The following is a 72,089-nucleotide window of genomic DNA, read 5'->3' as shown; positions in this document are numbered from 1 at the left end:
GTAATTGAAAAATGGGAAATTTCCTTTTATAACAAAGTGTATTACCTTCGTATCGAGATGTAATTTGTTTGTAACGCAACGCGTTATCTAATGATATCAAACTTTATAAGGCCATCGTGTGTATATCGTCGTGTCATGTTGAGTCTTCACACATCCTTTCAGATGTAAAATGTGTCCATGATATGTCACATCAATTTGATATCAATGAAAACATAGTAGAGTTATTGCAACAAAAAAGTAAACATTGAGTGAAATATTCTTAAATATTACAAAAGTTTTATCAGAGATATTTAACACTACGTAAAGAAGTGTAACTCTTTGATACTACGACAAAGCACTCTTATGGGAAAATATGATACTTAACGTACATTCTTTATTCCAACTGTAGGTTATACTTGAGACATACCAAACTTCAATGAAAATAAACAAAAGTAATGGTGTAAAATAGTTTCCTTTTTTGTTTAAATAATAAAAAATAAAAATTAGTGGAACTAATACAAGATGTTTCGTTACGCAAAAATAGGGAGCTCCGTTACTATTAATCTTGTAAAAATGGAGGGACGACCAATATACCAATAGCTTAAAGGTTTAAAATGCTAGAAAGAGTAATCTGTTCCTGTAAGTTACTTAGGTCACTACGAAGGTAGATCTCTTGGTCAGAGCCTTACATAGTATTACAAGGGTGCTCCCGGGTGACTCCGGGGCAAGTTTATACCTAACTCTAAATGACAGAATTTATGGTTGTGACTAACTCCCCCACCTATTCGTCAAACGTCCTCGTCATGTTGCCCTAATAAACTCTTCAATCTTCTACTTGAAAGGTTGTAGTTTTTTCGTACTTTCCTGTATAGCTACACATTCTGGCATATTCTTTTATGTGACGAAGTACTCTACGTGTTGTTGTTGGATTGAATTGCTGCTGAATTGACGTTTTTGAGAACTTTATCGACAACACGTTTTGGTTGAATAGTTGAATGAGAAGATGTATGTATTAGAATGCTGCGCGCGGGATCTCTTAGATCTGCATGGTACGGCTTGAGACTTTTTGCATGGATGACAGGGCGAATGCTACGTAACCTGTACAATAATCAGAGTTTAAAAAACCTATACGTCCTTGGACTATGTCTCCTGTAGCCTGAAACAATAGTGTGAAAAGTTAAACATTGTTGGCCTGTGATAAATTCAAAAAGACTTTTGTTGGAGGAGGAGTTCTTCTAAAAGTTGGAATTGAATAAATTCACCCAATTCTCATAGTCGACATTGGCAAGATGCCTGAAATACTCCAACACGGAATTAAATCTCTCTGTTGGCCAATCTGCTTGAAGATGTCCACTGATTGGAAAGTCAAGCTGAAACCCAAGTAATCTGCACGATCCGTCCCATAACTTTCCTGTGACTCTCGAATCTCTGTTGTTGACAATACTTTTGGGTACATCCCAATTCTTGTTGATACTCTAACAAAGTAACTGAGGGGTTTCATCTACAACTGGAACTTGATAGTAACCTAATCTCAAACCCAACTTTGAAGAGTACTTGACTGTCCTAAGTTTATCAAACAAGTCGACAATCCGTCAAACAGGATACATAATCTTGATGGTAATCTTCTTCGACGCTCGATAATCGACACAACGTCGCAAAAACTCATACTTCTTATGTTGATCGCACAACTCAGTTAGTCTTGGAGGATTCATTTTGAAATGCCTCTCTGTAAGAGGTGTGGTACTAGGTAATAGTTCTTTCTGATGATCTATCGACCTACATGGTTGTAGTGTCTTCGGAAGCTCATTTACTGTCATGTCATCAACTTCTATCAATACCTGTGTAATCTGTGTAGGAGTTGAACTATGGTCCTGTTCTTCAGGTTCAACTCTCAATGCAATAATATATGATTGCTCACCTTTCTTCAACCATTTCTTCAGTTGAAGGACTGCAATCAACTCTCCCTCTTCCTTGCCTGTGGAGACGGGAATGAAGCTTGGACATTCACCTAGCATGCCCAATGTGTTGGTGAATGGCATCGGCACAACCCTATTCTATCACAGGAAATCCATCTCAATGAAAACTCTGAACTCATCGAGAAAAACTGTGAGTAAATCAAGCTTACCCTTCTATGTACCTATCTTGACGGACACTGACTTGATCGAACCTTGGATAGGAGTGGTTTGGGAGTTTACAATGTTCATGCGGCTTGAACCTTTATCAAGTCGGATATTGAGACGCTTCGCCTCTATAGGGGTAATAAAGTTATGCGTAGCTCCTGTATCAACCATTACTTGAGTGGTCTTGCCACCAACTTCAATATCAACATACATAAGACCCTTTCATTGACGACTATTCTGAGTCTTAGATGTCTGCTTCATTGCATTCAAAAGATGCATGGCTCCCATGTGAGGAGAATTTTCATCATCTCGTCCACTCGTACTCTCGTAACTAAGGTCACTCTAGGAGGCTAATAGTGCAGTCAATTTGGCTCGTTGTGGGCACTTAAATGTCGTGCGGCTCACCACACAAAACATATACATGCTTGTGACGACGTTTGATTGGTGAGATACTTCTACTTTGTAAGGGGAGGAATTCTGTGAGTATCCTTGATTAGAACTATGTATGTGCCCTCCATTCTTACTATTCGAAGACTTCTTGGTGTGCTCATGTTGATGTGAGTACCTCTTCAAGTGAGGGTGTACATCATATTGGCTCATTTCCACGAGAGTATAATCAGTCAACCGCTCGACTGCTACAATTGCAGATGCGAGATCTTGCACACGTTGCCTTTGGAGTTCTACCTGAACCCAAGGTTTGAACCCTTCTTGAAATAAGAATAACTTGTCTTTCTATGACATGTCATGGATATCAAGTATCAAGGCGAAAAACTGCTTGACGTAGTCGTGAACTGTACTTGTTTGCTGGAGTTGCCTCAACTTTTTACGGGTAAATAACTCTACGTTCTCTAGGAGAAACTGGTGCTTCAATTCTCTTTTGAGGTCCTCCCATGTATCGATGGAACAATGGATACATTCCATCTCGGTGTACTTTGTTCACCATCATAGTTTGGCGTCACCTGCAAGATACATAGAAGCAGTTGTTACCTTTACCTCTTCGAAATCCGGACGAGTTGCACGGAAGTACTACTTCATATCGAACAGGAAATTTTTGAGTTTTTTCGCATCGCGAACACCATTGAAGGTATGTGGCTCGGGGACTCTCAACCGCGAGGGAGAAGCATCACTACTGGTAAGTCGTTCATTATTAATGGCTCTGACCAGGAAACCTACCTTTGTAGTGAGCTCCGTAATCTGTTCCCGTAAGTTGGCTAGGGATCCTCGAGTATCTTCCTCCAAGTCAACTACTCTAGCTCTGAGGGTCATGGATTCTTCTTCCAGCGTGTTCTGGTGATCATCTATAGTCAAAATTTCATGGAGAATGAAGATGCATGAAAAAAAATGAAATAAACTTCAATGATTAGTTTTATGTACCATCTGCTACGTTATAGATTTCATATCTAGGTAACAACTTTCAATACCAACTAGATAAAGTTGAAAGGTATTTCAATCTTTTGGTAAGATGTAAGGATAAAATGCCAATTTAAAAGAGTTGGTACCTGAAGCCCTAACTTGTGAAAGTTAGGAGCATGAGATACTAACACCCCTCCCACCCACCCCACCCCCCTTCCTCCAAAAAAAAGAAATATATATATATATATATATATATATATATATATATATATATATATATATATATATATATATATAATATATATAATATATATATACTAATTGGAAAAAAATAATAATAAATTAATAAAAATAAAAATAAAAGATATACTGTTACTTATAGACAATATAAAATTCATAATTCATATATTAAATAAAGTTACAAATTTTTATATTACAAAAATATATTATTAAACAAAATTTTAAATCAAACATAATGTAAAAATATAAATTTCAAAACTTTGCAAACAAGTCTCAATTAAATTGAGGCAGGTTTATTTGTGCTCACCGAAATGGCTCATTTTACCTACTAGCTAGCGATACTCGCCTTAACTTTAAAATATATATTTGCCCACTCCTAATAAATCGATTTTAACCTTTATTGCTTATTGCACATGCCTAAAGGTACATTATTTGTAAGAATACGGGCAGAACTCTTTTTAAGTATGGGGATCTCCTAACTAGTCTTAGGGACATTATTTGTAAGGACGTCTTTGGGTATAGATATGACAGAATGTAACTTGTTTTTCTATGGATTGGGATCTTCTTAACCCACCCACCCACCCCATTAATATTAAAAAAAAAAAAAAAAAAAAAAAAAATTAAATTGTTATGATGAAAAAAGAAAAAGTTGAGGCACAAATAAAGGAGTGATACTGGGTAATTTAGGGAACCCAATTCCCGCAATAAAAAGCTCTTAAATGTCCGTTAGGCATTTACTCCGGAAATTGACTATCAAACCTAGTAGTACATCAAGTACCCCACCTACTGTCAGAAAACCACACCACACTTTACCAAACTAATCCCAATTCCCAACGGCCAAATAATAACCCATTCCGGTTCAACTACCCAAACCGCTAACCGGTCTGTATTCTTAAAAAAATAAACCGGTCAATCACGTTCTCTTCTGCTTGGGAAACCGAAAACACCCAACCATTACTTACCACGTGTCAATACCCAACTGGTCCTAACTTATAGAATCCGAAGACATTTTTCTTATATAAGAAAAAACTTCATCCACGATTTCCTCCCCTGCTTGGCTGCTCACAAGCAAGAAAATGGCGCTGGCTTTCCACCTCTTCGTTCTGGTGCTACTGCTACCATACCATCCTTCGTCCGCTACTTTCCATGATTATGGAGATGCATTACGAAAAAGCATTCTCTTCTTCGAAGGCCAACGGTCAGGAAAGCTCCCAACAGATCAGCGCATCAAATGGCGTAGAGATTCTGCATTAAAAGATGGGTCAACAGCCGGAGTAAGATAACTTGTTGCACTAGATCATTTCCATTTATCCGTTATTAGTTAAACTAACGGCGTTTTGACGTAAACAGGTAGACTTAACGGGTGGTTATTACGACGCTGGGGACAACGTTAAGTTTGGATTCCCAATGGCTTTTACAACAACAATGCTTTCTTGGAGTATTATTGATTTTGGGAAGAATATGGGTCCAGAGTTAAAGAACGCCATTCAGGCCGTTAAATGGGGGACGGATTATCTTCTAAAAGTAACGGCAGTTCCCGAGACCGTTTATGTTCAAGTGGGTGACGCTTTTTCTGATCACAATTGTTGGGAACGGCCAGAAGATATGGACACGTTGAGAACGGTCTACAAAGTGGACCGAGCTCACCCAGGATCTGACGTGGCAGGAGAGACTGCAGCAGCTTTAGCTGCTGCATCCATCGTGTTTCGATCACGTGACCCATATTACTCTACTCTCCTTCTCGACAGAGCCGTTAGAGTACGTCCCTTTCACACTGAATCTATTCTCTTTACTTTTTTAGCGTTATTGCGAAATACCCCCTCAATGTTTTGGCGTATATTTGAGAATGCCCCCTGTTTTTTAAGCAAATACATACCCTTGACCTTGTTTTACGTTGGAAGACCGAAAAAAAAAAAGATTTTTGTGGAAAATGAAGAGTTGTTTAGAGTTTAGAAATACTTCTCTACATTTTAGTATATATAAGTTTTTCCTCATATTTTTCAAATTGTTGATATATCCCTTGACCTTGGGCTTCTCTCCTAGACCATTGATAAATGGGCAAATGCCCTGATCTTAAACTTCAGCGAAAAAAAAAATTGTCATCTTCAAGCACTTTTACCTCTTAATTCATTTAAGCTTATTTTTATTCATCTTTTTAACCTCTCCCTGATCCCTTAGTTGAAAATTATTTATTTTTCTACCAGAAGTCTATCACTATAAAATACTAAGATTGAAAATGATTGATTTAGAGAGAGAGAGAGAGAGGGGGGGGGGAATTGAGATGAGGGCATTTACGTCATTTTCTATTAATTCAAAGGGATCTCTTCATTAATTTGAAAATATAGGGGGTATCTCAAATAATCTCCAAAACAAGGAGAGGTAAGCCTAAAACACTAAAAAATCAAGGGCTTGTCACAGATGTTGATGAAGAGGGTATTTAGGTCATAGTCTATTAGAGTCTTGAATCTTAGACCGAGGTCAAGCACCATATCTCCTCCCTTTAAAACAAATATTAAAAAAAAAAAAATAGAGGGGTATATCATCGAAATCATACTTATTTTCTATATCTCACGATAAATTCAATATTTGTCTGGCGCGCAGGTGTTCGAGTTTGCTGACAAGTACAGAGGACCATACAGTAGTAGCTTGAGGCCTGCAGTTTGCCCTTTTTACTGTGACTTCAACGGCTATCAGGTGAGATTAAATGAGAACCGTTGGATTCAGTTTCCTTTTTTTTGTTAAAACGATGTTGACCGTAGTTTTTGCCGAATTTGTTGAGTGTAGGATGAGTTGCTGTGGGGAGCGGCGTGGCTGCACAAAGCGTCGAGAAGGCGCGAATATAGAGAGTACATAGTGAGGAACGAGGAGGTGTTGGGAGCTGGAGATACAATTAATGAATTTGGTTGGGATAACAAGCATGCCGGTATTAACGTCCTTATTTCCAAGGTGATCCAAAACTTATATGAAATTTCATTTTAGGACCTTACTTGAGAAAATAGCTGTTTCCATCGTTATTTTTGTCTTATCTTTTGTTTTCATTTGGAAAACTTTACGTATACGACCGTTTACCTTACCTTATCAAGATAAGGGTTATTTCTAAGTTGCCCATTATGTTTTGAAACTAATAGCATACCCATACCCCTTGTTGAGTCTATTTTTTGAAGATTATGCGAAAATGACTTTATTAACTAACGCCTTTGTTTTAAATCTATGATTACAACTTGACCAAAAATTCTATCTTGAGTCCCGATAAACTAACGTTATTGAAGTGGCATGTGCATAAAACGATAGATAGATTTTTTCTTCGGGATACACATGATTGTTGAGGTAGTTCTCTCTGAGATTAATCGTGGTGGGTACAAACTGGCCCAGACACTCGATTAGTAAAAAAAAAAATAGATATATGATTTTGTAGACATGTCATGTCAACCGCATCATCACCGAATACGTTTTAACGAGTTAGTGTATAATTAATCTTTATTTAGAACTGTTAATGAATTGGATGTAATACCAAAATCCAATCTAATAGTTATGGGTCCATATCAAGGAATTGTGTCTTAGTAAGAAGCTGATTTGATAATGTATTTGAATTGAACTACTTATATCTTGTTTATATTATTATTATTATCTTTTTTAGAAATACATGATGGATTCATATTTTATATATATATATACCTTCATTGGACAATCCAAAACATAATATACCATTTGGATCCTCTTCTCTCTTTTTACTAGGAAAAATGAGATTAATGGTTTGTAATTAATAGGTTAAAAGTAGATTTTCTACTATCAAATATTCACTAAACCACTCTCTAGACAATAAATAATAAACATTCTCTTTTCCAAAATAGGTCCGGTCCCCTTCCAATGGGCGGACTGGATTTGATATCTTCAGTTTAAAAAAAGGTCCATAGATCAGTTATTGCCATCATGTGAGGGCATGAATTCCTTTTGACTTTGATGATCTACTTTGTGGGACACATCAAGTGGTGGGACACAAACCTACTGGAATCTGCATGTGCTTCGATGCAGAAAAAACAGCTATTCCCCACCTTCATCCCATTATTTCTCTCTTTTTTTCCTTTTGGGAGAAAAAAAGGTCATACGTGGCCAACTCTTATTGCACCAAAAGAGATGAGGTAATGTAGTGAGGTGGGCTCGTCTCTACACGATAGCTCACATGATTGCCATCTCCTTTATTAGTATCTTTCCCAAGGATAAAATCGTAATTTTACCATCAACAATTGCTCACTTCCCAATCCGATTATACTCCTTACTATCTATAACAAAATGACAAAAATACTCCAACAATGAAAAATTATTATTTTATTTAAATACGTGTCGTAAGTGGAGAGCTTAGAGAAGCATGTTGTAATATAATATAATGATTGAGGACTTGAGGTAATACATACATACTACATCAGCACTAACGATGTGTCAAATTTTGCTGCCTTTAATTAACAGGAAGTGTTGATGGGAAAGGCTGATTATCTACAATCTTTCCAATCAAATGCAGATAGATTCATCTGTTCTCTTTTACCAGGAATTTCTCATCCGCAAGTCCAATATTCTCCAGGTTTTGTTTTACTTAAAACAATAAATCATGGCAGTCGTATTATATTAAATTCCAACCGTTTGTATGACATCACTTCCCTCACTTTGTGAAAATAGGTGGCCTTATCTTCAAAGCAGGAGGAAGTAACATGCAACATGTAACGTCACTATCTTTCCTACTTCTGGCTTACTCTAATTATCTAAGCCATGCCAATAAAGTCGTGCCATGTGGCAGAACATCTGCCAGTTCTGCTCAGCTAAAAAATTTGGCGAAACGTCAGGTACACTCGTGAACTTGGGCCCACAGGACCCATATTTATCTGCATAAATCAAGGTTTTAAACGGTCAGATCATGAATAACTTTTTAGAAAAGTCTTTGATGTGTATAATGGTCATACTTTTTGGAATAATTTTTCATTCAAGAGGACCCCCAACCATTGTTGATTAGTGTGATCTGGAGTCACGTACGTGTGTTGTTTGTGTTCAATGGTCGGACCCAGATTCTCTCTCAATCTCTATCACCTTTTGCAAACAACCAACTGTGGGCCTTGTCCGGCCCATAAATAGGTTAGAATGCACTTCTAAGGGCTGTCTACGGATAAAGCATATATCGGTATCCAGATATCCATATCCGATTGGATTGGATCAAGTTTGATTTAGTACGGAGTTGATAAGGAATGGGTCGGACTTAGAACTGGTCCGATAAGCTTTGGATTGGTTTTTATCTGATATAAATATTAGGATTCAAACCTGATCTAATAATAATTGGATCAGATCCAGATTGGGCCAAAGCAGATTTCATTTACAAAATCTACATAATATTTATTTTTATTAATTAATTTTATTTAATCTTGATTATTGTGGGGTCCACCAGGTGGATTACATACTTGGAGATAATCCATTGAAGATGTCGTACATGGTGGGGTATGGTGCACGGTACCCATTACGTATACATCACAGGGGCAGCTCGCTTCCATCAGTGGGGGTCCATCCGGCCCGTATTGCTTGCAAGGCTGGTTCTCGGTACTTCCTAAGCCCAAACCCAAACCCTAATCTGCTAGTTGGAGCAGTAGTTGGTGGGCCCAACAGATCAGATGCCTTCCCAGATTCGAGACCATTCTTCCAAGAGTCTGAGCCTACAACGTATATAAATGCACCATTGGTGGGCCTTCTTGCGTACTTTTGGGCCCATGTTGGGTAATTGATAACGATTTGTACAAGAAATTGAATGGTTTGCAGTGGAGAATTGTACTAATATATGTAATAATTTTATAGTTTTAATTGAATGAAGAAAGGTAAAAAGTGTTTGGTTCCTAAAATTTATATAGAGTTGGTTATAATGATAAGATGGAATCATTCTTTACGTACAGTTATCACCTCGAGATTCAAATATGAGTCATTGTAAGACAAGAGAAGCTGGCATACCATTAAAAATGTCCCAATTCAAGGGGTAGGATCCCAATAAAATGGATTCTTACTAAAGACTAATCCGGAGTACAACTTAGCAAATAAATGATATCACACTTCATGGAAATGGATAATCACGATTGCCTGGCATCAAGGAAACCATAATTTGGCATGATCGTAATGGTAGAGAGTTGTCCGAGAAACTTTCCCAAAGATAGAAAAAGTGTTAAACCTATAAAAAGAGGTAAGATTTACTCATTTATGATTATTGGAATTTAGTTGAAAAAACTTTGTAATTTTGAGTTAAGCTCATGGTTTCAAAACACTGTATTTATTTGCCTTTGTGGTGAACAATACCAAGATAACTAGGGCAAGTCATCTCAGTCTCGGCCAAGATTTGAAACTATGTTTAAGAGGGGAATTTTTTTTAAAGCGGGTAGGCCAAAAACACATGGCATTTCCAAGGACGTATTCCAAATTTTGGTGGAAGTATAGGGATGTGAAATAAATTTAAAATGTCATCTGTCTTTTAACGTGGAGGGATCCTTCAAAATTTTGAAGTGGCCTATTTGCTTTAAAGTCGAACTCGTTTAAGGGGATTCTTTAGCCAAAGAACCCACGATTATAAACCCAATTTCTAAATAAAGTGATTAAGAAAGACTGTGATTATGTAAAAGCCAATGTCTATACAAAAGATAAATACCTATAAAGGTGATGGACACCATGACCATAGTTGATAACATGATTAGATACGATGATGTGAGTTGAAAGATACGATTAAATGCTAATGGTTTTCTCACTCAAAAATGGCAAGGGCATAGAACTGTTGATTGTTTCCCTTGTTTATCCTAAAGAAAAAGATCTATGGTTATGTGTTCTTACCACATCAACTGCGTACAGACCGAGTGAAAATTTTCAAGTTAGAAATATCACGACCCATGATAAAAATCTTTCCTGTAAAGTGCAATTAAATTTGCACAACTTATGATCTGCAAGTAGTTGATCCCCCCAATCCCCCGCCCTCCAAAAAATAAAAATAGTCGTTCTGTTAAGATGACTAAGTTACCTTAGTTGATTGACTCTCTTTGAACTGGAATATCCTTAGTATGTACCAGTCATCTATAGTTAATTATTACGATTTATAGTTAGCCTTTGAATAGAAATATATTGTAATACCCCTGATAAACACACATGAAATTATTTTATAAATAATACTCTTGAAAATCTCTTTAATTGTGATATATTATAATCAATATTTTTGGTTTTAACATATGATAGTTTCATAATACACATTTCTATAATTTTAAAAAATTATGAAATAAAAAGGGATTACTAATATAGAATTTTGTCTTTACATAATTGAGTTATTAATTAAAATGCATGAACCCAATAAATAAATCTAGTAGATAAATTAGTAGCTCAAATCATATAAGTCCATGTGATGTGGATAGTATTTGTTAAAACAAGGGTAAATGAGTCACCATGAAAATGATTAGTTGATAGTGGTGTTATAATGTAATTTATAATGCACAGGGAGGGTTCTTTTTATTTAATTTAAAATTAAAGATTTTTATAAAAAATTGGTGTTATCTTAGGTTTTAAAAGAAACATTCAAAAGACCTCCTTAATAAAGTCAAAATTGTTGGAATTATTTTTTGGAATACATTGAGTCTTATTTTGATATCATTAAATTGATATCATTAAATCTTTAAATAAAATACAAATAAAATTTATAGAAAACTTATATATTATGGTGGTCCTTAATAAGTGTTTTGTTTCTTTTTTATTTTAATAGTAATATACAAAAAATAAAAAATAAAGATGATATGAGAATTGATTAGAAAATTATTCAAAATTTAAAATCATTTCTTAAATAGAATGAGTTCAAGTAGGAAATTATTTTTAAAATTCAAATTAATATTTTATATTCATGTTGAAGTAAGGAAAGAATTTTAAAATAGTTTAAAATTTTCTTAATTTGTGAGTGGCCTAGATTGGTAGGAGAATTAATATTTATAATAAATAGATGAGATAATATCTTGTGACATTATTCCTAAAATTTTTAGAAGCACACCTTTATTTTATTTTAAAACTTAATCTTATCTTTAAGAGAGAGAGAGGGGGGAGAGAAAGAAATAAAGAAAGATTTTCATCTTTGAAAGAAAAAAAATACTTTTAATAACAATCGAACCTTAATCGTTTGCTATTATTAAAGAAAAAAGCAATATTCGTAGAATCGAGTGAATCAATGTAATCGAACCATACACTCATCGTAAAAAAAAAAGGTAGGTTCATCTTTTTCTTTCTTTCTCAATTAAAATAAGATATTTATGATAGAATGTGAGAGTTTCATATTTGAAATTATGATGTACTTAGATTTATTACTAAATTCTAAGTTTGGAATATAATGACAATGGTGACAATACTCTATGATTTTTTTTTAAAAATTATTATTGTTATTAAAGTTTTACTATTATTATTGATTATGAATATATTTTTTTCTTGTAAAACTTTCATGATCTATTTATTTGTCTTATATTAATTCTTAGAAAAAAGATGAATTCCTACCCGAGCTTTGTGGCTTATATTTTTTTTTATAAAATTTTAGATTTCGATGAAGACATATTAGGGATGTTGAGATCTTCTTCGGCGATTTGCTATGTTTTATTTATTAAGTTGATTTGCTTCCATGATAAAGGGTGCATGGGATTTTGGGGAGAATTTTTGATGTTATTTATCATATGTTTATTAGAATTATTTTAAATCAATTTATCGAATGAATGTGTTAGATTTTCATTTTAAGGACCTTGGTTATTAATTGATTTTAGAAAAGAAGATTTGTAATATTGATAATTCCTTTTAACATGTGTTACTAGAAAAGTTATAGAATTTTCATTTGTTATTAAAATGATGTGATACCACTTGGAGAAATTATGTAACTCGCACACACATATCCATATATTTTTTTGGAATTTTAAATTTTTTATTATATTTAAAACGGGTCGTCTTTACTATTGCTATTAGTGGACAATAAAAATGAATAGAAAACAAAATCTACTTTATATCATCGTAATTCCTACTTAGACTTCTCCTTGGTTCTAATTTTTTTAGGATTACATTTTGGAAGTTAATTTTGACATAGATTTGGTCACATATCATTTAAATGACAGAAATATTTATTTCAGATTTTACCGTCCGACCTACTGAATAGGTCTGTAGGAAATCCATTCCGTACATCTGTTTTTGTAAAAATATTTCACACGCCAAACAATGATTTTAATATACATTTCATATTTTTTATTGGGTCTTACATTTTAATAACTTCAATAGAATTTAAAATCTCTATTTTCTAATAAGAAGTGAAGGGTGTACAAATTTTTGAAGTCACATGATGTGTTGTTAAATCCTAAATTGCGTCATAGTACAGAATCTTTGTTATGTATCTTTTTATACTAAAAAATTAAATATTTTATTTAGTTTAACATTTTTATATTATAGTTATTTCTACCATCTTTCTAAAATGGGGTGTTACATTAAATTCTGATAAAAATTGAGCAAGTTATGACTTTTTGATTGAAGGTGTTTTGAATTGTCCTATGTGAATGTTTTCAAGAAATGGATTTAGATAATGTTTTTAGTTAAGTTCAACATGTAATTTTTTGCCGATGTGAGTAAGTACATTATTCTTAAATCAACTCTAAGTTATGGATCACAGTTCAAATAGTGATAACGGGTCAGGTCATGGATCTTGAAACTTGGGGAGTCACATATATTCTGTAATTGAGAGAGAAAATCTCTCCCAAAATAAATCTTTCTATAATTGAGAGAAAATCTCTCTCAAATCATTTTTATTGTTGTACTATAAATCAATATAGAATCACCTCAAGAGAACAGAGAGGATTTTATCTAATACTCTGTCATTTCACATGGTATCAGAGCTCAAGCTCCACTAAGCACTCGATCCTAGCGCGTCGTTCTTTGACAATGGCACCACCGCCATTACCAGACCTAAATCCATTTTTTTTTACTTTATTATTATTATAGTTTTCTTCAATAAAATCACATCTCCTTTTATTTCTCTACAAATCTCCCACATCTATACATTCATTTCTTACGATCTCATTTTTATTTCTTTATTAAAAAAATCTTTCCAATGAGATCTTCATTTAAATCGCATAATCCTAATTTCTTTGTTTTTGTGAGAGATCATGACAGACTTAGTCTCGTAAGCCACCAACTGCAACAGACTTTAAAAAAAAAAAATTCAGATGCGACAGTGATGGACTTTACAGATAGGCGGTGACCACCAAGAAGTAGAATTAGATTTTTGACGATCTAATAACATACCACTTAATGAAATCAAGAGAAATTATTCGGAGAAGCCAATTGCATATTCCTTCTTCAAAGGACCTTGCAATTACGGGCGGATGTTAGAGAACCAAATGTAACATATTATGATACATGAGATACATTGTATCTCATCTTAAAAGGAAGGGAATATTGAAAAATAATATATGTAGCAATATCAATTAGGATATTCTACATTATGAAGTTTTAATAAATTAGAATATTATGTTAGGCTAATTTCCTTATATTGGTTGATGTAATCCCTATAAATATCCTATGAGGATTCATGTAATATTCATTCAAGAATACTCAATAAATCAGTTTTTACACAAGTAATATTTTAAACTAAACCATACCCAACCCTTTTATAAATATGTCAGCAATCTGAGCCAAACTTGGGACAAAGACGATGCGAAGAGCACCACGTAGTAAACATTCTTGAAAAAAAAATGGTAATCCACCTCTATATGTTTAGTACAAGCATGTAGGATGGGATTTGAGGCTAAGTAGATGGCACCAACATTATCATAATGTAAAAGCAGTGGACGTGAGAGTGAAATATCCAAATCATGAAGAATAAATAATAATCATTGAACATCCACGACAGTATGGGTCAAAGCCTTATGCAGACACTAGGATTTGGAAGGGCCCTCCATGCAAAGTGCAAAAGTTCACAAAAATTAGAGTGGGCCCCTAGGCCCAAATCCTCCAAAAATTCACTTATCCTTTCAATAAATAGTCTAGAGCCTCCTTTTTTTTGGTTCATGGGCTAGAAACCCACCCTCTCTTAAACCATCATCACACATCTCTCAACCCAACCCTAACCCAAATACATACAGAACCCATCACCAAGCCCATTAGACTTAAAACACAATCCTACACACAACCCATCACCAAGCCCATTTAGACTCAAAATCCAACTATCATCCCGAGCCCAAGTCTCAATCAAAATCCAACAATTACAACTAATCACCAAAGATCATCACAAGGAGACATATGTCACCACATCCTCCACCCTCCCAAAAAATCTACAATCACTCCTTTATAACCCCATTTTTCTAATCAAAATCCATTCATTTCAATTTATCTAACACTCAATCTACAACTACTCCCTTACACCCTCATTCTTCTAACCAAAATCGACTCATTTCAACTCATTTAAAACTCAATCTACAACTACTCCCTTACACCCTCATTCTTCTAACCAAAATCTACTCATTTTAACTTACATAACATTCAACCAAAATGGTTTGAAAGATCCAACCCATTTACACCCCCTTCCACTACCCTTGAATTACACACTTTCTATTAATAAACTTCACACTATTCTACCTCTTTTCACCATCTCATCTCATTTTATCTCTAAAAGTTAACTTCAAAATCCAATAGAATCACCCTCACTCTCAACACAATCAGTTCCAAGACTTGAACTCTCTATTAAGTATCACTCTCTCAACTCTCAACTCTCAACTCTTTCTTAAGTTAAGCATCACTCTCACTCAATTCACTCTCAAGTCAAACATCACTCTCTTTTAACTCACTATCAAACATTACATTCTCTAAATTTGTATCAAATCATACACCTTGAAGATTGAGACAAAGAAGCTCATCACTTGAAGGCCAATAAGAAAGTCAAAGAGAAAGAAGAACAAAATAGGATATGGATTAAAAAGAACGAAACAATCTTCCCACTCCTTCACTCTCTTCCAATTATCTTTTTTCTACTTTTTCACTTTTCCATACACTTATGCACATACTTATACACACACCACAAAAATTTTAAGATTAAAGCCTTGAGCCCTTTCCCTATTGAAATGGGCCCTTGACTAAAAGGTCTACATTTTAAAAATTGCCCAAAGATTTGAACCAAAGAAGGGTCCATTTCTCAATAAAAAATCTCTTAACAGTTTAAACCAAAATCAAAATCCATTACACTCGAGGGCACAAATCTGATTTTTCCAACTTTTCACTTTTCTTTCAAAAATCAACATAATTAGAGGTTTCAACCTATGGTGGAGGGAGTGGGGTGCCTAAGACCTTCTCTATTCCATAATATGGACCCCCTTACCTAGATCCAGGACAAACTAATAAACCTTATCCGTACGAGAGTCACTAAAAAAATGATTTTTCGAAAAGTATTTTCCAGATGACCATTCACACATTTTTTTTAAAAAGAATGGTGGCGACTCCAAACCCAAGTAGAAGAAATCTTCGGACTCAAAAATCTCATGTCTACAACTTGGCGACTCTACTAGGGAGTTGACTTTAGCGGGCTCGACCCTTTTTTCAATACGGTCATTTTTTAACAAAATCTATTTTTCATTTCCTTATTTTCTAATGTTGTTGTTGTCTTATTTGTTCTAGCTTATTTTGAAGAATATTTGTAATTTTATTTACTTTTACAAGTTTTCATTTATTCCATGTTTGGAAAAATGTAAGGATCGATATGTTTTTAAAAAAATGTACGTGCGCTTCACAACCACCCCTTCTTTTGTTAAAATTAACCCCGATTATCAGTACTCTCAAGCCTTCGAAATCATTATTTGGGGTGTCCGAGAGGAAAATATCCACCCCATTCACCAACCTAAGACATGCACAGTTCGGTGTACATCGAGGTTTGAAGAATGGATATTAGAAAGCCACCTAGAAACCCGCATGCATCGAGCCACATTTAATAGACTTAAGACACCAAGTTTTCAAAGATAAATGCGTATCAACCCCACATACATTTTGATGTAATTTTGCAAGCCATCGAAGGCAAAATTATAAAGTCCACAAGAGAGCCCATAAAGGCAAGTTATATAGTTTTAGGTCTATTTCTTCTATTTTCATGTTTTCCTAGGTAAAAGAGAAAATCTATTTTTTTAGGCTATGCACATCATCATAAAAAAAATATATGTTTCTTAGTCCAAACAAAAAACTAGAGGCAATGTCCTCAAAAACCTAGAAAATAGAGGCCCAAAATAGGACAGTGTCTAGAATAGAAAGTAAGAGTAATTTTGGTCGTTCAGAAAATGTTTTGGTCCATGTTCTATGCACAGACATAAGAACATAGTTCATCCCATGCTTCATGTAAGGACTTAAGAAATTTTATTAGATTCGTACATACAACACAGACTAGTGAGATGACAACCAAATCTTTAAAAAAATATTTTTTTGGTCGAAAATGAACATTCTGGTCCATATTTAAAGTACGGACCAATATAAAATACCCTGGTCCGTACTTTAAATACGAACTAAAAAAAAATTCTTGCTCATTTCGTCCCTTATAATAGTCTTGACAACTTTTCTCTTGAGTTTTATTTTTATTTTAGATTTTAAGACCCAAAAATGCTTAAATGGATCATTTTTATCATTAAATTTAGGGCCCACCACTCGTCACCATTTTAAATAGGATCTCGACTCTCCTAAGTGTTTATGTATTATTCAAATAGAGTCCGTATATTCTCTACTGATCAAAGTTGATCCCGATCCAACGTGGCGCATTATCGACCTTAGTCACAATAAAACCCACTATCATTTATTATCGAGGATAAACTCAAATTGGATCCACAACTCATATCCATTTCAAATTGAGTCCACGACCCGTATCCATTCTGAACCGGGTTTATGACCCGTATTCTATCCAAAGTGGGCCCATGACTTGTATCCAATCCAAATCGGGTCCACGACCCGTATCCATCCGAACCATGTCCACAACCTGTATCCAATTCGAATTGGGTTCACGACCTGTATCCATTTCGAACCGAGTCTACAACCCGTATCCAATTTGAATCAGATTCACGACCCGTATCCATTTCGAATCAGGTCCACGACCCATATACATTTCAAAATGGGTCCATGACCCGTATCAAATTCGAATCAGGTCCACGACCCGTATCAAATTTGAATCGGGTCCATGACTCATATCCATCTCAAACTAGGTCCACCATTCATGTTCAAACCAATATACATCTTTTATCCTCAATCAATCCCTATCGGGTCAACAATTGTTCAGTAGATCTAGATCATCCGATCAACCCAAGCAATGTTAACTATATATATATATAGATCATCCGATCAACCCAAGCAAGGTTAACTATATATATATATATATATATATACTAATTATACTTTTTGATCAAAATTGGTGCCCAAGAACGATCTTGCCCTGCTGATACAAGGGGAATAGACTACGTCTATTCGAAGAAAAAAAATAACTTAAGAGTACTCTTCTTAAAGCATTGCATGCCATATCTTTTCTAGGGGTCCAACTAATTGATATTAGTTTCAAAGGGGTGGATTGGATGTAAAAATTTTACAAGGTGTACAAAAACCTAACACCCCTCATCTATTCCAATTTTATGCTAATGAATTTATTTCTTTTTCAGTTCCGTGCTGATGAACTTTTCTCTTTTTCAAACTTTTCCAATTCTGTGTTAATGTTAACTTCATGTTGGTGGACTTCTTACAAAGTCATTTCTTTAAAATATATATATTTCCAACTTCGTGTTGATGCCAACTCTATGCTGATGAACCTTCTCGACAAAAAAATCCTTCCAGCTCCATGTTGATACCAACTGTGTTGATAAACTTCTTACAAAATCGTATCTTAAAAAAAAGATTTAAGGAACTACTTGTAAAGCTCATAAGAACCTAACACACCTCGTCTATTCTGATTCGGTGCTAATGAATTTATATCTTTTTCGAGTCCTTCCAACTCCATACTGATGATAGCTCTGTGTTGATGTCAGCTTTGTGCTGATGTAATCATTTTCAAAAGTACACAACCCAACTCCGAGTTGATGCCGACCCCACGTTAATATAGCCCATTATCTCGAAAGCATGCAATCCTGCTTCGTGTTGATGCCAACTCTATGCTGATGTAATCATCTTCAAAAATACACAACCCAGCTTCATCAGCTCTACGTCGATGCCAATCCCGTGCTGATGTAACCCACAATTTCAAAAAACTCAATCCAACTCTATGTTGATGCTAGCTCTGTGCTGATGTAACGTTGATTTTAAAAACACGTAACCTAGTCTCGAGTTGATGCCAACCTAGTGCTGATGTAAACAATTCGACTCTGTACTGACTCCACGTTGATGGCGACTCCGCATTGATGCCAACTCCATGTTGACGAACTACACTTTAAATTTATTTTACTAAATTTTTTTTTTGCCATCCCTAATAAGTACTGGACCTAATAAAATATCATACATCTATTCTCCTTTATAAAATACTAACACAAGATCTTTGCATTTATAGATGGCAAAATGAAAGAAATACAAACATCCCAAGAATCTTCTGTATTTATTTCAATATTTATCAACTATGAGCAACTCAGAATACCCATAACCTACCATGACTGAACTAGTAGAGGCTAATGTAGTTAGCATTAATTTCCTGCAACCACAAGCCATTCAACACCAAACGTCTGGATCAAACCATGAACCCCTCGATCAACAACAGCCAAGACAGCAAACCATCCCACCTCCTACTATGCTAGGGTATCAAGGCCCTCCGCTTTGCATCCCACAGAATCGACTACCTTCGGTGATCATTCTAGACGACGAGTGTGACTTCAAAGCTGTCGAAGCCAAAAGTACTACCAACGAAAAAATGGCTTAACATATCGAATCTCTTCAAGAAAATATTAGAAGAATCAAGCGCACAAACACCCTATGAGGGACTAGATTTAGGGATCTTTGTTTTTACCCCAACGCACCACTACCGACTAAGTTCAAATACCCAAAATTTGATAAGTATATGGAATCGGGTGCTCTCTGTCGCATTTAAAATTATATTGTGGGTTGATGTGCTAGTACGACAAAAATGACAGATTGTCGGTACAATTATTTTAGAGGAGTCTAACAGGGAGGACTCTCAAATGGTTATCAAGATTTGACTACTCACTCACCAAGAACTAGCAAGATTTGGCTGAAATGTTCTAGTACAACTATAGGTTTAACACAGACATTAGTCTGAACCAAAGTAATATGATATGAATGACGAGAAAATAATAAAAGAATGCGCCCAAAAATGGTGAGAGTCACCTTTTAGGTGAAACCAGTCATATTTTGAAACTTATGTCCCTTAAACACATTCAAGGGACATATGTAAAACACAATCATTTTTCAAAATATGGGATGTAAGTTTTGGATTAAACTGATTTTTTGTGAGGATGGTCTCTATATGATGAAAATATCATCCTCACAAAAAAATAGCTCAATCTAAAACTTCTAAATCCATTAAAAAGTGGTTTTTTAATGATGGTATTTTCATCATAGAGATCATCCTCACAAAAAATTAGTTGAATCCGAAACCTCTAACCATGATTTTTAAACTCGTCCGAAACCTAGACGTATCGTCTTAGTTAACTCGGTATCAAAATTGAACAAGACCAACTCATAAAGTGTTTTGAAATGACCGCGTATCGTAAGATAAGCGAGTCGTCTTGGATGATATTTTTCAATATCTCGGGTGATACGAACGAGACAACGAAGAAAATGTTTAACTTATGAGTTAAACGAGACGTATCAGATGAGATTTTAAAATCTCATACAAGTTAACCTAGACAAACGAGTTAGAGCCTCAACCCTCTATTATTTCACCCCAATTTAATTTTTCTTCATCTTTTCAATCAAGTAAACAAAAAAAGGTAAGGTATTGAGAGAAACTTCATCTTCTTCATCCAATTCAAGATGAAATCAAAGTGGATTTGTTTCATTTTTCTCTAAATCAAGTAAAATTTATCTTCTTTCTTAATAGAGTGTAAGATTTTTTTTTTCTATTTTTTTCTTTCTTTTCAATATTTTATGTAATGTGTATATTAATTTCTAATTTCTAATGGTTAAGAAGTGGAAAATATATTATATTTTAATGGATTACTGAAACATTGAAAATGATGGGTAAAGTAGATGGACTTATGAGATAGGTTAGAGTTTAGGATATTTTTTTCATAGATTAGGGTTTAGTAATTTTTTTAATATTTATTCTAATTTTTTTATCCATGTAATTTGCAATGTGTATTTTAACTTCTAATTTCTAATGGTTAAGAGGTGGACTTGTGATATGTGTATTTTAACTTCTAATTTTTAATTTTTTTATGAATTGTATAATGTGTATTATAATTTCTAATTTCTAATGGTTAAGATGTGAAGTTGTGAGATGTGTATTTTAACTTCTAATTTTTAATTTTTAATTTTTTTTATAGATTGTGTAATGTGTATTTTAATTTATAATTTCTAATGGTTAAGAAGTGGACTTATGAGATGTGTATTTTAACTTCTAAATTTTAATTTTTTTATGAATTGTGTAATGTGTATTTTAATTTCTAATTTTTTTTATGAATTGTGTAATGTGTATTTTAATTTCTAATTTTTTTTTATGAATTGTGCAATGTATATTTTAATTTCTAATTTCTAATGGTTAAGAGGTGAACTTGTGAGATGTGTATTTTAATTTCTAATTTCTAATTTTTAATTTTTTTTAATGTATTGTGAAGTTTGAATCATAATTTTATACATATTTTAATTTGATAATTAGAAATAGCATTTTTAGTTAAGAAATTGATTTTGCTATAAAATAAAATTTTTCAATAATAATGAATAATCTTTATTTAAAAAATAATTTTTTCAAATAAAATATCATTATAGTGAATAATATGTTGAAAATTCTAATTTTTCATTGCACGTGGCATCATGTTGTTGTATTTTACTTATATTGATTGATTTTACAACATATTTAATTTATATATTTATTTATAAATTGTAGGATGCCTAGGAAAATTGGTTGGCAGCATGGTACTGCATTTGAGAGGAATAAAAGAAAAGTAAAATGTAATTATTGTGATAAAATAATGAATGGGGGGGTATCATACATCTTAAAAAACATTTGTCTTCTAAAATAGGAGAAGTGATGGCTTGTCCAAAATGTCTCCAAGAGATTCGATTGTTGATGAGGATATAAATGATAGCGAAATCGAAATTAAAAACAGTGAAAAAAAGAAATATCAATGCAAAGATTACATGAAATGTCTGAAGGTAGGATTGAGTTTGATGATAGTATACTTGTAGACGACTCAGATGACGAGTCGCTCAATTCTACTAAAAGATAAGAAAATACCCAGATGAGAATGGCATGTGATATGAGTTGACGATCTTTACAAGAAGACGATTATCGAAGAAAACATTCAATTTCAGGAATCTCTGGTAGTTCTAAAGATGGGGTAGAGGACTTGGCATTTCATTTGGAACAACGAAGAAAAGTAAATGATTATTTTAAACTTTTAGTGTTAGGGATAGTCATGAATTATGAAAGACAAAGAAAGAATTTAAAAATGCTAAACAAGATTTGAGACGAGTAGAAAAAGATGTATATGATGTTTCGAGCAGAAGATTGAATCCTTACTTGTATAAGTCAAAAGAAGTCACACAAAAAAAATTTTAAAAGGATCATGGAGTGGGAAAAATTATTAAATAAAGTTGGTCGAGCAATTACAAAATTTTTTCTCTTCAACTCAGTCCCATTTCATGCAGTCAAAAGTCCATATTTTTAGATTATGGTGAATTCTATTGTAGAGGCAGGGAGTGGCATCAGGAGTCCTACATAATACAAGATTGAAATAAAATATTTGAATATGGAAGTAAATGAGTTAAGAGATTGTATTAAATCTCTTAAAAAGAAATGACAAATATATGGTTGTACTGTGATGTGTGATGGGTGGACATAAAAAAATATGATGTCCATCATCAACTTCATGGTATATTCTAATAGAAATATGATATTTTACAAATCAATCAATGCAATTGGAATTACTAAGACATCAGAGTACTTACTTAGATGGATGGAGAAGGTAGTATATGAAATCGATGAAAATAATGTTATTCAGATTGTAATAGACAATGAAACATCATATCGGACTGTAGGTATGGATTTAATGTTAATAAAACCTTATCTGTATTGGACACCTTGTGCTGCACATATCATCGACCTAATATTACAGGACATAAATTGTCGTTATTTACTTGTGTTATTTTAAATGGTCGACAAATAATATGATTCATATACAATAGTAATTTACTGAGGGGCGTGAATTATTACGTCTTGGGATCACAAGATTTGCTACGTAATACATTATTTTTCAAAGTCTTATTCAACATCAATCGACTTTAAAAACCATGTTTGCATCTGATGAATAGTTGCAAATGAGACTTATGAGGGATAGAAAGAAATGAGATATAGCAAAACAGGTTTCAGATTTGATTATGCAACGTGAATTCTAGGAGATGACAGAAGAGGTCTGTAAGGTCATGGAACCTTTGATTAAATTCTTGAAAATTGTTGACCAAGATAAAAAAGCCTACTATGACTGTAATTTATGAAGGCATGAGAAGAGTCAAGCAATCAATAATAAACTCAGTAAGACATCATCGACTGTATATCAAATTGATTGAAAAGAGGTGCTCAGATCATCTTAAATCAGATCTTCTTATGACAGGTAATAATTATGTGTTTTTAATATAATTTAAATGTTAATATTTTATTAACATTTTGATATTGAGAAAATTGATATTACCATTTATTACAACGTACTATTTAAATCCTCAATTTCAGTATGATAACCTCTTAGTGGAAAGTAATGAATTTTTTTAAGCAACGAAAAGGGTATCAAAAAATTGGAACCAAATATGATTAATCAAGGGAAAGCGATAGATCAGATATCAATACATACTATTGTCAAGTAATTCAAAGTTATTTTAAAAAATTTGTGTTTATAATTTAATTATAATATATAAATTTTTTTATCATTTTTTAATCATTCTTTGCATTTTAAATAGATTAAATTATTTATTGACGCGACGGGGGAGTTTGGTGATGCTCTAACTAGAAACATGAGTAAAATTTTTTTATCAGGTAACATATAAATAATAATAATAATGTGTTCAATAACAAATACTAAATATTTAACATCTTTCTTTTCTTCTTATCAGTTGATTAGTAGTATAATTATGGTCATGATGCACCTGAACTCATAAAAGTAGCGATTAATGTCTTGAGTCAGACTTGCTCGTCTTCAGGCTGTGAAAGAAATTGAAGAATCTTTGCTTTAATCCACACTTATCCTCGTAATAAATTTAGAGTGAAAAAATTAGGGAAATTAGTGTTTATACATTATAACATGAGATTATGAGCTCAAAATATCATGGACCGTAGATCAAAAGATAGTTATTACAATCCTATTAATTTAGATTCTATATTTGAGTATGATGACGTATTAGACTAGTGGTTGAGAGAGATGGAAGATCATTTGATGGATAATAATGACTTGTCTTAGTTAGATAAGGAGATTGCTACCCAACCCGACACAGGTACGAGTAGATCTCAATCTCCGAATGATGGTAACGATGATAATAGAGGTAACCAAGAGACACAAAATAGAGCATGGGATGATAGTGAACCTGATAATGTGATCACGACACAAGATATACTAAGTGAAAATTGGAAAATTCGACAGAAAAAATTAATGGGCCAAGGCCCACGAATTTTAGAAATTGAATTTTGATGGTTTAGGATTGTCAAAATTCTAGATATTTCCAGATTTGACAGCTTAGAGCTATCAAATTTCTCCCATCCTTCATTAATTTTAGAGTTTCGACCCATAAAAAAAATTGACAATGAAAAATTTGAAACCAATTTAACCCCTTTGTCCGTAGAATTTTATGAAATTTGACGATCCAAACCGTTAAATTTTGACTTTTTCACATTGTGATACTGACCATGGTACTAGGCCATTCGAAGAGAGACGCGAGAAATTGGTCAGATTGACAGAGTTTCGTAGTGATGATGATGATGAAAGTTAGACTCAATATTATGATGGTGGTGGTGATAGAAGTTATGATCATTATGGATACCCTCAAGAGACGGGTATAAATGAGAATGATACATCCAACAACTATGGTATTGAGTTTGGACATGAGGATTTTTATCATGGTTATGACTAACCTACTGGTATGTATGGGTTCGAACGTTCTTATTCATACCATGGACAAACAAGCTCAAGTTATGAACAAGGAGAGTATAATCATACCAACACGAGTAACACCACAACTGACGTCTTTACTTCTTTTTTCTTTCCTAAAGACTATCAATTTTATCCGTACTACGAGGAACAAGAACAATACGTTGACTTAAAATTACTTTTATGTGGTTGTATTTTGTATATGTGATTTTAACTTATTATCAAATATATCTAATTAATCATTTTCCGATTTACTTTTTTTTTTCAAAATATCTTTTGTAAATGAGTGGGTTACATACTCTATCGGATATAGGTACAAATTTCAACTCATGTCATTGTGGCGCTTCGCTTCCATGATTTCTATTTTTACAAGTCTTTTTTAGTTAATGTTTGCCTTAGAGTCAAATTACCCAAAACTCAAATTGAGTGTTATATTAGTATTTAAATTATTTTTACCTGTATGAACTTACTCGTTATCATATATTTGCATTTTATCGAATTGCAATTAATACTTTGATTGATATTTTGATGGTAAGTTTGGTGCTCTTTAAATGTTGTGTTTGAAAAACAAGTTTGGCGCACTTATGCAATGAAAATGAAACAACGTAACAATGTAAATATTTAATTAATTTATTTTAATAGGTATACTATGATTTTTTTTAATTTTATATTTTTTTGGGTTTATTTTTTAATAGGAATCATTTCTGAATTTTTTCAAAATTTTTAAATGGTTAAAAACCATTGTCTCAATGTTTAAACCATGGAGACGAGACGTATCGTCTGAGTCAACTTGGTATCAGAGCTGAATGAGACAAAATGAAATACCAAATTTAAAAATCATACCTCTAACTTATATTTTGAAAAATGATTGTTTTTACATTTGTTTTTACTTATGTCCCTTGAACGCTCCCTATATATATATATATATTGTAGACATGAAATGTTCGCCATGAACCTCAATGCTACATTATTTGGAGTCGCCACCATTCTTTTTTGGAAATAGATGTGAATGGGCACCCGAATTGATATTTTTGAAAACTATTTTTTTTCATGGCATTGTAGTGACTCTCATTCGTTGGAAAAGGCCAAGGTCTACCTAAGATCTAGGTAAGGAGGTCCGGTTAGAGGATGGGGAAGGTGTTAGGCACCACATCCTCTCCACCAAAGGTGGTTACCTTGCTTGGCAATTTTATCTTGTAAAACTTAAGAAAATAAACATTAAAATGCATGAGAATGCATGATGAAGGTGGTATGTGCATTAGAGTGAAATGTCCCATTTTCAAAGGACTTTTATCAAAGTGACATTAAGGGCATTCTATGGAAGAAAATGACCCATGTAGTCATATTAAATTTATGAATGTGAATGTAGGTTTGAGCTCTTAGAGAGACTCCATGATGGAGTTCCCTTGAAGCCATAACCTTGATGCATGTATGCATGACTAGAAACTTAGTGTTTCACCCCATCAAGAGGGTGACACATTTCTTCATCATTGTCATGCATATATGAGTGTGTGCATTGTGTACAATATGATGCATGAAACTAAGGTAAAAAGGGCTTTAACGCCCATCCTTTCGATCGAACCTTAATCTAATCTACCGGGGATGGGAGAGGGTATGCATTACATCCTAAATGATTCTCTAAAAGGAAAATAAAGTTGAGGGTTAGAAGAAGAAGATGCAAGCTTTAAAATAAATAAACTACATCTTAACCCCACCTTGTCCCTTGGTGGTCTTGAACCTTGAGAAGTAGACTTGAGAGTTGAGTGAGATGGTTGAGGGTTGAGTTGAAGTTTAGAAGATGAAAGAATGAGTAGGAATTTTTGTAGAGTTTTAGGTTGAGAGATGGGGGCTTGAGAGCATCAATTGTTCATAGAAAATGAGGGTATTTATAGAGTTTTTGGAAAACTTTTGGGGATAAAGTGGTCCAACCCTAAAAATAAAGAAAATGGACACAAAGTTTAGGTTATTTCTTTTTGAATTTTTCATTTGTATGAGGGCAAAGATTACATTTGTGAAGAAACCCTAAAAGCATTCTTTGATCCTTGATTTTTTGGTAAATAGAGGTGAGAGAACAAAAGTACTTTTGGGAGGGTGAATAGGGGAATGACATGTGTAAATGTGGAGTGATAGGTAAAAAGTAGATCTTGGTTCATTTGTAAATAACACATAAAGCAATGGTGGAAGTATATTTTTGAAATGGACCAATGGGAGAACAAAAATACTTTTGGGAGGGTGAATAGGAGAATGACATGTGTAAAGGTGAAGTGGTAGGTGAAAAGTAGACATTGGTTCATTCGTAAATAACTCATAAAGCAAGGGTGAAAGTATATTTTTGAAATGGACCAATGGGAGAACTCCATGTATGTACTTGAAGATTTCCACCTCTTGAAGGCATAATGGGAAGTTCTCTCACCTTTATGGATTATTACCAAATACTAAATAACCTTTTTGGTTTGACTAGACCTTTTGAGAAGGGCATTCTTGAGTTTTCACAAAAGGGAAGTTGACCCTCCAATTAGATGATGCATTGGGTATTGGGGGCTTATGAGGTATCAACATGTGTCATCATATGAAGGGGTGAGAGAATGGACTTGGAGTGGACTTGGTATTGGGCTTGGGCTTGGGTTTGGGTTAGGATATGGACTTGGGTTTGGGCTTAGGATGGACTTGGTTTTTGGTTTGGGATATGGACTTGGGTAAGGATATGGGTGATGGACATATGTGTAAAGTGGATTATGGACAAGGTATGGGCATGCAATGATATGAGATGCAATAAGTATGCATGCATGCATGAATAATGATGCCAAGTGGCAATGTGGGTCCATTGAGAGGCTTAAGTCTAAATTGAAATCAATTTGAAGAAACATGAATTTTCCTAATGGGTTCGTGCAAATCGGGGTGTCTACATATATGTAATGCTGGGCTGACATTGGGATTTACTATGATTCTCACATTTCTGACGTGGAGGCATGTACATAACCGTATATGTTTTTACTCATATCTCGAGGAAACAATTTATGGCTATCACATCAATCTAGTGAGAATCATAGTGAATATATATATATATATATAGAAAGAGAGAGAAATTATTTTATAAAATAAGGTAGATGCTTAGTAATAAAATCATATTTTATTTGGATAATAAATATTTAAATTATAAAATTTTAACTAATTTAATCAAAATATATAAAATCTAATTTGCTTCGGATGAGTCTTACTGATTCATCCGAGATTTTTAGAATCGTTTGAGTCATCTAGTTTGTCAAACAAGATTATGTAAAGATTGAGGCGCATTGTAAATTTGTCTACTTAGTGAATGATACCGAGGCGAGTCATCTAGGCCTTGGACGAGATTTGAACCATGATCTAAACTCACTTTTTTTTTCTTTTTTTCTGCACAATGGGAAAAAGAGTTAACATTGAATGATAAAAAATAATGTTTCTACAAACACTTAGACTATCACAAGTCACTTACTCTTGTGGTAACTTTTTCTATACCTCTAACTTTAAATCCTGAAGATCTAAATGATTAATCGACACCTTTCACACAAAATAATTAGTCTAGAATTCATTTATTTTTTGCTACACACATTTTCATCAAATTCATTTCAAGTCACCTACGTTATCTTCTAACAGATGTATAACCCCATTCAAACTCCCCACTTAAAAAATGTCCTAAATTAATTTCTTAATTTTTTGATGGACCTTGGATGAATGATTCATATTAGATGTGTAACTTGGTTTCGTTTGGCTTGGGGCCAATTTGGAATTGAACCAACACAGGTTGATTTGAGAATCATAATCAAATCAAAATGCCAATACAACCAAACCAACCAAATCAAACTAAGATTGGTTTTGTTCAATTCGATTCTATGAGTTGCTAATATTCTATACACTTTACTGAAAATAACATATTTTTAATTGAAAAGAATATGAATAATAAACCTAAAATTTCATATAATAAATCATTAACTTATCTATGAAAAAAGTCATTCATTTATATTTATAAAAAAATAAGTCATTAATCTATGTCGCAACTCCTATAATAATTCATAATAAATTAATATATATTTATTTATTATATGAGGGTTTGGTTCTTGGTTTAGTTCGATTTCATACAAGCCTTGAACAGTAAATCAAACCAAATCGATCAATTCTCTATTTTCTTAATCCAAAATCGAATCGCAAACCAAATCATACCAGCCCAAAGCTATCGATTTGGTTGAATTCTTGGTTTGAACTGCAACACTCCTAACTCATATGATTTGGACTTGGGTTACCTAGTTCATTATTAAAGGATTGAGCCGCAAATCGAACCAATTTGTGGTATGGTTCATTCTTGGTTTGTAAGATCCAGCAAACCCAACAACCTCTTTATTTTACTTTAGAAAATGTTGAACTTATTCCCAGTGCTATTATTTGAGTAGTATCACTGCATCAAGTTACTTTTTTTATGTTAATATTTTACCTTATCTTTGCACATTACTCACATTTAAGATATTCCCTAAATTTTCAAATTGGTAGCATACCCCTTTGACCTTAATCTTTTTTAATAAACTAATAAAAAATGATCAATTACCCCCATCTTCAACCAACCAATAAATAAATAAAACTGATTTTTGTTGGAATTTAGAGGTTGAATTTGAAAACCCTTTAATATTTAATTAGTTTTAACCATATGGTAAATCAATCTATTAACCATAGGGTAATTCAATCCCATGTTTACTTTTATGTTTTATGCTTTTTACTTTATTGCTTTTAAGTTTAGTTGATAGTTTTGTTTTTGCCTTAAGTAATTTTAGTCCCATATTGACTAGGAGAAGAATTGATTTGCAATTCTTAAGTAGTTGTACTTCTAATAACTTGAAAGTCGATAGAAGTAGTGGGCGGGTTCGCGCGCTCACACGGGGGCCCAAGAGAAAAACTCAAGGTTCCAATTGGGATTTGGATATACCGGTCCGAAAACCTTAATGCGTGTGCGCACGTACGACGTGCACGCAGAGGGGTACAAAATCTCGGATTTACACCTCACGTGGGTGCGAGCTGTTTTGAACCAGTGTGTATATTCTAAACCATCACATTCGAATAGGTTTGTGACTATTCTAAATAGTCACTTTCTCTTTCTCTTTATTTATATCCAATGTTTAGTCGATTTAGAAAACACTTGATCTCTCTACTATTTTATTTTACATATTTTTGACTATCAGTACATCTATATTCTTTGTTGTGAGACCACACAACATCGTCGAGTTCGAAGTTACGTTCCAATTAGAGTATCCTTTTGAAAACGTGGGTTGTTGTATCCTAGAGAACGAACGCCTATAGACTGTGGTGCCGTAGCAAGGGCGAATTTCATTTTAGGATAGTGCTTTGTGCATACCTCAACCAGTTTATTTAGGTAATATTTTTTCTATTACATTCGATTTGAAAGTCAAGATTTTTTCAAACTTCTTCTCTCTTTGACCATAAGAAATTGGTACTTAAGTAATAACAATCTAAAACGAAATTCTCTGTTAATTACTGATTTCTATGGAGACAATATCTAATTCTGTGCACAGTGAAAAACCCAATAAATTCAATGGAAAGAATTTTAAATTCTGCCAACAGAAAATGTTGTTTTATTTAACAATATTACATTTGACTCATATCATCACTCAAGAACCAGTTTCTTTGGATGATGATGAGGAGGACCAAATCAAAAGAATCGAATATTGAAAATGGGAACATTCAAATTTCATGTGTCAGAATTATATTTTAAATGGATTAAGTACTGTTGTTTTTAAGGTGTATTCCTCTATTGAATCTGTCAAGACATTGTGAAAAATTCTTGAAAAGAAATATACTCTAGAAGATGTCGATACAAAGAAATTTGTTGTTTGACGTTTTCTAGATTTTAAGATAGTAGACTCTAAGTCAGTTGTATTACAATCCAAAGAGCTCTAAATCCTTATTCATGATATTCTTGAGTATAAGTGAAGGAATCCAAGTTGGATCGATAATTGAAAAATTGCCACCATCTTGGAAAGACTTCAAAAATAATTTGAAACATAAAAGAAAGAAAATGAGACTCGATGATCTAATAATAAAACTTAAAATTGAAGAGAATAACCGAAAGAATGAGAAGAAGAGTGAAATAAATTCTATGATTTCTAAAGCGAATGTAATGGAAGATGAACCTTCCAAATTCACTAGAAAGTTTAAACCTGGATTCTAGAAAAAATATGTAAAGAAAAACTTGCATGGTCTAAAAGTCATTATCTAGAAGATCAAGGGAAATTGTTATTTCTACAATAAACCTGGACACCTGGGCTAATGATTGTCGCAAAAGAAAAAATCAGTAACACCATCAGAAACATGAACAAGCCAATGTGATTTTATCTCAGAACCTATCAACGATTGTTTCAGAAGTGAATCTGGTAGAAAATACCAATGATTGGTGGCTGGATATGGGAGCCACCAAACACATATGCTCTAAGAGAGGCATGTTTTCTTTTTACAACAACGTTGGAGATGAAAAGTTATTAATGGAAAATTCTTTCATATCCGTTGTGATCGAAAAAAGAAAAATGAATGTGAATTTCACATCTGGTAAGATTCTAACTCTGAATGATGTGCTTTGTGTTCCAGACATTTAAAGAAACCTAGTTTCAGATAAGAGAGGTTTCAAAGTGGTGTTTGAGTCTGATAAATGTATAATTACAAATAATGGAGTGTTTGTGGGCAATGACTATCTGTGTGATGGGTTATTTAAACTCAATGTAATTTATGATTTTATTAATAATATTACTTTTTCTACTTATGTTTCTGAATATTATAATATTTGGCATGCTAGATTAGGTCATATTAATAATAAATCGGTTATCAAATTAATGAATAATGGTATGATTCTTAAAATGCATATTAATACATCTAAAAAATGTGAAATTTGTGTTGAATCAAAATTTGCTAAAAAATCTTTTAAAAATATTGAAAGATTTACAAAACTTTTAGAATTAATACATTTTGATTTGTGTGATCTCAAATACGTTCAATCTAGAGGTGGTAAAAACTATTTTATAGCTTTTATTAACGATTGCACTAGATTTTGTATGATATATCTGTTAAGTAGTAAAGATGAAGCATTATAAATATTTTAAATTTATAAATCTGAAGTTGAAAATCAACTTGAAAAAAAAAATTAAAATTTTAAGATCTGACCGAGAAGGAGAATATGAGTCTAATCCTTTAACTATATTTTGTCAAGAAAATGAAATTATACACCAAACTACTACTCTTTATTCTTCCCAAAAGAATAGTGTAGCAGAGAGAAAAAATAGAACTTTAAAAGACATGGTCTTTACTTGTTAGTTCAGGTGTACCTCTAAATTTATGGGCAGAAGTCCTTTTAACATCTTGTTATATTTTTAATAAAATTTCATTGAAGAATTTTGAAAAATCGCCTTATGAACTTTGGAAAGGTAGAACACCTATTTTTAAATACATGAAAGTGTGGGGGCGTTTAATCAAAGTGACTATTTCTTTATCTAAAACTATAGATTGCATTTTTTATTAGATATGGTATTAATAGTAGTATGTATAGATTTTTTGTATATAAATGATATTAATCCTAACACTATAATTGAATCTAGAGATGTTAAATTTTTTGAGGATGTGTATCATTGTAAGGATAAAATTAAAAAATCTTTAAAGAGATCTCACATTGAATAACAATCCCTAATCTACCAATTACATCATTTTTTTAGAAAATTTTATTGACATACCAAAAATCTTTGAGGACAAGTCAATGGAAAAAAAAATTCTTCTTTTTGAGCATTCCTTTACTCTTTTTTTTTCTCCTCTCCCTCTTCTTCACTTGAGTTGTCAGAATAAGTGGAGGATGAGAGGTGTGTCCTTTGAGATAGAGTGCCCACAACAATTTTTTAATTTTTAAAGGTGCCTTTAAAAATTGAGGGTTCTTAGAATTTCTTGATGTGTCAATACAATTTTCCTACATTTTACCATATTTTTTCTCCTTGAGAAGGATTAACTTCATCTTTTTACCACACTCTTGAATACAATTTACTATACCCGCATCTCTGTGTACGGAACGGACTAGCGAAGCACGGTCCGAATTCGAACTTCGAAGCCACAAAAAATGATTGTTGGATTATGTACACATGTCAGTAGGTGAATGGGCTCCATTGTGATGTGCATGTCCACCACGTGTCGTGATTCTCTACCAAAATTCTCAAAATCAAGAGACTAACCAATGATTTGAGGCGATTGATTAACGTGCGCAATCAAACGCCACCACATTGTTCTGTTCTCAGAACGTGGCGGGTCTTTCTTTCTCTCCAATTATCCCCAAAATCCCTAATCAGAAGTTTCTCTCACTAAAATTCCGTACATCTCGCTTCTCCTCCTAGTTCGAATCGGGGGATTCTATTTCTCGATCTCCATTTGTTTCCCCTGTTTTTGTATTTCAATTCTTATTTTATTCATGAATGAATGGCCAATCGTGTAAGAATTTCTTGTCAATTTGATCTAAGTTCAGCATCTAAATCACTGTTCAATCAATCTCAAAGAAAACCCTAATTGCCAAGAAACATGGCAATTGTGACAGGAGATCGATATCTTGATTTCTTGGTGAAATTCGTCGAGAAACAAGCCGGTCCTTTGCTCGAAGGAACCATAATTCTGAAGCTAAATCCAGTCGGACTTCACTATGTGCAATCGAGACTCGAAGCGCTTCAAGAGCTCGAAGGCCTTCTCGCTGGTGCTCCCGTTGATTATCTTCGTGCTTATATATCTGATCTTGGAGATCACAGAGCACTAGAGCAGCTTCGGAGAATTCTTCGGCTCTTGACGTCTCTAAAGGTTGTGGCAGTGCTTCCACCACCAACTAGAGATCCTACACCACTTTCGTTGTTGCCATTCTGTCGTCTTAAGGTTTTAGAACTTCGTGGATGTGATCTTTCGACTTCGTCCGCAAGAGGTCTTCTTGAGCTTAGACATACTTTGGAGAAGATAATTTGTCACAATTCAACTGTAAGTTTATTTTTTAAAATTTTGAGTGGATTTCTATTGTGTTCTGATGTTATTTGTTCACACTTTATGACTTTGATCTGTTTGAACAATTCAGGATGCTCTTCGGCATGTATTTGCTAGTAGAATTGTGGATATAAAGGACTCACCAATGTGGAATAAGTTGTCGTTTGTTTCGTGTGCTATTAATAGCTTGGTTCTGATGGACGAATCTTTGCAATTGCTTCCTGTTGTTGAAACCCTTGATTTAAGTCGAAATAGATTTGCAAAAGTGGATAATCTTCGGAAATGTACAAAATTAAGGCATCTGGATCTTGGGTTTAATCATCTACGGTCGATCACATCGCTGAATGAGGTACGACAATTGGAATATGACTTCCCCTCTGAATTCTTGAGTATGTTTGATTATAATTTCTAAGTATTTCTTTAATCAGGTAAGGTTGCACTTTCATGAATGTTAGTCCTCTGCTCGATTCGTGCATACATGTGAACTATTATACTCACATACAAACAACTATACTTGTGTGGTAATGAAGAACTTTGTTAGTTAGTGGAATCTCATAGCTTACACATTCTTTATGGAACAATTATGCTCGCGAAATAAAAGAAAAAAACCTAAAGTGAAAACAAATAATTAACATATATACATCATTGTAAATCTTATTCTGGAGTGTGTGAAAGGTTTTTCTTTTGTTTTATTGGTGGATGAATTCAAAGGAGTCTTCTTTGAAGACTTAATGGGCAGATAGGATTGGGTTTGTAGATTGGCGTGAGTGTCCTTAGGGATCTTTGTATAGGAGTCTCTTGTATCTTGTTTCTGTTGCTCATCTCAACCACATTTAATATAATAAGCATTTCCCAATAAATAAAAATATAAAATCTTATTTTGGAGTGTCAACTCTTGGGGAAGGGGGCAAAATTCATTAAACTCATATGCAACATGTAGATATCCTAGTATACTTCTCTATATTGATTGGTAGCAGAAATATAAATTATGCGGAAATAGTACAAGAATGTAATACAAATGACATAGTTCTTATAAGAGAAAGGATGTGAGCGACAAGAATATTATGTTGTAGTTCTTACCATTATACAAATTTGTCCTTGAATGCTTTCATTACCAGTTCGAATCTTCTTGAGCGAGGGATGAAAGTTTTAGTTTCTTATTGAGGAACAACGTAATCTTTTGCATATTACATTGGGTGGTCTCACCACAAGATGCTCATTACACTTCTCTTTTACACCAAAAATTGTAATTAAACAATCAGAGCAACCAACAATAAAAGTCGTGGAATGACAAAGAATACCAAAACAACTAAAGGCTGATTGGGCTATGTTGAAGAACTTATGAGGTAAATGCATCCAAATCTAAGAAATAGCTCATCTCCAGTGAGTTATGAAGTATTTATATTGGGACAATATAATATTTTGCTATATATAGATAACACAACGGTGGGTCCCACTCTCTTTGCCTCAAGATTTATACCCTATAAAGAAAGTATCTAGAGGATAGGTTTTACCTTTTCTTTTCTTCCCGTTTCCAAGAATACCCTCCGACTTTATTCTCTTTTCTTCTCTCCCTTTTCCAATAATACGTTTCCAACATTATTACCTTTACCCTTCTACCTACCCCTACAACTTTATTGTCTTTCCTCTTTTACCCTCTTAACCCCAAAGAGGATGACCATGCTATTGGCATGGGCAAACTCTAGTATGTATATATATATATATATATAGGGCTAGGATCCGATGACTCATGGAAAAAACACATGATCCCCAAACGTTTAAAGACAAAATCCTACGGTTGAGATTTAACCTCGAGATAAGTATCTCCAACGTGTGTTTTCAACATACATATAATCTAAAGTGTTGGATTTTGTGTTTACATTATCAGTATCATGTGTTATCTCATGAGTCAACGGAACACAACCATATGTATAGCTTTTGAAGTTATGTATCACCCAATATTTTGCAGATATGAATCCCCTAGTATATATATATATATATATTATATATATAGGTTAGCATTCGACAACCAATGCTTAGGGAGCCAACATGGAGCCAATGTTTTGTCCTATATGGGTTTAATGTTTTGGAATGGATTGATATTTTTTGAGGATGATCTCTATGGTGAGGAGATCATCATCACAAAAAATCAGCCCATTCCGATACTTCTAACCCCATCAAAAGTGGTTTACAAGTTGAAAAATTGTGGACCGTTGATTTGTAAACCACTTTTGATGGGGTTAGAAGTTTCAGATTGGGCTGATTTTTTGTGAGGATGATCTCCTCACCATATAGATCATCCTCACAAAAAAAGCCCATGCCGAAACTTCTAACTCATATAGGACAAAGCGTTATCTCCCTAACGTTGACTACCGAACGGGACCCATATATATATATATATATATATGGAGTAGTGAATGTAAAGGCGTCATGATTTATTTTTTTGATAAGTAAAATTTATTGATGCGAGGACAAAAGGCATCATGCTCCAAACCATGATCCCAATATTTTGCAGTTATGTATCACCTAAAAGTAAAACAATTCATATATTAAAGGTCAAATATTTCATCACCTAAGGCAACTCCTAAATCACTAAATCTTTAAAGATCAATTTCTATGTAGAAAAATGATTTTTTTTTTTCAGAAATCATACTTCAAAACAGATGAATCCCTTTCAGAGGAGCTAAAATTACTTAATAAAGGTGCATTCTCCTTTAATACATTCGCCTGCAGAATTAGTTGCTTGATCTTATGCCTTTTCCACATAAGGTTGTGTTGGGAGAGCTTGTGTCCTCTGAAGTTGTTTCCTTCACGTGGTCGACTTATTGGTTAAGAGTTTAGTGGCAGATAATTTGATTAGCATCAAGAAGAAGATCATCCAGATATGCCCTTCCTTTGCAAGAGAGATGGAGAATCTGTACATCACTTTTCCTTCATTGCAATTTTGCCAAACCCTTGTAGAGTAGTATTTCACTATTGTTGGGTGCATATTGGATCTTCCTTGAATCACGTTTGGACACACTAGTGGTTTGGAGAATTGGAGCTTTCAGTCTAATGGGTTTGGTACTCCAAAGATTACTGTTTGTAGTTTTAGGAAATATCAAATGAAAAAGGAGGATATTTGAGGATATATGGATGAGGACTTGGAAGTTGATCTTGCTTGTGCTACTTTTATTTCGTAATGTAAAGGTCCTAAACTTGAGTATCTAGTATTTAGATGGGGAAATTGTTCTTAGTTTGTAATTGAAGGGGTGGTGCTGAGAGTCCTTAGCACCCCCATTACATTTTTGTCTCCTCGCTTCGGCTTCGGCCGTTTTGTTATTAATAATTTGACTTCGAAAATAAATATAATTACCTTAGAAGTTGTTGGATTATGCAGGTTGCATGCCCAATTGTTAAACTTGTTTTGAGAAACAATGCTCTAATTACTTTGCGTGGGATTGAGAATTTGAAGTCAGTTGAAGGGCTCGATCTTTCGTACAATATTATTTCCAATTTTTCAGAGTTGGAGATCCTTGCAAGCCTTCCATCTCTTCAAAGCTTATGGTTAGAAGGAAATCCAATCTGTTCTGCCCGATGGTACCGAGCACAAGTTTTCAGCTTATTCACTCATCCAGAGGACGTAAGTCTCTTTTTCTCTTGCTTTAGAACCATGTGTCATGTTACTCACTCTCCACCTTTGATAGACCTTCTGTCATTATGGGTGGTTCACATTCATTATTTTGTAGTGCTTCTGCATGGGTTGCTTAGCTTCATCCCCTATTTCATGATAAAGCTGACTTAATATGCCTGTATTTTTGTTTTATGTCTGACTTAGTTGAAATTAGATGAAAAAGGAATCAACACAAAGGAATCATGGAAGAGGCAGATTATTCTTGCGAGTAGGCTTAAAAGGCCTGCTGGTTTCGGATTTTATTCTCCTGCAAAAGAAGATGCCGAGGGGGAGGGCAGTATTAATTCTAAGAAGGTTAGTGATTTTTAAACTCAACTGGATTCCGCCAATTGACTGATTTTTTTAGCTCCTCGTAAAACAATGCCTAAATTTTTTGAGATGTTGCTTTTTATCACAGAAAAAGCTGTCTCGTCTTGCTTGCATTGAAGATGGGCAACAGAGGAGATCTTTTGTTTCAGAGGATGAGCAAGAATCAATATCATGCGATACTGATTTTAGAAGCAGAGAAGAAAATGTCCTCTCTGATGGTGAAGCAGAAATAGTTGGTTTAATGCATCGGGTTGAATACATGAAGAAAGAAAGATCTGTTCTTTGGTTACGAGAATTTAAGGAGTGGATGGATCAGACTTCCGAGGATATGGCAGACGGAAGCAAATTTACAGGGTTGAGCAGTCCAGATAAAGAAACTTATATGAAAAACAAGATTGGCCATAAGAATTTAGGGGAATGCTCAAGGTATATCTCGGACTTGTTTCAAGCTTCGGGAGATGAGCCCAGCACAAACATTTTAGAGTCTGATAGTTCACTTGCAGATACTTTTATTGGTCTGCATGCCCATCAATACTTTAGTTCAATTGGCGAAGCAGCTTCGGAGTCCTCAATGGTCGAGTGCAGCAGAGAAGCTGCATCTAAAATGGAATTAAAACAAGAGCAATCTGAAGAACAGTTAAATTGTTTGCCCATAGCAAATGATACGGCTCTTCCCGATACTCTGACAGTCGAGGGAGGCAATAGGACTGATATAACGGTTGACATTATGCCATTGACAGCCATTGATGAGATTTTAGGGTCCCACTCATCGTCTGCTTACCCTGGATCGCCACCTCATTACCAAGAGGACATCCTGCATCGCCGCCACAACCTAGAGGAAGAATTCTTGCAGCGTTCGGCCGAGTCCTATTCGTTGGCTTCATCAGATAGTGATACCAGTTGCAGTGCTGATGATTTCTGTAAAGTTGATTTATCTTTTCCCGACGTTGATCACATATCAAGTGAAAATTACTTAAATAGGATTATCGATGACCATCCAGAGGTACATTGTGACAAAATAAATGGAATTCCACAGATAAGACAAAATTGCAGATCATTATTTGATTCTTGTGCTGATGATGCTCAACAATTTTATGTTGACGATGTGCTGGCTGATGCTGCCGATGTTTGTGACATTGATTGTGCTAAGAGTCAAGAGATGGGGTGCTTGGAGAAGAGAAAAGGAAAACGAAAGTTAAAGAGAAGAATTATTTCACTTTTGGGGGAGAATTATGAAGTAGGAAGCACAAAACTACCATCTCAAAAACAAAATGGTGTTGCAGAAGGTAGCATAGTTGGCGTGGAAGATGGGTCAGACAGTGAAATGTTCAGAGGGAATGGTTTTGAAAACTCCTGTGAAGTTGTAGATAAGAAACAGTCATGGATGACCAAGTCCACTTATAATCTTCTGACATATGAATTCATAAAGAACTATTTCCACTCAAATATTGCAGATTCCAGTGTTCCTGAGACTTGTTTGCAGTATATGCTTTGTGACAGTATACTTCAGGAGGAATCAGGATTCAGAGAGAGGTAAACTATGTTTCATTGCCTTCTCCATTGTCATTATCAAAAGCAAAAAAGGAAAAAAGAAAAGAAAAGAGAAGTCACCCTAATAATTGTTTTAGAAGTATAAGTGGTTTATAACAGTGAACATTCATTTTGAGTTTTGTTAGTGTTCAAGTCTTTATCATTTTGATGCAAATAACGCTACATAAGATTTGCTTATTTTGGCTGTTTATGGGCTGAGTGAGTGTTGCACTTTTGAGTTTTGGCTGAAACACTGTTATGATTATTTACATTGTTGCAAATATAGAAAGTATTTAAACATAATTGGTGCAACTGTGTTGATTAACCTAATATCTTTGACTTAAAATTTTGATCTGCATGTGTGAAATCTAATACAGGGAATCAAAGATGGTCCTTTGATGATAATTCAATTTTTTTTTCAAAGGAATGTTTTGGTAAAGTAAAAAACTGAAACATTCCCTGAGATGGAACGAAACATTCACAATTCTTGAAATTTTCCTACCAGAGGCTTTGTTGCCTGCTGATTTAACTTTCTGAGTATTTTCCTTTTTCCTGAAGCTTACTCAACGAGGAAAACAACTCATTCTAGTACCACCTACCTTCTTGGGCTTTCAGAGAAGTAAGATGATATCTCTATCTTGATATTTAGTGGAATAGGTATCCTCCCGACCATGATGTAGTATATCTTTGTCATACAATCACAACCTCTCAAGCAAGATATGTGTGACCATCGTAGAAATGGCCTCACTTCAAACCTCTTTAGTGAGTGAGATAAGGCATCTCTTGTTTACCTTGGTTTATCCTTATTTTGACCCATGTGATAGCATGTCTATGGATTCAGCTCCGTCTTGATGTGCAGTTTTTCAACCATCTCTTTTGTGCTAGATTTCATTGACTTCCACTATCAGTTCAGCAATCAACGCATTTTCGAGCACAATTATCTCTGGACCACTCGCATCTTCAAGACAAATTGGCTTTTCTCTTCAAGCTCATTTTCTTCATTCCTTGAGATTTTTCTTTTATTGGACATTGCAAATTGAAATGTCCAACTCTACAACATCCATATCACTTGAGAGGATTACTTGTTGTAATGGCCTTCCCTTTTTCAACATCATTTCTCTAAGTCTGAGGCAGGGGTGGGGGGTGAGAACTTCCTCGAATAGAGGTCTCATCAATGATGGCAGCTGATATTTTGCCTGATTCAACTCTCCTGCCGCCAAACGGATTGTTTTGCATTGCTGAAGTTGTCAAATTGAATACCATTTCTCAGAAAATATTCAATTGGTGTTCTTTGATCATAGTTGATTATTAGTTTCTGCTCATGTGTCAATTGCTCCTCATCTTAATCAAGGACCCCGTTTTGCACACTGTTCCAACAAATGAGAGCAGGACCCTCATCGTGGTTGTGACAGCCCAACCCCATTTTAAACTTTACCTAAGTCCTATTGATGCGTGGATTGAAGCAACTATAGAACCTTGAAGATATATGTGTTTTGTACAGGCTTCACAACCACCCCCCCCCAATATGTGTTTTTTAGTGCATTTTCTTGCTGGCTACAATTTTTTCATGTACCAATAAATTTTTTTTATGAAGAAGAACAATCAAGTGGTTTATAAGAATTTTCTGATTGTATACATAATGTTCTAAATGCAGTGAAGTAGCCCTATTGCTGAGCAGTGAAAACAAGTTGTATTTGCTACTCATTGATGCTGCATCTGATGGGCCAGGTTAGGTTGGTTACAGTATGAACACTTTAAATTAGGGATTTTGTTACACCTAGGAGTAATAATACTCATTTTAATCTTAATGTGCTCATTTTAACAAGTATCTTCTGTATATAAATTGTCTTAATGAGCACTAAAGTATAGTTTGATTGATGTTTCACAGGAATTATCTCAAAAGTTATTGGATGTCATAGGCTTGAAGACATTAAGCAAGTTGTGGTTGGAATAGGACTACAGGTTCTGAGGTTAGTATGTCGGTTACTTTTTTCACAACCATGAAACTCCCCATATCCCTTATTTACTAATTTTGTTTTGTTAGGGTACACATTGAGATGGATGTAACGTACCTGTTCATAACAAGGAATTTTGAGAAATCAAGGGAGTTACTATCTCTATTGCGAGTCTGTGATTCAAGCACAATCACTACTAGTTGTTCTCTGAAGAGGTGACCACTCCTACCACTTCCCCTTGGTTTTGAAAACTGAAATAAGTGTGAGCGGTTCTGAGAACTGGACTCCGATATTTTTATTTATGATTTGGTTTTTTCTCTTGTGATGGGTTGGGCACATTGGAAATTCAAATGGCAGTTTGGAGCAGGTCCAGGTTGAATTATTTGAGAAACATATTTGTGGAGGTTTGAATATGAGCATATTCCTGTACTCAATGTTACTATTTTGGAGCAATAATCGTGAAGGTAAGCTTTGCACTAGTTCATGTTGTTCCCTTCTGTTCCTATATATCTTCTGCTTTCTGGAGAACTGAGTTATGCATGCCAATGTGCTTCTTTACTTGTCAGTTATTCATAGCTTATGTTAAATGTTAATTGTGACTAATACGACCAATTCTTTGTTCAACAAATGACTCTGAAATTCTTTCAATAAATTCTAGTAGAATAACCGTTGATAAGTTCTTTCTTATGGTTTATCTCTGTAGCGTGTACATCTCCGTGCCATAATCAATGGTAGATCAGCCTGCCTATTGTACTCACATAGCTATGATACAATGCTGATATCTGTACAAGATAATACATGGATGCATCCGCATTACATTTTTCCTCAGTTCCTGTTGTACTATTAGTTCTCTTAAATGCTAACAATTCTCTTGTTTGTTTTGTCAACAAAAAGGTATTTTATTTGATAATTATAATTTATTAAAGGAGGAAAATAGAAACACAAACTCAAGGAGGTCAAGGAGACCTACTTCAAAGTTAGGAACAACTAACCACTCAACACCCCTTAGAATCTTATCCTATGTGAACACAAAGTCCTCAACAACAACTCTTCACTTTCTCTAAATTGAGAGAACCAAAGAAACATAGAAGACTTTTGATCGGACAACCTTTTGTTGCGTTCCTTCCACAAGCCCCATCAAACTGCATATGGAAACAGTATCCAAAGTAAGCTCCCTCTGGATGAGAAGTCCAAAGTGGGTTGACTTGGGAAAAAGTTAGGTATGTAAAAAAACAAAATGCAGGAAGTAGCAAACAAGCTAAAAATGGAAGTCCACATCAACCTAGCAACATTACAGTGAAAGAAAAAGGTGGTTAACAGATAAACCATTAACCTTGCATATGGAGCAAAAGTTCAAAGGAACCTGTTTCGACCAATTAAATTATCAAAATTGATTTAACCAAATTTTTTTAATTAAAATTGTTAGGATTTAACGATGGGTTATTTGAAACAACCTCACTTTGGAAAGGATTTGGGATCCCAAACAATAGAAATTGAGAAGGTGAAAAAATCCAAAGAAGAATAAGCCAATGTGTTGTTACTCTTGTGAGGAGTGTGGAAATGCTTCTTATACTTGTCCTCATCGACGAGTCAACTTCGTTGAAGGTGAGAGTGAAGAGGGATTATGATGCACTATAATATGATTAATGTGAGGAGGAAGAAGTGGATTTCTTCCTATACAAGGAGAAAGCATTGTGTTTCGGCAAATATTGGCAACATGGAAATTGGACGCATCTGAATATTGGTGATAGCGAAATGTATTCCGCACATGAGTTTGTTGTGTTGGGAAGGTATGCAATGTTATTTTTGATCGGGGCAACAGTAAAAACATGATTTCTAAAGAGGTGGTGGAAAAACTCAAGTTGTCAACAGATAAGTGTCTGCATTCCTACGAAGTTACTTGGTTTCAAAAGGGTAACATGGTCTTTGTAGAGGATAAAATTTGCATGTTACTAGATGAAGACACATGTTACCTAGGGATCCGAGTTAACACTATATTCAAGAGCTATTGACTTAGTGTTCCAGACCCAAGCCTAAGGGACAACTTGTCGGGTAGTGCCAACAAGGGATGCTGATGTGATAGATCATCTCAAATTCCTAAAAATCAGGGAGTTTTGACCGCATCAAAGATAATTGAAGATCTTAGATAGAGAAAATTCTAATGAAATATGACGTGAATAAGGAAATGATCTTGATTAGATGCATTCCTTATCAAGATTCACTTTTAAAAACGGATAATGATCGATGATAAAATCGAATATCGGGAGATCCTAGGGTTTTTCTCTACAAATAGGAGATCAAAGACAACAAATGTATGCTTTTCTAACCCTAAACACTATTACTCTACCTTTTTTTATTCACATGATTTGAGTGTTGGAAAGGTTGTTTGTAGGCATGTCCGGTAGCAATTGAAGTAAATATCTTAAGGATTCAAACAACAATCTCAAGGTGGAACAAGGTTTTGCATCTACAATTTTGTGCCGTCCGTGGGAAACTTACAAGGAGAAATGCCAAGACAAATATGGTGAGGACAAGATAGGAGAAGCTTAGGGATGAAACATCAACCCCCCAAGATGTTATGTAGGCCATGCATTCGCTACTCACCCAAATGAGAGCTTAGGTGCAACAGGGGTGATGAAACTCTATTTGTTGATTTTTATCTCATCAAAGAAATTTATATTACCTTACTTAGCTAGGGTAAGAAAGGGTCAAACCCAAGGGAAGGTATGTGAGTTGATGAAATGAAGAAAATATTCTGCTTATTTTTCGAAACTAAACTGAGGATTAGAACCAAAATTAAAAGGGATTGGTAACTCTTTTTGGGCGATTAAAAATAACCTAGAAAAGAAAGATTGAAAAAAAAAATGATTAAAACATTAGAGATGATGATTTCACCTTTAGCAAGAGATATTATAATCAAAACACCAATTTAATTCTTGATTTTGTAAAAGAAAATGATCTTCCTTGAATTTTTAATCACTTCGTACAATACCTCTCTTTAATTACAAAAACATAAAGCTAAAGAACATAAAACCTAATATTGATCTAAAATTCTTTTTCCAGAAAAGTACATTGAAACAAAGGGTCTGATCCCCTTTAAATAGAAGAAAATTAGGGTTTCTGTGTTCTTAATAAATCCTAATCTTAATTACTTAGCTTCTAACGAGAGGACAAATTTAGCGTTGCTCAAGCTCGCAATTCCACAATAATCCAACGCCGCTGTCTTATTGGGGCTTCTGATTTTCAACTTTGGACTGGAGCAATGTCTTGGTCTCTAGAGTGTTTTCCACTTGCCGATTAATTTTGGTCCTATTCATGATCTCGAGAATATTTGGACCTGAAATTAATTAACAAATTAGTTCCATTATGCTCATGACTTAACTAAAATTAAGTACACTAGTTATTATCTAGGCCTAAGCAAATATTAAGTTCAAATGGAGAATTGGTTAGATAAATTGTGCCAAGGTCTTGCATAATTGGGGATTAAAGTCGTACTTTTAGGCCCCGATCAAGGGGTTGGATAGGTAGAGCGCAGAAATCCAGGCCATAAGAAGGGAGAACGAGGAATTGCGTCAACTTGTTGAAGGATCAGAAGTTAACGAGGTCCCCGATATAGTTTCTAGGAGAGCTCGGGCAAGGGATCAACCCCAGGAAGGGACTAAGTAAACTCATAGAGGGAAGGCAAGCTCAAGCCCAAAATCCTCTGATCAGGGAACTCAGAGGGTTGCCATTTTCTGAGGTAATCCTCACGGTTGATCCATTGAGGAAGTTTTACCCACCGAAGTTCGAGACTTTCGATAGGACAAAGGATCCATTGGAACGTATCCTGCATGTACCAGCTGGTTGTACACCAGGGAGATGACTTTTTGCTATGCAAGTTGTTCCTGTCCACATTGAGGCAATAAACAATTTCTTAGTTTCAAAGCCTTGTCTTAGGCTCCATTAGAAGCTTTGTCGAGTTGGAGGAGGGTTGGGGTGGATGCCTTGTTTCACTTAAGGCAGGAGTCAAGAGAAAACATTCAAGCATTCACAACTCAATTCAAGGCAATGGTGCTCACCATTGAGAACCCAGATGAACGTATTGTTACTGTCCTTCACGACAGTTGTAATTCTAGGATCTTGGTTCCACGAGTCTCTGGTGAAGTTGTAGGCAAAGAAATTGGAGGATTTGTATGTCAAAGTGAAGAAATACATAATGCTGGAGGACGCACTAGGGAATAGGGACCAAAAAACATAGACTGTTGTATTGAGCACAACATACATTGCTTGCATAGCATCTTGGGTGGTGGTGCATCATCCTTAGGTTTCTTCTACCTTGTCCTCACCATCTTTACTTTGTTTTTCCTTGTAAGTTTTCTACGAATGGCACCAAATTTTGGATGAAAAAGCTTACTCCAACTTGAGATTGTTGCTTGAATCTTTAGATCTTCACTCCAATTTCTTTTGGGTGTGTCTGCAACACAACCTCTTTGATGCCCAAGTCAGGTGAGTAAAAAAAATGCTAAAGTAACAATGTGTAGGGTGGAAAAACATACCTTTGTTGTTTCTGATCCCTTATTTATATATAGTAAAATCCTAAGATTTCCCTAAATCCGATTTCCTCATTGATCCTTATTTATTTTAAAAGAGGATCTTGATTAGGAATGTATCTAATCAAGATCCTTTCCTTATTCATATTCTATTTAATTGGAATATTTTCTATTCGGGATCTTGAGTTTTTGATATAGTCAAATTCCTAATTTTTAGGGATTTGAGATGATTTGCTACGTCAGCATCCTTTACTGGCACTCTTCGACCAATCGATCGAGTTGCCCCTTAGGCTTATGTCTGATATACAGAGTCATTAACTCTTAAGTCTAGAAGAATAATACGAGTGTTAACTTTGATCTCTATGTCATGCAAGATAGTGAGGGGAGAAAAGAAAATAAGGGGTTTAAGGGAAATCTGGTTGGGAATGATTTTGGAATTGAGTTAAAGATTTGGGCGACAATAGCAATTGGCCAAAGTTTACAACAGTTTGAAATTACGATTAGGAGAAGGTTTAGAGTATTTAATTGTGACTTTTTGCATGTATGACCACAATCCCAATGAAAATGGTTAAAATGTTTGTAGGATAAGGAAATGATTAATGTTATGTTTGGATTGAGAGAAATGGAGAGGAGAAGAGAAAATAAATGAGATTCTCTCCATTTTTCTTGTTTGGATTATTAAGTGGGGAGAGAAGAGAGAGAAAAGAATTGGAGAGAAGAGAAGAGAGAAATGGAAAGACACCCTTTTAAAATATTTTATAATTCCAACTTTGCCCTTAGATCTCTTTTAAGATATTTTAAAATTCCAAAGTTGTCCCAAGTTCTCTCCTGTTAATCCAAACATGGTGGAGAGAAATTGTGTTTCTCTTCTCTTAATGGGCTTCTCTTCTCTCCACTTCTCTCAAACCAAATATAGCCTAAGGGTTAAAGATTTGGAAAAGATATTAATGAAAGAAAGGTTAAAGAAAATGGGAAAAGGATTAAGGGTTGAGGTTTATTGGTTTCAAGAATCAAAAATTAAGAAAGAGGTTTTAAGAATCAAGAACAAGGAACTAAAAAAATATCAAGAAAAACAAAAGAATAAAAAAGAAAAATAAAGATTAGAAGAAAAAAATTTTATATTGTACTCACTCCAAAACAGCCTCACACCACACCCATTGTTGTGAGATCAAGCTCAAGTTCAAGCTTTCTTTTTTATTCATCATTCTTCGTTAATATAAAAACTCTAATACAATCTATATAAAGAAAATAAATCTAAGTCCTAATCAAACTAAAACACTAAATAAATAATCTAATTTTCGTAACTTTCTCTCTTATAAATTTTGAACCTTAATAAACTTAAATAAAAAGATAAATTAAAATTACTAAACTGCCCCTAAATATTATACTAAGACCATGGGCCAATAAAACATTAAAGTAAGCCCCCAAAACATAAAATTAAAGCCCTAAAACAAAAATTTAAATAAAAAAGTAAAATCCACTCTTCAAGATTTGATGTAACCATCAATTCTTCTCGCCTGAGAAGATTTCGCCACTGGAGAAATAAAATTGCGGTAATTCCCCAGAATATGAAGTCTTTGTAGTCCATGTGCAATATGATCCTAGCTTGCTTCTCAACTAATGCATCTCATGGTGTGATCTTCCATTATAATTCATCTCGAAGTTAAGTCTTCAATTCAATCTCTTCCTAGATGTTGACATTATCGAACCAAATTTGAATTTATTTTTTGACAGGAATTGAAACTAGCACTTTGAAATGCTCCATGTATAATGTAACTCATTGGTTTATCCTAAATATCATCTACCTCTTCTTTTTGGTTGGAAAAAACTTGTATAAGTGGTAAAGGATGTAGTGACTCAACAATTTTCTTTTCCAATTGTTCAAAATTTTCAGACATTGATTCTTTTTCAAGATTCAATAACGATGTCTCACACCCGTCAATCTTACTCTCGCTTAAATCAGGCTCATAGATTTCTTCCTTGGTTCCTTCATTACCCGCTTTGAGTTTAGGTGCATGGACTTTCATCATATTTGCTTCATTATCCTTGTTTGAGCACTCCGATTTAAAGTGTCCAAAATGATTGTACTTGGAGCACACGTTTTGTTGTCTGAATTCATACCATGGATCATTTAATTGTCTATACTCTTCAATTTCTTTTATAATGTGATCACGAACAATGCAAAAATATGTCCAAGAGTGGCGTGTTCAACGTAGTTCTGACAACAAAATTTTCAATTCCTCTAAGAACATCTTTGTTGAGTCCATTTCCCTTCAACGTGATCTACTAATTTGTTTTGCATGAACCAATGCTTTGATACCAAATTTGATGTAGGACAGTGGGGAGAAAAGAAAATAAGGGGGTTTAGGAAAATTTGGTTGGGGATGAGTTTGGAATTGGGTTAAGGATTTGGGTGAGAATAGGAAAAGGGTTACCAAAATCCCAATTAGTTAAAGTTTTTCAATTACAACATTTTGAAATTACAATTAGGGGAAGGTTTAGGGTATTTAATTATGACCTTTTGCAAGTATGACCACAATCCCAATGAAAATGGTTTAATGTTTGTAGGGTAAGGAAAATGATTAAGGGTTAAAGATTTGGAAAAGAGATTAATGAAATAAGGGTTAAAGAAAATGGGAAAAGATTAAGGGTTGAGGTTTGTAGGTTTTAAGAAATAAAAATAAAAAATCAAGAAAGGGGTTTTAAGAATCAAGAATCAAGAATTCTAGACAATCAAGAACAAGGAACTAAAAGAAAATCAAGACAAACAAAAGAATAGAATAAAAGAGTGTCATATTGTACTCACTCCAAAATGGCCTCACACCACACCCATTGTTGTAAAGATCAAGTTCAAGCTTTCGATTTTATTCATTATTCTTCATTAATAAAAAATCTTAATACAATCTATAGGAAGAAAATAAATCCAAGAGTCCTAATCAAACGAAAACACCAAATAATAAACCTAATTTTCATAACTTTCTCTCCTAATTTTTCAACCCTAATAAACTTAATTAAAAAGAAAAATTAAAATTACTAAACTGCCCCTAATATTATACTAAGACCATGGACCAATAAAACATCAAAATAAGCCCCAGATATATAAAATTAAGGCCCTAAACAGAAATCTAAATAAAAAATAAAATACACTCTTCAAGATTTGATGTCCCCATCATTAGGTGTGATGAGTCTTCATCTGTTAACCTATGAAGTTTATTCTCCACAATCCCCATTACTTCTAGGTGCTTGGTTAAATTTTTAACTAGTAATGATTTTGAGGTCGAGGTTTAGTGCGATATGGTGCCTATGGATGCTATCATATTTTATTGGGAAGGCATTGATTGTTTCATTGAGACATGACCTACCAAACGACACCACATACATATATTTTCTGGCGAGGAAAGAAGTTGACGTTGCATCTGTTAAATAAGTCAGTAAGGATAGTTTAGTCTTTTTCATCTCTTTAAGTTATCTTATGTAATTCCTATATAGCCTAATTAGGGCTAATTAATAAAAGTTAATCTTCTTCTCTCTAATTTGATCTTGGTATCAGAGCCAAGTTCTCTGCCTCCATCGAATCTCTTAAAAAAAAAAAAAACAAAAAAACAAAAAAAAAAAAACAAAAAACAAACATTCTTTTTCATTCCAAACCCTGATCGCATCATGCGATCAGGCTGTTTCGTCTAATTGAAGCCTGCGATCAGGTTGTATCATCTAACCGAAGCCTGCGATCAACCTATTCTCACAGCAATGACTGTATCTAAGCCCTACGACACTCAAGGTAGTGATTTTGGTAGTGTGCGATCATCGTAGTTGCTGTATGAGTTGTGCGATCACAGCAGGTGACCTGGTTTTGTGTTTTTGAACATCGGCAGAGGCTGTTCTGGCTTCTGCGATACAGCAAGTTGCTGTTCTGGTGTCTGCGATCATAGCAGGAAGCTATTTGGTGCTTGTTTTTTGTTTTTTGAACATCGTCAAAGGTTGTTCTGGCTTCTACGACACAGCAGGTTGCTGTTCTGCTGTCTGCGACCATAGCAGGAAGCTATTTGGTACTTCCGATAACTGTAGAGGGCAGTTTGACGACTTGCGACCATAACAGAAAGCTGAGTTGAGGCATACGATCACTGCAGAGGTGCAGTTAGAGATCTTTAGTCACTACAGAACGTAGTTTGACTGTTTGCGACCATAACAAAAGCCGGGTTCATCGTTTGGATCTGGTTCAAGGGCTACAATTAGCATAGAGGCTGTTTGGAGTCTATACTAACAGCAAAAGTGCTGTTAAGAGTTTTTCCTTGTTTTCTTTGAACTCCCTTCAAATAAAAAATACGAAGATTTTTTTTATATATATATTTAATATGGCCTCTGAGACGTCATCTTCCTCAGTTACTGGTAATAATAATGACTCAAGTGGTCTTCCTTCTCACTCGATCGACTTTCCAAGCATTCAGATTACCACCGTGAAATTAAATGGTCCTAATTATCTTCTTTGGGCACGATCGGTTGAAATGTTCATTGGTGGCAAAGGAAAGATCGGCTACCTCACGGGAGCTGATAAACAACCTGCATCGACCGATACGTCCTACTCCCATTGGTTTGCTAATGATTCAATGGTCCGATCGTGGTTGGTTACATCTATGCAACCACACATTGCAGCTGGTTTTATGTTCTCTTCTACAGCAAAACAGATATAGGATTCGGCTAAGAGCATTTACTCGCAACGTCAAAATAACGTTCGGATCTTTAACTTAGAGCGTGAGATTTCTCGTCTTTCGCAATGTGATTCTTCAGTTACCACCTATATATCACAGTTGCGTGCTCGGTGGGAGGAGTTGACCTTCTATTCCTCGTCCTATGCTTGGAAGGACCCTCTTGATGAGACATTGTATGCGTCAATTTTGGATAAGAATCGGGTTTTTCAGTTTCTGGCTGGTCTCCGTGATGAGTTTGAGTATGCGAGAGTTCATTTATTGGGAATGGATCCTTTTCCGTCCCTACAGACTGCGTATTCGTATGTCTTGGCTGATGAGAGTCGTCGCGCAGCTGTCCTACCTCTTTCTTCAGGAGATCACTCCGCTATGGTTGCTCGCCTACCTTCTCTACCTCTACAACCCTCCAGTGGGTCTCTGCCTACCCGTCAGCGACATAAGTGTGATCATTGTGGAAAATTGGGTCATGTGAAGGCTCGCTGCTATGCACTTCATAGTCGTCCTAATCAGAATCGTCAACAGTCTCAACGCTCTTCAGCTCATGCCGTTTCTCAGCAGACGACTAACTTAACACCTCCTTCAGCTCCTACTTCCTCTTCGGATTCGGTATCTCTATCCCAAGCCGAACTTGACAAGTTCAGGAAATTCTTCAATCAGATAGAGACTTCATCTCAGCCGGTTTCTACCTTCGCTCACTCAGGTACCTTTGCATCTGCACACAGTGTTTCCACCACTTCCTCACCGTGGATCATTGATTCTGGTGCCTCCGATAACATGACCGGTACGTCCTCTCTATTTAACACCTATAGTGTTTGCTCTGGTCATCGCAAAGTTCGCCTTGCTGATGGTTCTTTGTCTCCCATAGCTGGCAAAGGTCTTGTACCTGTTACATCCTCTTTATCATTAACTAACACATTACATGTTCCTCAACTCACTACTAACCTTGTCTCCGTTAGTAGTCTTACAAAAAATTTGAACTGCAGTATAACGTTTTATTCCTCTCATTGTGTCTTTCAGGATCTGGAGTCGAAGAGGACGATTGGCACTGGACATGAAGTGAATGGATTGTATCTCTTGGACGTTTTCGATTCACCTAGCACCTATTCTGCTCTTCAGCTTAGTAGTAGTAGTAGTAGTCAGTCTAATAAGGCTCTTGTAATGCGTTGGCATTTACGCTTAGGACATATTTCTTTTGGATACTTGAAACACATGTTCCCTAATTTATTTAATAATAACATTTTGCTTGATTTTTCTTGTGAAACTTGTCAATTAGCTAAACATGTGCGTTCTTCTTATCCTATTAGTATGCATCCTACTACACCTGCTATGTTTGACTTAATTCATTCTGATGTGTGGGGCCCTTCACCTGTCATATCCACTCTTGGTTTTCGTTATTTTGTCTTGTTCATCGATGACTACAGTCGTACCACTTGGGTTTATCTTATGAAACACAAAAACGAGGTTTATGAAATCTTCAAACAATTTCTTGCTATGGTTCATACCCAATTTGGTCGTACCATCAAGACCTTCCGTTCTGATCATGGTACTGAGTACACCTATAGTGAGGTCTTGAAACTTTGTTTAGAGTCTGGCATTGAGCATCAAATGTCTAATGTTCAGACCCCTCAGCAGAATGGTCGATCAGAACGAAAAAATCGCCATATTTTAGAGTTAGCCCGTGCCATTTCGATTGGCATGAACGTGCCCCAATCCTATTGGGCCGATGCGGTTCTTACTGCTGTTTACCTTATTAATCGGACCCCATCCAGTGTTCTTCAGTTTGTCGCACCCCTCTCTAAGCTCTCTCCAGATCGTCCCGTGTTTCCACTTCCTCCGCGTGTTTTTGGGTGTGTCTGTTTTGTTCAAATTCTTGATCGAAATCGAACTAAACTTGACCCTAAGGCCGTAAAATGTATTTTTCTAGGTTATTCCTCTACCCAGAAAGGATACCGTTGTTACCATCCTCCTTCTCGACGACGTTTTATTTCTCGAGATGTTTCCTTTTTTGAGCATACTCCTTATTATAGTGGGTCTGTTGGCATTCAATTTGAGTGGTTTCCTTTAGATTCACCTGATGATCCCTTTCCTTCTTTATTGCCCCTTCCCATGCCTGTTTCTCCTTCTCCACTCCCGGTCAGTTCTTCCCTTCCTCCATTGCAGGTTTACTCTCGACGTCCACGTGATACTACCATTACTCCTATGTCCGACCCGCTCGCCTCCTCGCCTCCAGCTCCGCCTCCAGCTCCGCCTCCGTCTGTTCCCTGTGATGATCGTCCTATTGCTACTCGTAAGGGTAAGCGCACTTGTACTTATCCTATTTTTAATTATATATCTGATTCAGCACTTTCACCCTCCTATCGGAGTTTTCTTGCTTCTGTTACCGCTGTTTCTCTTCCTACTACTGTTGCAGATGCTATTGCCCATCCTGAGTGGCGCGCAGCTATGATTGATGAGTTGACTGCTCTTGAAAAGACTCAAACTTGGGAACTCGTTTCTTTTCCGCCTTGCAGGAAAGCTGTGGGATGTCGCTGGGTATTCACGCTTAAGCATAATCCGGATGGTTCCATTGCTCGTTATAAGGCCCGTCTGGTAGCCAAGGGTTATGCTCAGACTTATGGGCTTGATTATCAGGAAACTTTTGCTCCAATTGCCAAGATGACCACCATTCGCGTTCTCCTTTCTGTTGCCGCTATCAGAGGATGGCCTCTCTTTCAGTTAGATGTTAAGAATGCTTTTCTCAATGGTGATCTTCAGGAAGAAGTCTATATGGTTCAACTTCCTGGGTTTCTTACTTCTGCTTCGCCTACCTATGTTTGTCGTCTTCGCCGGTCTCTTTATGGACTGAAGCAGTCTCCTCGTGCCTGGTCTGAGCGCTTCACTAAGGCCATGTATCAGTTTGGATTTCATCAGAGTTCTGCTGATCACACCTTGTTCTTGCGTCACTCCCACGGCAAGACTGTTGCTTTGATTGTGTATGTGGATGATATTGTCATTACTGGAGATGATGACGATGGCATTCTCGAGGTCAAAACTTACTTAGGACGTCAATTTGAGATTAAAGACCTTGGACATCTTCGTTATTTTCTGGGTATTGAGGTTGCCCGGTCCCGGTCTGGTATATTTATTTCTCAGCGTAAGTATATTCTTGATTTACTCAGTGCCTCTGGTCAGCTTGGATCTCGTCCAGCTGATACTCCTATTGAGCAGAATCACAGGTTGGCTGATTCTGAGGGGGAGTGTGTGTCAGATATTGGCCAATATCAGCGTCTTGTAGGAAAGTTGATCTACTTGTCTATGACTCGCCCTGACATTGCCTATGTTGTTAGTGTTGTAAGTCAGTTTATGCACTCGCCTCGAACATCTCATCTTGCTGCGGTTTATCGTATTCTTAGATACCTTAAGGGATGTTCTGGTCGAGGTATATTGTTTAACAATCATGGTCATCTTCGCATTGAGGCATGGACAGATGCAGATTATGCTGGTTCAGTGACTGATAGAAGGTCTACTTCGGGGTATTGTACTAAAGTTGGTGGTAACTTGGTAACTTGGCGTAGTAAGAAGTAGGATGTGGTTTCTCGGTCGAGTGCTGAGTCAGAATACAGAGCTATGGCACTTGGAGTATGCGAGTTGTTGTGGCTCAAAATCTTACTAGCTGATTTATGTCTTCCTGTGCCAGCCCCCTTCTTACTATATTGCGATAATAAATCAGCTATTAACATAGCTGCAAATCCGGTTCAGCATGATAGAACGAAGCACATAGAAGTTGATCGTCATTTCATTAGAGAAAAGATAGTTTCTGGACAGATTTGTACTCCCTTTGTTCCTACCTCTCAACAACTTGCTGATGTTCTTACTAAAGGTGTTAGTAAAACCTCCTTTGAAGATGTCTTGTCCAAGTTGGGCATTGTTGATATCCACGCACCAACTTGAGGGGGAGTGTTTAATAAGTCAGTAGGGATAGTTTAGTCTTTTTCATCTCTTTAAGTTATCTTATGTAATTCCTATATAGCCTAATTAGGGCTAATTAATAAAAGTTAATCTTCTTCTCTCTAATTTGATCTGCATCCTATAAGTATAGGGTAGTTTATGCGTTGGTAGGTAAGCCTAAAAGTGGTGATGTTGAGGGCAACAATACCTATCCTCCTAAAATTGTCCAACTGTTGGAGAAATTGGAGGTGTTGATCCTACCTGAATTATTTAGTGGTTTGCCGCCTATGAGGAGTATACACATGCGATCAACTTAGTACCTGAAGCATCGTATACCACCCATGAATCGGTTGGAGGTACGGAGACAAGTAGAGGAAATCATACATTGGTGGCTGGTACGAGAGGAGCAAGAGTCTGTAATCTTCCTGCATTACTCACTCCATAGAAGGATGTGTCTTGACAGATGTGTCATCAACAAGATAACTATCAAATACCAACTTCCTGTACTGCGACTAGAGGATATGTTGCCTAGGTCATCTGTGTTTCCAAAACTCGACTTGAGGAGCGGGTATCACCAGATACGGATTAGACTTGGTGATGCATGGAAGACAACTTTTAAGACCCCTGATAGTTTATGTGAGTCGTTCCTAATGTCTTTTGGACTCTTCAACGTTCCTATTACATTCATGTGCATGATAGCCGGGGTATTATGTCCTTTCATTGGTTCCTTTGTTGAGTATTTTGATGATAGTTTGCTATGTAGTTGTGACAATGATGAGCACCATGAACACTTGCAAGTTGATACATAGTCCATTATTTCTCCTTTTTTTGACCCATTTGTCTCCTTTTACTCATCCTTCTCAATTGCAATGATGTTTGAATGACCATTGAATTGGTCTAGGCAAATGATCGAGGCCAACCTACCCTAGTTCTCCTCTAACTCGAGAGACCATGTGTCCTATGACGTTCGACAAGGACCTTATCTGCAGCACCTAGGGATATCCACAATTGGCCTTTATGTTTGTGGAACCTAAGCCTTGGAGGTTGCATCTTATCCACTGCACATGTTTGCATCATTTTTTGTTAGCATTATGTTTAACAAATGGAAACATTTGGAGAATGAGAAACAAAGGAGGGGGATATGTATAATTAGTTCCATGCTATGAAATCTCTATTTTCCAGGCAGATGTTAGTATTTAGTAATTCTGCTCTTGACTTGACATACCAGTTTGTCTGTTTAAGGAAGTATAGTTCTTCTAAACACTTTATTTTGGCGTATACTTGGGCTTTTCATTTTATTTGACCCAAATTGAGGGGGAACATGGGTTATATATACATGATTGTTAGTACTTAAAATTTCTTACTTCATGATTAAACAGAGGAATCATGGCTTTCAAGGTCCCTGTTTGTAATTGAAGGATATGTGTTTGTGTGCATTGAAGAACTCGTACAACTCAGCTCTGTGGATGATGCATCATCCTCCCCGTATTTTTTACTGGACTCATGCTGCTCCATCGGTAACATATCAGAGATGGTAATTATAAATTTACATTGGACTTTCTTAATTTCTTCTGCTTTAATTGCATAAAGTATATAACAGTATTCATACACATATATTGGATTGTTTCTTTATAAATGATAAACTTTCAGGGGGAAAAACAATGGAAAATTATATTGAAACTTGAAAGGGTAAGTCGACAACTCACGTGACTGTTAATCTCTTATATATCATTATTAGTCATTAAAAACCAAGTTACAGCTTGCAAAACAAACAATCATGACCATTATTGCAATCTATTCAGAGGTAAATTCTATTGTAAGCAATCAGCAACAAACAATTCCCAGTGTTGTAGAAGCTTTGATTCTTCAATACTGTAATTTTATAGGAAAAACTAAAGATTTAGATCAGGAAGTAGAACTCTTAATAAAAACTGAACTACATCCATACTTTCATATTTCTAACTTCCAAGATTTTCTACTCAGAAAATAGAACACAACATTTAGAATGTAACCACTCGAGCTAAGCACAATACATTTCTAGGACTGGAAAAGAAACAGAGTAGGTTTAGCATAGAAATAATAAATAGTGAAAAAGAAGAAGAGCCATACGTTCCTGCATTCATAAATTGTCTAGGCTTGTAAAGATTAGGGACAAAAGAAAAGATGCAGTATGTATAGTTTAGGGCCTTTATGTATGTTGATAGTATTATATTTCCTTTCTTATTTTAGTCATTAAGTTCATTAAGAAAGGATAGAGTAGTCAGTTTGGTTTTCTTTATTTATTAAGGGCACAAACAGTGTTGTTAGAAGCCCGCCCAGTCCCTGCTTTGGCTGCCTAGACCATCCAAGTGCATAGTTGCCACCTGCTTTAACAATTTGTAGTGAGTAATACTATGATAGATGTTGATATTAGGTAAACGTCGAGAAGGGCATAAAATTGGTTGGACATGATGAAAGCCAAATTTAGTGAGGTTGGATCCTTGGAGTAGATCTGAAGGTTTAAAGTCCCTTAACTTGACATTACCCTACCTGACTGACCCGAGTCTAGGAATGATTTCTTCAATCTAGGGATGTTTCTAATGTGAAATACAATTCAACCCAATGTAGTTAAGGGCGAAAGGCGCAAAGGCCGCTTGGTGCCCGAGGCGCAAGTCGAGGAGCACACCTAAGTGAAGCAACGTACAATGAAATTATAAAAATTAAATAACTAATGACGGATTCTAGATATATCAGAATTATAACATGTATAAATATGAGTTCTATAAAAAAGTTAAAGTATTCACCATTTCAAGAAAAAGGAGAACGATCAACAATGGCATGAAAATTAGAGAGGAAGAAGAACAAGAATGAGGAAAGAAAAAGAAGTAGAAGCTAGACAATAACATGTGTTGCTGCTGCTATGAAACAACAACAACTAGGGTCAAGGTTTAAAATATTGTATCGGAGGAAAGTTTCTATAAAGGAAAAAAATCGATACTGTATCGTTCGATACATTCTCGAAATATTCAATGCTTAAGGATCAATGCTTCTTATTGGTCTTAGCCAATATTGATATGTGTTGACCAATACATTTCAATATTTTGAACCATGACTAGGGTCATCAATGGGCACATGGAAATCAATGGACCTGTGGACATAAGTATGGTTTTTATCTGTACAGTCAAGAAAATTTCATCCAGTCTTGGACCTTCTCCAAGGGAAGAACTGAGAAGGAGGATAGGTTTTTCAACTGAACAAATCCTACTCCATGTTCTTGTGTCTTATTTTAGAAGGGAGGAAGGTAGGGAGGGGGTTGTTTTTTCAACTAGTCATATCCTTTTCCATGAGAGATTTTCTTGTCTTATTTTAGGATATAAAATATATGTATTAGACATCATATAATATGTAATCTTAGTTTTTTATGTTAGGTAATACGAATAGGTATTAACCTGGGTTCAATTCCGCCATCACAAGTTACTGATCTCATTAAAAACAGATTTTTGAATAAAAATAATTATGTACTAATGGGTACTACAAGTTACTGTGTGCTACTAAGACTGGAGTAGATCTAAGGAAATTGATTTCCTTGGAGAAGTTTTTATTCCTCTCAAAATGTTCCGTCACTAATGTACTCTGGTGAAGTAATACTAGTTCTAGAAGCCAAAATTTATTTGGAACAAGTTGAACTTTTCTAGAAAAACTGAATTTTGTAATAAAGAAAGATGTTACTCGAAGCAATAGAATTATGCCGTCCTTTCAAATTCAATCAATTGAATTAAAATTGTTAGGTAAAATAAAAAACTATAAATGGACGACAAAGAAAATGATCTTTTTGTATCTGCCATATGCTAAAGATACACAATGCATTCCACATCCATACTTTTCCTTCAGAAAATTTATTAGATAATTAAATATACACACTATGTTCTTATATGTGCACCAAATCTGCGTGATTTGCTTCAACTATGTTCGACTAGGTTATAGAGACTTGCTTGTTGAAACAAGCCATAGAGTTCTCAAAAAATTATGTTTAATTAGAGAAAAATTTTCAGCTAAATCTATATTTTTCCGTGTGGAAGTTGCCTAAACCTGTCGAGTCTTGGTTGAATCAGCCAGTAGACTTGCAATTCTCTTAAAAGTTGCACACATCGCCTTTCCCAATATCTATACTGTATCCTGAATTTCAACTTTGGTGTACAATTTGCTTTGACCATCCTCATTCTCAAAGCCTTATCACATAGATTGGGTCTTTTTCATTCCACTCTGGTCAGAGCCACGTCTTTTGTTATTGAGAAAGTGTTCATACCTACTTTCACTATCTCCATCCACATTCTTTTGAATCTTCTTCACTTCTGTAGAGCCTTCAACTTGAATATTTCTCGATACTAGTTGTAATCGGCTTCCACTGAACATGCCCAACCATCTCAGTCGACTTTTCTCTTAGTTTATCACCTATTGGAACTATTACTACATTTTCCCAAATGCATTCATTTCTAATTTGATCTTTCTTAATCTTTCCACTCATCCATCTTAATTTGTTAAAATAATGTTCTTGACTGCCTGACGTTCATCTTCATAAAGCATAGCTGGTCTTAGTGTTGTCTTATAACCATATGAATTAGATTTGGAGAGTATAGGCATAAGAGTCTATGAATGCTTCTTAAACCATTGTAGACACTTAACTTTGTTTTCTTATCATAGATTTGTGTTCATTTTCAGGAATTATTGAATCCTGAAGTATTCGTATAACGACAATTGAAATTTCATTTTCAGGTAATTGAACCTAGGGAAAATAGGTGCGTGACTTTGACCCTAGACCGTGTTTCATGTCAGAAGTTCAACTCTTTGGCTGATCTTGACAAGGGAAACCCAATGACCGAGATTGAGGAGAAAATGGTCACAGGATCTTACACTTGGAAGCTCAAATGGTTCTCTGAAGGGACCTTGCTCAAGTTTGTTGCATTAATTAAGGCCCTCCACGCAGGAACAATCATGTCTCCTCTACCTGTAAGATATATATTGTAAAGCTTTTCTTTATTTCAGATGGTTTAATATTCATTTCATTCGTTTCCCCTTGTCTTTTCTCATTATTTTGTATTCAATTTTAGATTTTCTGCTTTGCTTGAGTGAGCTGTTTTGATTTTGTCAACATATTCTTTGGGCAGTCCTGTATCATGTCATGTATAAATTGTACAGAATAGAACGTCGACAAACAAAATTATTTATTATTTATAAAAATCCCCTTTTCTTTCACTTGATACTTTACTGGGAATGTTTAAAATGTTGGTGTATATATCTCTGTTTGTGATCTTGGCTATTATTTTACGTTTATTAATGAATAGGAAAATAATTTAAATGTAGAGTTTTCTTAATGGTCTGTATGATTGGGAGAGAGAATGGATGGCATCGGCATGAATTTTCTCTGACATCTATTTTTCTTAGAACTAATCTCTTTAGAAATTGATCTTAGTAAGAGAATATTTATCTTTTAGCAATTCAGTGGTGGTGGTGGTGAATCTTAAGGGACCCATCAGCTATTTCTTATCTTTGTGATTATTAATTAGGTATAAAATTTGTTATGCGTTCCTTCATTGATATCACATTAAATTTCAATTCCAGGATGGAATTTGTGCAAGTTGACTGGAAAACTTTCGAGATTAAAGTGAAATGTATGAATAATACGAAGGTAGCAGAGGTGATCGAAAGCGGCAAAATAGGCGATTCTTATATCTTGTGGCAAAAAGAAGAGGTGATTTGGCTTGCAATTGTGTCAGAGGAGGTGGTGGGATCTTCTCGTGGTAAACCGCTTTGGTCAAAATCGGTGGTGGATGGCAAGGCAACCAGGGTGAGGGTGAGGAGAACGCTTTTGGTAGGTACATGAAGATCTTGGTCCTTAAGGAAAAGGGTTGGGTCATACCAGTGGTAATCCCTGAAGGTGTTGAGAGGTTAGGGTGGGAAGCCTAGCAAAATCGTCAAGGTTCCAGGGGGAGAATTTCGTTGACCCTTCTTCGTTGACTTTGACTAAGAGTGATAAAGGGAATGCGAAGGTGGGGGCCTTGAACTTGGTTATTGACAGAAGGAGTGAACTAGCCCCCCAGTTGATAGGAAATATAAAGAAAATGCGTTTTTTCAGCTCATGGTTTTTGGGAAAGGGAAGGAGAGGGGCCCATATCCTCAGTTTCGGGGAGAGGATGGGGATCTGTTGAAGAAAAAGATTTGGGGGCTTCTTCAAAAGTTGGCAATACTTTAAGATCAAAGACTTGCATTCTTCGTCCTATGTCGGTCATTGGAGATGGGCCATTGTCTGTGAATTCTAAGTCTCTTGCTCGAACTGGGGGACTAGTGTGGTCTACTGAAGGAAATCTCTGCTAAGGTGTTGAGATGGCCCCTGTTGAAGTGGGGACTGTTGAAATGTATTTTGGCTACCTGAAAATTCTACTTCACCGGCATCGGTGTGTAATTTGAAGGAGTTAGTCTCTAATGGTGTTAGAATTCACAAGAAACCTAGATTCGCTGACGTTAATTGTTTACCGCATAATTGGGTAGAGGTGGTGGCTCTACCATTTCATTTGTGGCCTAACCAGGTTTTTCGAGCTATTGGAGGAATACTTGGGGGGGGGGGACGGTTTTGGAGGTAGAGACAACAATTGTGAAGATAAGAGAACTCGGCGAAGCAAGAATTAAGGTTGATTATGTCCCATGGAGAATACCATGCAGCCTTGCAATTGAGGCAAACGACTTTTTCTTTGTGGTAGGGTTGTAGTTGATAGGAAATTCCTTCAAGTTTGAAGCAAATAGTTTGCGTTACATGGAGGAGGGAGTCTTTGGTACAAGGCTTCATGAGGACTGTAATTCCTTCATGGGAAGTTAGTGGTGAGTCCTGATGTAAGACATCTACAATCCTAGTTAGAGTCTTAATAGTTTCGTGATTCTAGTAGAATTTATATTTCTAGTTTTAGTAGGATTTCTATTTCATAATTATGTTAGGAGTACAATTCCTTGTTAGTTTTTATTTTTGTTTTAAATTCGTTTTTATTATTTAAGCTATAATTAGAAGTGCTTAGAAGTGTCCAATTTGAGTTCTAATATGATTAAAAAGATTAGAAAGTTAGTATTATGTTAGATAGTTAGGAATGTTAATTTTAAGTATTTTAGTAGAATTCTAAGTTGTTATAATGGAGTTATCTATATAAGGAGCTTAATTTTTACAGAAATCTCTATATTGAGAAGTTTTGGGCACGACCGGTGCTTGACAATTTGCAAATTGAGTGTATATCTGAGGTGCAACAAAATTGGCTAAAGAGGCCTTTTGAGGAAGAGGAAGTTTGGTGTGTAGTAAGTGGTATAGCATATGATGAAGCTCTTGGCCCCGATGGTTTATCCATGGCGTTCTTCAAGGTTTGTTGGGAGGTAATTAAGTTTGATCTTTTGGTGGTCTTGGAGGAGTTTTTTCGTGAGGGCTTTTTGGACCATGGTCTGAATTGGATGTTTGTAGCGTTGATCCGGAAGTTGGAAGTAGTTGAGGATATTGTGGATTTGAGGCCAATCAGTCTCATTGGTCGATGTACAAGATCTTATCCAAAATTTTAGCATCAAGGTTGAAGAAGGTGATCTAGTACATCATTAGACCCTCTTAAGGGGCTTTCATTGCCTATCGCCAAATCTTGGATGGGGTTCTCATTGCTAATGAGTGCATTGATTCAAGAAGAAAGCTAAGGGAATCGTCGGGGCTTGTATGCTATATTGATTTGGAAAAAGCTTGTGACTATGTTAGTTGGTCATGCCTTGAATATCTCTTGAAGAGGATGGGGTTTGGTGAGAAATAGGTTTTTTGGGATTATGAAGTGTGTTTCTACTCCTTTGTTCTCAATTTTGGTCAATGGTGCACTTGAAGGCTTTTTCAAAAGCTCAAGGGGTCTGAGGCAAGGAGATCCATATCAACTTATCTATTTTTGGTGGTTATGGAAACCCTGAGTAGGATGTTGTTCAGAGCCGTGGCGAATGGTAACTTGTCGTGTTTTAAGCGGGTGAACAAAATCACCTTATTTATCACCTCCACTTTGCGGATGATACTTTGGTGTTCTTGGACTATTCATTTGAAATTTCTTAGCGGAATCCTTGGATTTTTTTGAGGCGGTCTCCAAGATACCTATCAATTGAGGAAAAGTAAGATCTTTGGGGTTGGCGGTGCGTCTGGAGTAGAAGAGTTGGCTGCTTCGGTTGGTTTCAAAGTGGGAGTTTTGCCTTCTTTGTATCTAGGTCTTCCTATTGGGGCGGATTACAGAAGCAAAGAAATCTAGGATCTGGTTATGGAAAGAATGGGAAAAAGGTTAAGCACTTGGAAGGCTCAACATCTTTCAAAAGGGGGGAAAATCACTTTGATCAATGGTACCTTGGTCAGGATTCTTATTTATTACCTTTCCTTATTTTTGCTACCACGTAGTGTGGAGCAAAAGATGTACAAGATCTATTGAGATTTTGTTTGACATATGATAGGGAAGATAGAAGGAAGTATCACATGGTGAGTTGGAAGAAGATCTGCTTGCCCAAAAGTCAAAGGGAATTGGATTTTAGAAGCTTTACTTCTATGAATTCGATATTGTTGGGGAAGTGGCTTGGGAGATTTGGTGAGGAGGAAGATAGTCTTAGAAGTAAAGTAGTGTATCAAAAGTTTGGCGTGCAAGAATTTGGGTGGGAAAGTGGAGTAGTAAGAGGAGCTCACGGGTGTGAGTGTGGAAGGGTATTCTTAGGAGACTTTATTATTTTGAAAGAAAGGAAGTTTAAGGTGGGGAAAGGAAACAGGTTCGATTCTGAGAGGAAAGATTGTGTGGGGAGGCCTCGCTTATGGTGTTATTCTTCGATTTGTATGTTGTGTCAATCAAGAAGGGGAGATCAATGGACTCCTTTTTGGTGGGCGTGGGACTTTGGCTTTAGGTGAAATTATAACGTTTGGGAGATGATGACTAGTGTGGAAAGGCTTATTGGGACAATTGAGACAACTCCGATTGATACAGAGGTAGAGGATTGTTGGCATTGAGAGGGAGAACAAATGATGGAGTTTTCTCAGTACGTATGGAGCCCATTCTTTCCCGCATCATTCATCATCTTGGGGGCTCTTAAGGTTCATTTCAAGGTATCACTGTGAAAGAGAAGACATTTAGGTCATTTTTCATGAAGTCTGAAAGAGAAGACCAAGGACAAAGAGGTCATCTCAAATTATTCACCAAAACCTGCATCGGTATGTCTCAATTGAAGAACACATCTCAATTTTTTCTTTCTACATACATACATACATACATACATACAGCAGTTAACACACACCATATACAATGAGTTTTCCAAAATTATAATAACTAGTTGAAGGTAGGTATCATTATTAAAAAAAATATCTGGAATTAATATTAATTCATGGATGTATACCGATTTGTTTATAATAAAGTTTGGATGAATATTTAATCTTTGCCGACTTATCAGGAAATATTTTGATATATTCCAGTTCACCATGGCTATTTCAATGAGGACAATCCAGTAGTATGTACTATTTAATCCTTCCCTACCAGTTTTCAGACTGTAACATACCCCTTGATCTTGGTCTTCTCTAAGATATTAATCAAATCAAAATGACCTAAGTATCCTCATCTACAACTTTCTAGCCAAAATTCCTCGTGCCCTTCAGTGATTTTTTTTTTTTTAACCATTGAACCTTGATTTTCTCCTTCAGCCTTCAAACCTTAAGAATAAGATAGAATTTTGATAGAAAAGTGGTGAATTTATGAGTAATAATGTTCAAAAAAAAGAGTGATAAATTTGACAGAGAAACTCATTTTATAACGTAAAACATGTTTGTTTATTTTTACAATATTTATCAATAAATTACTGCTTTCTATGAATATTTCCAAATATTCTAGATTGTTTCATTCTGCTTCGTCAAATATTATAAAAAAAAAAAAAAAAACACGTGCTTTCCATAGATATTTTTCGCTGGGATTCACAAGGGGAAAAGATGTATGATTCTGTGCACATGCACATCAGCGAGTCAATTTCGAGTGGCTCTTTCGAGTCAATTTATTGCGACTTGCTTTTTCTATTGGAACACTTTCCTTACGAACTAAGTAAGGCTAGTCTGACTCTTTTTTATTTTCCTGAAAACGACCCGTAAACAATCATCCGTAACGAACTTATTAGTTTCTTCGTATTCTCATGCCCTCATCAAAACAAAGCCTTGTTCATAAATCATTTCAAATCTTAACTATTATAACGAGAGAAGGCGAACAAGAAGGGATTAACACAAAACATTTAGTTATCATAAATGCTGCCTTTTATATTAAAATAATAAAATTTAATATAATCAAGGTCATTTTAATAAAACACTCAAAAAATTGCAATCCACAGTACTAGAATCATGTTGCTCGAGAGGACAATGAGATTTTAGATTCTAGAAATCAGTTTCTATAGTCTAATTTTGACAATTTATAATCAGAATCAAGAATTAAGATCTATAATCGAATTGAAGATAATAGACTTTTGAGAGAAATCAAATATTTTTAGAAAGAGTTGAAAAAGATGATATTTAAGTCATTTTCTACAAGTTTTCAAATGAATTGTATGTTTAGGTGTACATGTTAAGATTAAGATTACACAAAAAAAAATTATGATGATTTTGTATTTTTATTTTTATTTTTTTAAAAATAATTTTATTATTATCATTATTATTTTAATAACATTTGTTATTATTATTATTATTGCAAGAAGTCTCTCAAGATCGTTAGAAGTGGATGGTCTATGAGAATCAGGAGAAACAACCTGAGAGTTGTTTCTAATTCTCCATGGTTTTGATTCCTAATTATGCAAAAATCAAGTTGATAATCTGAAACCAAAAATTGCCTAAAATTTCAAAATTACAAAATTATCCTTTTATACTATCTAATTAAAAATCTTTCAAACAATATTTTAAATTACAAATAAGCCCTTTTGATACATGTGCTTTTGCATATGCCCCACCTTCTAGTAGAATAACAGGTTCAAGATGACAAACAATGGCATAATTAAGTATTCACTTTAGTTTTGAGTTGATTTGGTTCGAAACTCTGAAGTTCGAATATAAAATACATTCCTAGAAATTAGACTTTGAATCATAATGTAAACATGATTTTCAAACAATGTTTAGGGTTGGCTAAACGATTCTTGTTCCTCCATTTCACTCTATCGGACCCAAGTCTTCTGTTATTTGAAGAGTTCAGACCTTGTACAATAATGATAAAACAGATGACCAGTATGACATTCAACTCACAAAAGCTACACCTTAACAAACAACTAAGCAAGTGAAATGAGCACAATTAGTTGTTCTATTTGGCATTCGAAGAGCTACAACCCCTATTATAGGCACCAACCAAAAAATATTTGGCAAATTGGTTTCGATACTGATGGAGCATAAGAGATAAATGGAGGCCATCAAACAATCAGTAGGATCATCACCCCCGACATCTCAATGATTCGTCTTCTGAACCAGAGTAGAATTAAAGGATAAAACTTCCCAACTTGGTAAGTCTGTGAGTGGCAATAACATATACTCGGTATCAAAGAAAACCTAGCCTTTCGAAAGAAAAAAAGACGACCTCACCAGGAGAGTGAAGCCTTCAGATCCAACAACAAAGAAGATCTTGGAATTCACAGACCCTCCCAAAGGAGCACAAGAAGGCCATTGACCAACGGTGGCTCATACATGCAAACCTCATAGTGGTTCAAATACGGGAGAGTCTATTGAGATGAGTAGGAGGCTACGTGCAGGAGGGAATTGACAACATTGATTATCAGAAACACATTGAAACAGGTCAAAAGATGAAAAAATAAAATAAATTGAGCAGCCAATAGCAAATTAACGATGTTTCAACTTTCAAGAAGAAGTTACCTGAAGTTACAAACAGTGCAAACAAATATACCCTTCATGGACTCAAATGGATACACTAATTAATCCAAATAGTTTTTGGACATTTATGATGTTTTGATGACGATAATCTTTCGTTTGTGCTAAATGCTAAGTAATAATGCCTTATAATCTACATGAAATAGAAAGACAAGTAAGAAAAATGAAGCTATTACCAACAGCAATTAACTTAACACAGTATAGTAACAGATTGTACAAACATTACTCCAATTGACTAGAGCATAATTGATCCAGCTCAACATTGTTTTGAAAGAATAGGAAAAAGAAAAGAACAATTAGCAAAATATGGGATGAAAATAGTTATTTTTTTAAAAACAATAAACTAACCTAGAATATGGTTCTAATTTTTCTTTTCTTAGCAGAAAGCAAGGTGGAGTTGATTACAACAAAGTAACAATAGGCTGCTGGCCTTTTTGGTACTATCCCCAAAACGGTATAACTCTTTAGACATGGAATCCACAGTTGATGTTAAAAAGAGGTAAGAAAATGTTTTTCAAATAATTTGGAACTGAGAATTTAGAATATCAAAGTTCACTCAAATTCAAAATCTGGCCACTAATTCTAAAAATAGCACAATAATATTGTTATTTAAAATTTAAACTGTCATGCTAATGACAACATTGTATAACATCATACTGGATGTTATTCTCCAAAATAAACACTAAAATGGGTTTGTAAAAGTCTGGCACCGTTAAACAAGCAATCTTATCATCCTTCAGCATTAATGCTATAACATCTGTTATGTTAACCCAAAAAAAAAAGAGTTCTTATTTGAACTGTTAGCTCAAATCATGAATTTTTTTTAAAATCTGTGGCTTCTAAAGACACAACGCGGGCTTCCTTCCCGCACATTCTTTTCTCTGCTTCATGTACCTATCTCAAAACACTTGTAACACCCAACAAAACTACCTCAGCCACCAACATGATATCTTTTCACACAAACTTGTCTCGCCACCCTATCCTGATAGTCAACAAAACAAAAACAGAAAACTTTTTTCACCATATAGAAACCATGATATGTCCAACAAAGCAGATGTCATCATAATATGGCTAGGGAAACTGTACAAGTATTCTGGCCCAGATGAAGGTGAAAGCCTTGTAGTGCTCCTCCCAAAAGGTCAGACCTATGTTACCCAATTCATTGCTACTAGTCTGAACCACGAACTGGTATGAAGTGAACCAGTTCATGGTACGGTTTGTATAATCAAGCAAACCACAAACCCACCAAATTTTGGTTGGGTTCGGTGAACCAAAATATTTGGTTAAGCTAACCCAACAATTTGGTTTGGCGAACCAAACCAATTTATTGTATTTTTTCATTGTTAATATTTAAAATTTGGATTATTTTATTACTATTTAACTTAGAATTTTTTAACAATTGGATTATATATATATAGGGTCATGTTCGGCAGTCAACTGTTTGGCCAACATGTTTTTTCTTATATGGGTTAGAAGTTTCGGAATGGCTGATTTTTGGTAAGGTTTATCTCCTCACCAAAAATCATCTCATTTTGAAACTTCTAAGCCATATAGGACAAAACATGTTGGCCAAATGGTTGGTTGCTAAGATCATCCTCACAAAAAATCAACCCATTCTGAAACTTCTAACCCCATCAAAAGTGGTTTACAAAAAAATGGACGGTCCAAGAAACTTCTAACCAATCTAGGAAACCAAAGCGTACCAAAAAACTAATTATCTCTACCTACCCATACAAACCAGGCTCATTCTAGAGTGGCAAACCATCAACCTCGAACCCGAATTCAAACCAAGCGAATCGACGAACTAGGTAACATAGGGTTAGACTGTATAATACCCTTGTGTGTGATTCCAAGGGGATCGGTAAGAAACTTAATCTAGATAAAGTAATAAAAGTGGTCACTGTCTTCACAAGATTATCATTAGCATTTTAGTGTTGGCCAAATAGTTGGTTGCTAAGATCATCCTCACAAAAAATCAGCCCATTCCGAAACTTCTAGACCCATCAAAAGTGGTTTACAAAAAAATAGACGGTCCAAAAAACTTCTAACAGATCTAGGAAACCAAAAAAAAAAACTAATTATCTCTAGAGTTGGGTTCATTCTAGAGTGGCAAACCCTGTACCCGGAACCCAAATTCCAACTGAGTGAATTGATGAGTAAAATAGGGTCAGATTGTATAATACTCTTGTGTGTGATTCCAAGGGGATCGATAAGAAACTTAATCTAGATAAAGTAATAAAAGTGGTCACTCTCTTCACAAGATTATCATTAGCATTTTAGTGTTATTGCTCTTTTGGTCTAAAGCCTGTTAGGAGTTTAAAGGGGCTTTCTTTGAGGATTTTTTGTTTAGATGGGATTCAATATGTATTGGGGCTGGTAGGTCTTGAGTCCCCCCACCCTATTTTATTGCTCCTTTCTTGTATTCCGCAGGTCACTCAACCTGCATCCTTTATTAATATATTTTTGTTGATCTATAAAAAAAGTGGTTTGATGCTGACAAGATTGTGTTTAACAAATTTTTCCTTACCTATCTATGATCACATGGGAGTGAATAATGATCAGTAAGTAGGGAATTTAGGCAGTGCAAAATGACAGTACACATTGTTTAGGCAGTTGGAGGGTTATTTAATATTAATCATGGTCGAATGATAGCTACCAACATATAGTTTTTTACAAATTTCAGGGATTGTTAAAGATAGTTGCATTGTTTATCATTAATCGATCATATAGAAAGGGAAAACAGCTAAAAAGCACGCAAAATTAGGGATACTCCAATGATATAAAGAATGAAAGCTTGCTTCCTTAATACAAGGAAAACTCAATTGAGAACATCAGCATAATAATTGAATGCTCATAAACTTTAAAAAATAAAACAAAATAAACACAAAAACCCGATCAATTAGTCAACCAGTTTGACTTCGAAGAAAATTGAGGCCCTCATCAAATAAGAGGTAAGTCTTGGACTTTAAACCTTGTAACCAAATTAAAGTTCTAATAATACAGTAGGAGATTTATGATTTAAACAATGACTTTATCAATTACTAGACCAAGTTTTAATGCAGATTGTCGTCAAGTCTAAGTATTTAAATCTTAGGAATACACGACAAAGGTGGAGTATTTATGGATCCGTCATGTCTTATAGGCCCAAGTCGGATGGATATTTGTAATTCTTCGGTTTTAGAGAGTCTGAATGATGACTGAATCTCAATTTCAAACAATTTTCAGAAATTCTAAAAGCATATCGACCTCAGAAACAATGAAGAAGCACAATTTATCCAAACTGCAAAACTAAGCAAATAGTACAATAATGAGAAAAATCCATGGAATCTCAAACCCTAACAATCACTGAACAGATCAAATTTCTCACCGTGCAAGCTTAACGAACTCAATTGATCTTTGGATCTGGCATCGGGAATAGTCCAGCATTCGCAGCTCCTCTCGGAGGCGAAAACCCTAGAAATTTCTGCAAATTTGTACGGATACTGATGGAACACAAGAAGTACAAGAACGCCATTGAACAATCGGTTGGATCGTCTCCTTGTAAACCTCGATGACTCATCTTCTGAACAAGAGCAGCAGGTGAGAAAGGCAATTTAGCGACGGGTTTGCCTTCGAAGAGAGAGTTGAGGAGTCCGAAGACGACGAAAAGAACAAGAGCAACAACGGCTCCAGATTTGAATTTGGAGAGGGAGAGATCGCGAGTGGATTCTTTGAGACTAGTTTCAAATCGATCGATCTTCTTGGTTTTGGATTTCTTGGTGGATGAAGATGATTTGGTTTCGATGGTTTTCATGGTTTCGAGTTTCTTGGAGGCTTTATCGATGGAGGATCGAAGGGATTTGTAGGAAGAAGTTCGGTAGATGAGAAGCCATGAAATGGATTCGCAAAGAAAAGCTGTGCAGATTGAGATTCCAACAACAGAGAGACTGTCTGAGTATTTGAAGGAAGATAGGACGGACGCCATTGAAGATTTGAAGAAGGAGAAGCTCTGTTTCTCCGTTTCTCTATTTCTCTGTTTTTTTCCGGGCTTTTTATTAGTGAACAGAAGTTTGATTGGGAGACTTTTTTATCGAGTCGTGCTGCACAGCTACACTGCTATTCGCGAGTCGCGCCCACCATGTTTGCTCTCCGCGCTCACTTAAGTTAAAAAATAAAAAATTAGAAAATTATATTTTTACCCTTCTTCGTACACCCACCATCTTCTCTCTATATCGCTCGCAAAAAAATCCAAATCATCTTCTCTATTCATTATTTCCATTTTCTTCACCATCTACCTCTCTATCTCTCTCTTGGAGATTAGGTTTTATGATTTTTTTTCTTTAAAAAATCAATTTTTTAAATATATATATATATATATATATATATATATATATATATATATATATATATATATATATATATATATATATATTTGAATTTAATCATTAAAGAAGATGGAAAAATCACCTTTAAATCTTCAAAAACGATTATTTCGAATTCAGGAACTTAGACTTTTTTTACAATTTTATTCAATAGGTTCATATCAAACTAGTTCTAGCAAATTTCATAGGTACCTACCGAAACGGTTTTGTAATGATTGATAGGAAGTTATGTTTGATAGGTACCTACTGAAATTGCTAAAACAAGTTGGTCTAAATCTACTAAAGAGAATAGTAAAAAAACTTCGAATTCTTTTATAGATATTCCATTTTGCCTTGACTGAGCCCGAGAGCACAAAAAACCCTTTGAGAAGGAATTTGACAAGTCAATTTTTAAGTGGTCGCAAATATCCCACGTTAAACCAACAAATAAAATGCATTTTTTATTTTTAGCATGATATGAAAGTAACCAATGACCAAGCTTAATTTTTAGCCTGACCAAAGGTTACCAATGGCCAGATAAGAAAAATGCATGGTATGAAGGTAACTAATGGTCAGACTTAATTTTTAGCCTGGCCATAGGTTACTAATGACTAGAATAATAAGTTACTTGGTATGGAGGTGACCAACGGCCAGAAGAAAAATTTGCATTGGCTATTAGTCACCTAAGGCCAATTTTACTAAGTAGTTTTTAAACCACATGTGCATTCAAATTTGTTAAGGTTAATTACCTTAAACATATCCCTTAATCTTATTTTCTCTCAAGAAAATCATGTTATTTTACCTTTTTTACATTTGTTTTATTTTTCTAAATAAAATTTTCATCATTTTTTTTAGTAATTCACCAAATCCCCTAACTAGGGCTCTAGTCTTGATTGTCCCCATTTAAGGCCAATTATTTTATTAACCTTGGTTTGTTGAGACATATTAGAGACAAATACCCCTTCTACATTATTTATCATTTAAAGAGCTCCCATGACATTCAAGGTAAAATGACAAAATTTCAAAGCTATTGATCACTTTATCTTCCTTAGAGAATATTTTAGAACTTATGCTTAATGACCAACTTATCCTTAATTTGTTAGAGATCCTCTTAAGAGAAATGATCAAAGAAACCAAAAACCTATCACCTAACTACATGTCATTTTGGTTGTTTCATTCACAATTGAC

At 35.1% G+C, this 72,089-nt stretch overlaps 3 protein-coding genes across 4 annotated transcripts; 2 read left to right on the top strand and 1 right to left on the bottom strand.

Annotated features, from left to right (window-relative positions):
* The first annotated feature begins 4,722 nt into the window (after positions 1–4,722).
* Positions 4,723–9,565, top strand: LOC147406304 (endoglucanase 8-like). Its single transcript, XM_086434260.1, has 7 exons — positions 4,723–4,966; positions 5,043–5,450; positions 6,294–6,386; positions 6,477–6,638; positions 8,157–8,268; positions 8,364–8,527; positions 9,121–9,565. The coding sequence occupies exons 1-7, from the start codon at positions 4,769–4,771 to the stop codon at positions 9,445–9,447; spliced, it is 1,464 nt and encodes a 487-aa protein (XP_086290386.1). The 5' UTR covers positions 4,723–4,768; the 3' UTR covers positions 9,448–9,565.
* Positions 9,566–33,271: 23,706 nt separating this feature from the next.
* LOC147406303 (uncharacterized) lies at positions 33,272–59,891 on the top strand. The gene is made up of 11 exons (XM_086434256.1): positions 33,272–34,030; positions 34,125–34,382; positions 37,413–37,655; positions 37,851–38,000; positions 38,104–39,548; positions 41,200–41,273; positions 41,434–41,515; positions 41,590–41,715; positions 41,858–41,964; positions 56,039–56,193; positions 59,412–59,891. Exons 1-11 carry the CDS (start codon positions 33,590–33,592, stop codon positions 59,661–59,663), a joined length of 3,333 nt encoding a protein of 1,110 aa, XP_086290382.1. The 5' UTR covers positions 33,272–33,589; the 3' UTR covers positions 59,664–59,891.
* A 7,250-nt stretch (positions 59,892–67,141) lies between these two features.
* LOC147406302 (uncharacterized) lies at positions 67,142–70,647 on the bottom strand. 2 transcript variants are annotated; one of them, XM_086434257.1, is made up of 2 exons: positions 69,929–70,644; positions 67,142–67,543 (listed from the first exon to the last, which is right to left on the bottom strand). In XM_086434257.1, exon 1 carries the CDS (start codon positions 70,523–70,525, stop codon positions 69,947–69,949), a length of 579 nt encoding a protein of 192 aa, XP_086290383.1. In that variant the 5' UTR covers positions 70,526–70,644; the 3' UTR covers positions 67,142–67,543; positions 69,929–69,946. The 2 variants fall into 2 exon arrangements, with proteins under 2 accessions (XP_086290383.1, XP_086290385.1); XM_086434259.1 differs by lacking the exon at positions 67,142–67,543 and adding an exon at positions 67,570–69,841 and having other exon boundaries at positions 69,929–70,647.
* Positions 70,648–72,089: the final 1,442 nt, after the last annotated feature.

This window comes from Akebia trifoliata, chromosome 3, assembly GCF_017979445.1.
Source record: "Akebia trifoliata isolate Shusen 1 chromosome 3, ASM1797944v1, whole genome shotgun sequence".
In the NCBI taxonomy this organism is placed as follows: Eukaryota; Viridiplantae; Streptophyta; class Magnoliopsida; order Ranunculales; family Lardizabalaceae; genus Akebia; species Akebia trifoliata.
This window is presented reverse-complemented; position numbering and strand designations above follow the sequence as displayed.

Excerpts from the sequence above, each read along its gene's own strand:
- LOC147406302 (XM_086434259.1), bottom strand. The coding sequence starts at position 70,525 with ATGGCGTCCGTCCTATCTTCCTTCAAATACTCAGACAGTCTCTCTGTT.
- LOC147406303 (XM_086434256.1), top strand. The coding sequence starts at position 33,590 with ATGGCAATTGTGACAGGAGATCGATATCTTGATTTCTTGGTGAAATTC. Across the intron at positions 34,031-34,124 it reads TAATTTGTCACAATTCAACT|GATGCTCTTCGGCATGTATT; the intron begins GTAAGTTTATTT and ends TGAACAATTCAG. Across the intron at positions 38,001-38,103 it reads GCAGTATTAATTCTAAGAAG|AAAAAGCTGTCTCGTCTTGC; the intron begins GTTAGTGATTTT and ends TTTTTATCACAG.
- LOC147406304 (XM_086434260.1), top strand. The coding sequence starts at position 4,769 with ATGGCGCTGGCTTTCCACCTCTTCGTTCTGGTGCTACTGCTACCATAC. Across the intron at positions 6,639-8,156 it reads TTAACGTCCTTATTTCCAAG|GAAGTGTTGATGGGAAAGGC; the intron begins GTGATCCAAAAC and ends TTTAATTAACAG. Across the intron at positions 8,269-8,363 it reads GCAAGTCCAATATTCTCCAG|GTGGCCTTATCTTCAAAGCA; the intron begins GTTTTGTTTTAC and ends TTGTGAAAATAG.